General features: G+C 43.4%; 5 protein-coding genes across 5 annotated transcripts; all 5 read right to left on the bottom strand.

Moving 5' to 3' along the window:
• Nucleotides 1-10,843: 10,843 nt before the first annotated feature.
• On the bottom strand, nt 10,844-12,443 carry LOC145864292 (uncharacterized). The gene is made up of 4 exons (XM_082969852.1): nt 12,378-12,443; nt 12,140-12,205; nt 11,892-11,975; nt 10,844-11,765 (listed from the first exon to the last, which is right to left on the bottom strand). The coding sequence occupies exons 1-4, from the start codon at nt 12,436-12,438 to the stop codon at nt 11,014-11,016; spliced, it is 963 nt and encodes a 320-aa protein (XP_082825978.1). The 5' UTR covers nt 12,439-12,443; the 3' UTR covers nt 10,844-11,013.
• A 4,422-nt stretch (nt 12,444-16,865) lies between these two features.
• Nucleotides 16,866-22,755, bottom strand: LOC145863957 (uncharacterized). The gene is made up of 5 exons (XM_082968566.1): nt 22,690-22,755; nt 22,452-22,517; nt 22,202-22,285; nt 20,689-22,075; nt 16,866-16,875 (listed from the first exon to the last, which is right to left on the bottom strand). The coding sequence occupies exons 1-5, from the start codon at nt 22,748-22,750 to the stop codon at nt 16,866-16,868; spliced, it is 1,608 nt and encodes a 535-aa protein (XP_082824692.1). The 5' UTR covers nt 22,751-22,755.
• Nucleotides 22,756-27,125: 4,370 nt separating this feature from the next.
• LOC145863956 (uncharacterized) lies at nt 27,126-33,468 on the bottom strand. Its single transcript, XM_082968564.1, has 5 exons — nt 33,403-33,468; nt 33,165-33,230; nt 32,915-32,998; nt 31,186-32,788; nt 27,126-27,135 (listed from the first exon to the last, which is right to left on the bottom strand). Exons 1-5 carry the CDS (start codon nt 33,461-33,463, stop codon nt 27,126-27,128), a joined length of 1,824 nt encoding a protein of 607 aa, XP_082824690.1. The 5' UTR covers nt 33,464-33,468.
• Nucleotides 33,469-35,501: 2,033 nt separating this feature from the next.
• Nucleotides 35,502-44,788, bottom strand: LOC145863955 (uncharacterized). Its single transcript, XM_082968560.1, has 5 exons — nt 44,723-44,788; nt 44,485-44,550; nt 44,235-44,318; nt 42,726-44,108; nt 35,502-35,506 (listed from the first exon to the last, which is right to left on the bottom strand). Exons 1-5 carry the CDS (start codon nt 44,781-44,783, stop codon nt 35,502-35,504), a joined length of 1,599 nt encoding a protein of 532 aa, XP_082824686.1. The 5' UTR covers nt 44,784-44,788.
• A 7,547-nt stretch (nt 44,789-52,335) lies between these two features.
• LOC145864291 (uncharacterized) lies at nt 52,336-54,180 on the bottom strand. Its single transcript, XM_082969845.1, has 4 exons — nt 54,115-54,180; nt 53,877-53,942; nt 53,627-53,710; nt 52,336-53,499 (listed from the first exon to the last, which is right to left on the bottom strand). The coding sequence occupies exons 1-4, from the start codon at nt 54,173-54,175 to the stop codon at nt 52,421-52,423; spliced, it is 1,290 nt and encodes a 429-aa protein (XP_082825971.1). The 5' UTR covers nt 54,176-54,180; the 3' UTR covers nt 52,336-52,420.
• Between the last annotated feature and the right edge of the window lie 17,115 nt (nt 54,181-71,295).

The following is a 71,295-nucleotide window of genomic DNA, read 5'->3' as shown; positions in this document are numbered from 1 at the left end:
GAAATACAAACTCCTCTAAAATCCGAAAACTTCAATTTTTCAAACATGTGACTATTTTACAGCATTTTAAAGACAAGACTCTCGTTAATCTAACCACACTGTCCGATTTCAAAAAGGCTTTACAGCGAAAGCAAAACATTACATTATGTCAGCAGAGTACCCAGCCAGAAATAATCAGACACCCATTTTTCAAGCTAGCATATAACGTCACAAAAAACAAAACCACAGCTAAATGCAGCACTAACCTTTGATGATCTTCATCAGATGACAACCCTAGGACATTATATTATACAATGCATGCATGTTTTGTTCAATCAAGTTCATATTTATATCAAAAAACAGCTTTTTTACATTAGCATGTGACGTTCAGAACTAGCATACCCCCCGCAAACCTCCGGTGAATTTACTAAATTACTCACGATAAACGTTCACAAAAAACATAACAATTATTTTAAGAATTATAGATACAGAACTAGCGGCGTTTTGTTCGTGCGTTCGTGACACTATCCGAAGTGTAAATAAGGGTTACGAGCATGGCGCAATTCGTGACAAAAGATTTCTAAATATTCCATTACCGTACTTCGAAGCATGTCAACCGCTGTTTAAAATCAATTTTTATGCCATTTTTCTCGTAAAAAAGCGATAATATTCCGACCGGGAATCTGCGTTTAGGTAAACAGAGGAAAGAAAACAAAGCATTCGGTCGACGCGGGCACGCGCCTGAGTCTCACAGTACTGTAACCAGCCACTACCCAAACGCGCTACTTTGTTTCAACCAGAGCCTGCAAAGCCACGATTCAGCTTTTTGCCACCTTCTGAGAGACCATGTGAGCCGTATGAAGTGTCACGTAACCGCAGAGATCCTTTTTAATGGATAGAGATGGCAAAGAAGGCCAAGAAATGGTCAGACAGGGTACTTCCTGTACAGAATCTTCTCAGGTTTTGGCCTGCCAAATGAGTTCTGTTATACTCACAGACACCATTCAAACAGTTTTAGAAACTTTGGAGTGTTTTCTATCCAAAGCTAATAATTATATGCATATTCTAGTTTCTGGGCAGGAGTAATAATCAGATTAACCTGTTATGGCTAGGGGGCAGTATTTTCACGGCTGGATAAAAAACTTACCCGATTTAATCTGGTTACCACTCCTACCCAGTAACTAGAATATGCATATACTTATTACATATGGATAGAAAACACCCTAAAGTTTCTAAAACTGTTTGAATGGTGTCTGTGAGTATAACAGAACTCATTTGGCAGGCAAAAAACTGAGAAGGTTTCATGCAGGAAGTGGCCTGTCTGACAAGGTGTCGTTCTTCTTGTCTCTGTTTATTGAAGAGTGAGGATCTTAGCTGTCCCGTGACACTTCCTACGGCTGCCATAGGGTCTCAGAAGGCGGTAAAAAGCTGAATCGTGGCTTTGCAGGCTCTGGCTGAAACAAAGTAGCGCGTTTGGGTAGGGGCTTGTTACAGTACTGTGAGACTCAGGCTCGTGCCCGCGTCGACCGAAAGCTTTGTTTACTTTCCTCTGTTTAGCTAAATGGACATTCCCGGTCGGATTATTATCGCTTTTTTTACGAGAAAAATGGCATAAAAATGGATTTTAAACAGCGGTTGACATGCTTCGAAGTATGGTAATGGAATATTTAGATTTTTTTTGTCACGAATTGCGCCATGCCCTTCGACCCTTCTTTACCATTCGGATAGTGTCTGGGACGCACGAACAAAACGCCGCTATTCGGATATATAACGATGGATTATTTTGGACCAAACCAACATTTGTTATTGAAGTAGCAGTCCTGGGAGTGCATTCTGACGAAGACAACAAAAGGTAATCAAACTTTTATAATAGTAAATCTGATATTGGTGAGTGCTAAACTTGCCGGGTGTCTAAATAGCTAGCCCGTGATGCCTGGGCTATGTACTTAGAATATTGCAAAATGTGCTTTCACCATAAAGCTATTTTAAAATCGGATATATCGAGTGCATAGAGGAGTTCTGTATCTATAATTCTTAAAATAATTGTTATGCTTTTTGTGAACGTTTATCGTGAGTAATTTAGTAAATTGTTAGCAAATTCCCCGGAAGTTTGCGGGGGGTATGCTAGTTCTGAACGTCACATGCTAATGTAAAAAGCTGTTTTTTGATATAAATATGAACTTGATTGAACAAAACATGCATGTATTGTATAACATAATGTCCTAGGTGTGTCATCTGATGAAGATCATCAAAGGTTAGTGCTGCATTTAGCTGTCTTCTGGGTTTTTGTGACATTATATGCTAGCTTGAAAAATGGGTGTCTGATTATTTCTGGCTTGGTACTCTGCTGACATAATCTAATGTTTTGCTTTCGCTGTAAAGCCTTTTTGAAATCGGACAGTGTGGTTAGATAAAGGAGAGTCTTGTCTTTAAAATGCTGTGAAATAGTCATATGTTTGAAAAATTGAAGTTTTTGTATTTTTGAGGAATTTGTAATTCGCGCCACGCCTATCATTGGATATTGGAGCAGGTGTTCCGCTAGCGGAACGTCTAGATGTAAGAGGTTAAATCGGGTACGTTTTTTATCCGGTTGTGAAAATACTGCCCCCTATCCATAACAGGTTAAATCTCTTACACTGCTTTCAACAACAGCTGACTTCCTAAGGGAAAATAAACGTATCTAGATCACGTTAAAAAAAAAATACCCCTGCTACTGGTCAAAATATTTTAAAATAACATAATCAGATCAAAATGACTAATCTGATTTACTCCACCAAGAAAAATTATTTTACCCTTATTGTTATAGGAAAATAGACTTAAGGAAGCCTACCCTTAGTCTAAAGCTTTGCCCTTTTAGTCCTCTCATTGGTTCAAATTATCAATTGTGTTTAAGAACTTTAACTCCTCATAATTATCAGTTCTACAAATTCCCTTAAAATCAATATCACCAATGACCTTAAATTCACCATCCATGGCTTTTCAATGTGGCTGATCAGACCACACAGGAAGAGTCACCAGAGGGGTCAAAAGTCATACCACCCTTTCGGAACCGTGTTTCTTACTACATTAAACAAATTAAAGCTAAGAACTTTATTTACATTTTGTATCCCAGGGTCCCAGAACATTCCCTATCAAAAGAATTTCACGTGTTTAATTAAACTCAGAAAACAAAACTTCCAAAATGCCATGTGTGTAAACCCCTTTAAGATATCATGTCCCTAGGAATTTTTTTTTTTCCAAAGAGAGCTAAGCGCTTCTTTTTCCATAAAATAAGTACTTGGTCAGCGTTTCATCCTACCACACTGATTCAAAAACCCAAAAGTTGACTATAAACAAAACTTCATAGTACTTATAACTCCATTGTACTCGCACCACCGCGGTTACACTCACCCCCTTACAAATAGCGCGTCCTCGAGTTAGCTTGCGACTCTACGTCCTACAGGAACGCGCACGCCGGCCAGGCTCACGCACAACTATAATTAATTTACACTGTTCCTGCGAAATAAAATAAACTCGCCCTGCAATCCACCTTTCTGACCTGACATTGTTTCATGCAATGAAAACATAATGTTAGCATACATCCACTTCCCGTTCAAATCACTGGTGTTACTAAACAATCAAACCACGAATCTATAACCAGAATTTATCACCAAACTTTTACGATTCCATTATTCAGACCAGAATCGCTTCCAGCCACATATGTTTTCAGTGCTCACAACCAACGCTTCTCATTTTACCCGTACGAAAAAAATAATATATATCTCTTTTCAAACAGCGTTCTGCCTTACCTCTATCGTAAGATTAAACCCAATGTTACAACTTTATCTCTCCTTCGGCTTCACTCTTATGAAATGTCCAAGGGTTTAAAAAATATCATGTATATCACCACAATTCTGTCGCAATTATTACTTTCCGCTCCTTATAATTCATTAGATTTAGGTAACTGCCTTTTCCTTGATTCCGTCATTGAAATACAACTCCCATTCTCTATAAATCATTTAAGCAGGCCATTTAGACCACAAACAACGTACTTTATCGAATTCGCCTCGCTATTATTTTAAATGAATCTGTCTTTCAATTTAACCTCAACAAGCTATCAAAGCATTCGGTTTCTATCTTAAACAAACACTAACAACCGTATGCTTCTAGTCATAACATAAAAATAATTATATTAAATTTTAGTCCCATGGTGCATGGGCTGGGAACCGAACCCGGGCCCCCCGCATAGCAGGCAAGAATTCTACCACTGAACCAAAATGCTATTGCTTAGAGCTGCAATTCCGGTGGTTGTGTCCTACTCGGTCACAACGTTTACAGGCTGTTTTACAGTTTCTGGCGAAATGTCCTGTTCTATCTCAATTAAAACACCACTTCTCTCCGTCTTTGTCAGCGCGTCTCCCTGTTTTTCCCCTTCTGTCTACAGTGACTGTCTCTATCCACTTTTCTCAATAAGTTTGCTAAATCCTGTTCTCCTCTCTGTCTATCCCTAAACTGTCTCTGTCTATGGTTCCTTGGTGGGGCCTTACAATCCTCTGCCATGTGGCCGGTTATATTGCAGTTGTAGCACTTTCTGTCCTCAGGTTCTATCCACTTTCTATTCTCCCTGTTTCCCCCTTTCTTTTTAAAATCTTTCCTGCTTTTTCCTGCAATTTCTCCAAGAGTGGCGATCAAATGTTCTGCTCCTGTCTGTTCTTTCTTACTTTTCTTTTCCTTGCCATTATGCTCATGGTGTATAGCATACCTCTTTACTTCGGCCAATGTGGCTGTTCCCCACCCTATCAGAGTCTCTTTTATGATTTGACAAATTTCAGGCTCCATACCACTCAAGAAGGCTATTTTTAACTGTTGGTGGTAAGGTCCGTCGTCTCCCTGTCTAGGCTCTACCAGTCCACTATTAGCATTGAACACATCTCTCAGTCTCTCTAAATACTGGCAAACAGTTTCCCCATCCCCTTGTTTACACTCATGTATTTTTGAAAAGTCTGCATGTCTACGGTAATAGTCCCTAAGATTATTACAGAGCTGTGTCAATTTGTCTGCATAATCCCCATCTCCTGCCCATGGTAAAACCGGTTCTTCTCCTTGCCCTGGAACCCAGGCTCCCTTCACTGCTGCCCAGTCTTTCCCCACTATCTGTCGGACAGCCCTTTCCAATTCTCCTGTATTTAGTTTAAAACTCTCGGTCAGTCCCACCATATCTCTCCTAAACCCTTCTATTCCTGTTTTTGGATGTGCTATTCCCTCAACTGCTCTTGCTACATCTCTCTGAGTCCAGGGTCGATACACTTGTAAGATATCCGATTGATCAGCTTCGCCTGCCCTAGGATTAGGAAGCTCTATGAGAGGACACTGATCCTCCTCCCAATCTGATTGAACCTCCCTCAGCCCTGGCTTATTATACAGCGCCAGTCGCTTTTTAAGGTTAGACTCTCTTGGTTCTGGCTCTTCTTTCCTCTCCTTTGAGGATTTACCACCCATGTTTATTCAATTACTGTTATTCCTATTGTCACAATATGTGTGTACTTACTCAATTACTTCGTTTATTTTCTAATATGTATTCTCACTTTCTATGGGTGTAACCTCCTTCCTCCTGTTTGGAATAATCAGACCTATTTTGCGCGCCTCTGGTAGATCTCGATTATCCCCTCTAAAATGTATTTTGACAGGCGATCTATATTCATACAAATTATGTCCCTGACCTACGTTCTTATAAATGTTATTATTATATTTCGCCTTCCATATTATGTTTTCCGCCTAATATATTATTGACCAGGTATCATTTAGGTCTCAATATTAGCTCCAATTCTCACAATCTATGTGTATGCTTCTATAATTCTGTTATTATACTTAAATCTCACAATCTATGTGTGTGCTCTACTGTTATCTCACTTACTCCTGTTAGTCCTATACTAACGTAACTTACTTATCTTTATTTCGCCTTCTATATTACGTTTTCCGGCTACTGTACTTCGACCAGTTTTACTGTTAGGTCTTACTGCAACCAGTTTTACTGTTAGGTCTTACTGCAACCAGTTTTACTGTTAGGTCTTACTGCAACCGGTTTTACTTTTAGGTCTTACTTAGATCTGTGACCCAGTGCCGCCAACACTAACATAGATACTTTTGTCTTAAACTTTCTCTACATTAGATTATATGGACGGTATACCCGATACAAATCTTACTTTTTGTTAGTTTTACGGTTAATATCCTCCCTCACATTTATCTTGACCAATGCTTAATAGGAACCTAATCCAGTCCATTCTAAGTCAATTTTTAGTAAGTTTAGAATTTAACCCCAAACTAATGAATAAAGATTACTGACCTTATTTTGCAGCTGAGAATTCAATGTAGGTTGGATCTCGTCACCGCTTCTGTCACATACCAGTTTGCCACCGGCCTGTAAAGAACTCACAGAAAAGGGCCGGGTCTTTGATTTACGGATATTTCATCCGCCCGTGCACGGTTTTGGTGTCTCCTTGGAACGACAGGAGCGGGTATTGAAATCCGGCTCGAAGGACCAATTGTTAAAGGAATTTTATATCTTGATGATAATAATCAATAATCAATTCGCCTTGACTAATGCCCAAGGTTTGTAAGACAATGGGTTAAAATAATTAGGCAAGGACTCAGCTTTCTGCAAAAGGTTTCTGTAGCTTTATTCAGAGAACGTTCTGGCGTCAGGATAACAAAACAGTCATTATATAGTTCTTGCTTACTTACGCATGTTATGAGAATTTTGTTCCCAATGTTCATAAACTGAACTTCAATTAAACTACTCAGTCTGCACCCCAGAGTTTGTAAGGTTCTGGTTAAATGACACAGACGGAGGCCCAGCCTACAATAGTCAACCAAGTTTATTCACGAGAGCTCAGAATATCATACAATGTACACAGCCTTTTATACCTAACATTTGGTCATATCATATGTCATACCCCTTACAGATGCCCCCTCCTCTTATTTAACACTGTCAATGCTTATTTACAAGTCTTCTCCATCACAAATCCTGCCCCATGTTACATAATCTACTGCAAGCCTAAAGTTTTCTCCCCTCTCTGGGTGGGGAGACCTTCTTCCTGTTATCAGTTTCACTGTGGTCACAAGTTGTCTTCTGTCTGGTAACAGTTCCCCTTTTCCCTTGAATGTCTTGCCTATATTGCTAAATCATTAAGCTTAAACTTTTCCAACACACACACATTAGTACATTCATCTTATAATCACTCGGTTATACCTTTTCAGGGTGAAATCATTTAGTCAAACCTTTAATCATATAATTTCCATTACAACGCACATGCATTTACACACAATCCGTTGGTGACCTGCAACCCCCATAAACTTCTCACACTGTTTATCACCTTCTGGCTCAGCCTGTTCCTTTCCTTCAAGGTTAGGAACTCTCTGAAGTTTTACTCCCTTGACCATCTGCTTCTGTAGCTATACTAATTGCATACACACATTTCTTTCCCTCTCCAGTGGTTCCTGGACTTTCCGGAACTAATCAGACCAATCGATCCCTACATTGATCATTACATTGATTATTCATTAACCCTGCTGTATGACTAATAATTCATCATGGTTTATTGATTCATTTACGTTTATAAAATAATTCTCTTATCAACCACTTCCAGCAGCAACTAGATCCAATCTAGGGACTGACCAGGACCAACCCTGCTTAGCTTCAGAAGCAAGCCAGCTGTGGGATGCAGGGTGTTAAGCAGCGAATAAGATCCAACATGATTATACCACTCTACATGGAGAAATATACACTAATGGGTTCTTGTATTTGTTGCTATTTAATCAACTCAAAGTCACCACACTATTTCATTGATGTAGCCTAGTTTTAACCGGTCTATGAGGCACTGTTGGCCGACGGGTCAAATATGAGGTTATTACAGTAGCCTACCTTTCACTGAAAGATGCATTTTGGTCCTTTCCTCTCCCCTTACACCTGGCTATCAAGGGAATTTGGGAAGGTTGTGGCTGTTTATACTTCGGTTATTGTGATGATTTTGTCAGAGGAAACAAATCTGAATCTCTGATAATCTAACAGTTACGCTGTAGCGGAGATTCAGCACAATGGATAGCGCCGCAGTTGATCAATTGCACGTGAATCTAAACCCGCAGTTTATCATGTGCCATTCTTCAGCTATATTTACATCAAATCTTCTCAGGCCTACCTATTGCATCTGTTCTCCAGCAATAAAGTCAATTATCAAGTTAATATTCATTTAGTCACAGCATAAATTAAACGTGAGCCTACACAATCAAATTAACTTGTCAAGACCCTGCCATTCTTCTCCGTTATTACTTTTATTCAGGACAAAATACCCCCAGTTCTCGCATTATTTTACAGACTTGGTCAGAAAGGGTAACTGATTCTCAAGACCCAGACAAACAAATGTAGAATAACATTCAATACACAATCTTAGGCTACATAACAGGGGCGGAAATCCCAGGGGGGACGGGGGGTACACGACCCCCCCATCCTGGGAAAAATATGATTTTTCCCCCCCAATATATCACTGTAAACATTACTCTGTAATTTAAATAATAATAATAATACGCAATGAAAGCAATTGTGCTGATTATAGACACTTAATAGCGCTTTTTTCAGTTTCAAAAGATTGCGACCCCCCACCCTTTGCCTCACAATGGTTTGATCCACTGCCAGTTCCTTAGTTGGCAAGGTAACAGAGGGTTCGTATCTACTGTCTGAAAGGCACGTGACTGACATGAGGTTAATCCAGTCAATCGCGCCATTGCAATGTTTTGTTTTATGTTGGCAGGGTACACACACACACACACACACACACACACACTAGCTGAATTTGCAGAGCTAGCGCGCAAATATTAACTATTAAGCTAGCTAGTACCTATTCCATTTATGTGGCGTCGTCAAAGATGGAATCTTTGCTATCGTCAATTTATTCCAAGATCAGCAATGTAAGTTAGTGCTTCAAAGTCCCTGTGATAAGGTTAGCGATAAACTGAAGTCCAAACTGAACAGAACTACACTCTCTTCTACCATTGTCTTAAATATATGTAATGGTCTCGTTGCAAAAGCTAAATTGTCGCAAGGGAACTTTTATTTATTTATTTTATTTCACCTGTATTTAACCCGGGTAGCAAAGATTATAGCAAACACCACTGAAACGGAATTTGTGCTCGCTAGCTTTGCAAATTCAGCTATTGTTGGAAGCCAGCCAATATGAAACAAACGGTTAAAATTACAAAAGGTTGCAGCATATGTTGTGTAAATGGTGAACTCATACAGCTGTCAACTCTTGTCACTGCAATCCGTTTCACATTTGCTAGCTACCTTTTAGATCGAAGCCCATATAGAATGATAGAAGATATGATAGAAGCCCATCTCCTACTGTAAATAACCTACACACTGTGTGTAGCCAGCCAGGTAGAAAAATGAAAAAAGACAGACATCAGAGTATTTTTCAGTACACCAAAATGCAAAATAAGAACCCTATAACCTAATATCTCAAAGACTAGTTGATAAAATGTTCATAAGAAAGAAGTGAAATGATAATGAAAATGTTTCACAATGATGTCATTAGGCAGAGCAGGCAACAGATGGCACACAGACGGCAGAGCTGGGGACAGACTGGCAGAGACAGGGAGTCTCAGGTAAGTTTGTTGAGTCTTTGTTTGGCAACATTATGAAAGGTTCTCCATTTTTTTGACTTGTAAAATAGGAACATAATTGGAAAATGCCATGGATACCCCCACTCTCAACTTACACTGGTGACTGAACTAAGATCTGTTAAAGGCAATGGTATTGCTGTTGTGATTAGTTGTGTAGTTTTGGGTACCGGTAGTTAGGAGTACGGCAAACACCTTATTTCTTTGGTTCCTCAATATACATTTACCATATTACAACGTAGGCTGTGTGTGTTACAGCACTACTTTTGGTGTCCCCCTCAGGAATTGCTCTTCAGAAAATGTCATGTAATTGTCCCCTCCAAAGTTGATATCAGATTTTCGCCCCTGCTACATAAAATAACCTGGAAGGCCTACCCTGTAGCAAACAAAATATTTGCATAGGCCGTAACGGTTTAACTTGCTTCAAAACAGGCTGAATTCAGGTTGGCATAAGTGAGTAAAGCGGTGCCACAGAAATTGTTTTGAATTAAAGCAGATACCTACCGGTAGCTCAAAAGTTGGAGCCAATTTTGTTGCTGTATTAACTGCATTTAAAGGTTGCGTGTACATGCTCTTTGAATTCATGGCGACTATAAGTACGACGCACACCCCGAGCGTTGATCATGCGGATAGAGAAGGCCTGTATGAACAGACTTCACCTCACGCTTTTCATAGAAATTAACCGGTTAATTTCTCCCATGTAATCGGAGTGGGTGGGAAATCCTGGTAAAACTGTTCCCCCCCATCAAACCCTAGGTTAGAGGCGCTACAAGCAACTCTGGGAGAGCTAGGACCTGATAGCAGCCTGCCAGCTAAAGCAGGTTAGCATTGACTTATTTAACCTGAAAGTTTGGATTGTCACTGGGATATGAAGACCAACCGCCAAAACGATGGGCTAATGAGACGAGAGCTGGTTTCACATGTAAGCATTCACTAATAGGAAACCAAGTCAGTCAGGAGAGAAGACACCCAGCAGAGTAATTTAAATGCAAGTTGACAACCGTGATATTAGTTAGCACTGAAACCCCGATTCTAGCAACATCCTCATATGTACCAACCCCAGACACTGTGTTCCACAACCATCAAGTTAAAATGAACTAGAACCCATTCCACATCATGTGATGCTACTAGCATAAATTGACCAACACTGAGCAAATGTAGCTTAAACACAGGGGTCAAAGTATTAATATATTGCTGAGGCCAAAGCATGGTTATAATGCAAAATAAATGTTGCCAAGTAGGAACCGCCAAAACAATACTGAGGACACAAGTATTACAGTTAATGTTTAATTGAGCCAAAACAAGCAAATGCAGTTACACACAGACAACCTGGACTAGAGTACCCATGAACTCTTGCATGGACCCCGAGCACCATGTCCCACGTCAGATATCCATGTTTGTGGTCAACGGGGGCTCCGATGAAGCGGTGAACAGTTCCTTAGAGGTAGCGTCGTCAGACGGGCCAGTCGCAGCTTCAGAGGTAGCGTCGTCAGACGGGCCAGTCGCAGCTTCAGAGGTAGCGTCGTCAGACGGGGGGCCAGTCGCAGCTTCAGAGGTAGCGTCGTCAGACGGGGGGCCAGTCGCAGCTTCAGAGGTAGCGTCGTCAGACGGGGGGCCAGTCGCAGCTTCAGAGGTAGCGTCGTCAGACGGGGGGCCAGTCGCAGCTTCAGAGGTAGCGTCGTCAGACGGGGGGCCAGTCGCAGCTTCAGAGGTAGCGTCGTCAGACGGGGGGCCAGTCGCAGCTTCAGAGGTAGCGTCGTCAGACGGGGGGCCAGTCGCAGCTTCGTCAGACGGGCCAGTCGCAGCGTCGTCAGACGGGCCAGTCGCAGCGTCGTCAGACGGGCCAGTCGCAGCGTCGTCAGACGGGCCAGTCGCAGCGTCGTCAGACGGGCCAGTCGCAGCGTCGTCAGACGGGCCAGTCGCAGCGTCGTCAGACGGGCCAGTCGCAGCGTCGTCAGACGGGCCAGTCGCAGCGTCGTCAGACGGGCCAGTCGCAGCGTCGTCAGACGGGCCAGTCGCAGCGTCGTCAGAGGACATGCGCCTCAGCTTCTCCTCAGAGGACAGGGCATCATTTGCCTGAGAGCTACCATGGTTTGGAGAAGCTTGGGATTCTACTTCGTTAGTCTCTAAATACTCTATAGAAAAAACAAAAGGAACAGTTGGGTATTCTACAGCAACACATCTGTTCCACACGGTCTAGGCCGAATTGCCAGTCGAATGTTGAACCCAACAGTTTTCAAAGTATATGTTTCAGGCCGTACCTTCTCTGTCTTGTTTAGCGTCAGACCCTATGGATCGGAGCAAGGCCAGGGCATGCTCAATGGAGACGTCATTTGATGACAGCTCTGAAAAACGTAGGTTAAGGTACACAAGCAAAATTACCAAATCAAAGGCTTTGACAACGTTATTTAGACTGAGTTACTCTATGGTGTTGAATGAGTGTCACACAGCAGCACCATAGACAGTGACAAAGAACATAGCTAGAAGGGTTGTGGAAAGAAACACTTACCTCCAAGTCTCCTCTGCAGAGAGACTTGATCTTGCTTCTGGGACTTTCCAACAGGGTAACAAGAAACTGAGGAGAAAGTGTTGACAGAAGTTGAGTTCACACAAAATAGCTACATATATTAATAATAGATGACCAATGCGGAAGAAACAGACAGTCAAATTTGAATCTCCAACTTATAAAGTTAAGCATATTTCCCAAACAAATCCCTTCAATCCAAATAAAACATTAGTGAACCAACCTTTGACAACCCCCACAGTCATCACAAAGAGCAGCAATTCTCTCACACCTCCCATGATCATGAGAATAGTCTGTGTTATCAACAGGTAATGTCTTCCCATGGCCTGTATGAGGCTTATATAGGCCACTAATGACCGTTTACCTGACAAACATGACTTAACGATCAATTAACAAGCTTGATTGAGGTGTTACATTCAGATAGAAATAGACCATGTAGAACATATGTTGATTCTTTGGTGGGCAGGCAATCTTTTCTACTCCATATATTGCATTTATATCTGTAATGTTTAACCCTAATGGTCTCAGAATCTTCAAAGATATTAGGGGGAAATAAACACTGTACCCAAATCCACTTTTTCCAATGCTCCTGGGAAATGGGTAGGCCTCCACCATACAGTTTTACAGCTGTGATATATTTATTTATTTACATAGATCACATACTTAAATATATATATGTTAGCTGTAGGTAGCTTTGGGATAAAATTCCCATATTGTATTGTTACTAACATAAATCATAATATATCATATTTTCCTCATTTGCTCTGTAGGAGGTTCGTCATATGAAGGACATTCAAGTGGATGTGACCCCTAACCTGACATAATGTAAACGTTATACATTAAGCTCTCTCCCTCAGTGACATGAATTAGTATATTTCATATTCTCAGAACCCAACAGTAGGTTTTAAAGTGTGGCTGCATGTTTGTCGTGGACGCATCGTCACTCTTGATGTTATTTTTCCATATTGCAAGTGAAACACCTTTAGATGTGGTAAGTGCCAGTTGGTAACTTTTCCTCACACTTGCTTGTTTAAGGTATGGATGCAACACCCCAGTATGTCTGCAGGGGCTGGTCACTGAGATTTACCATGTTACACATGCTACTAGACTAACCTTCCAAGTAAATATGTTACAAGTCTGAACTGGCCGTCCTTGTCTTTCCTCAACTAATTGAAAGCTCAGGGACAGACATCCTGAACGACTTTGATGTCAGAGCTCCCATCAGCCCTCTACACCTCGCTGTGAGTAAAGCCTACCTGCTCCTGTAGTGGTCTCCATATGACAAATGGCACCCTATTCCCTATTTAGTACACTACTTTTGACCAGATCCTTATAGGCCCTGATCAAAAGTAGTTCACTACATAGGGAATAGGGTGCTATCTGGGAAGCAGACATGGTGTTGATTTTCCACAGGAAGTTGACTGTCCAGACAGACTCACACACCAAATTCCTATCTATTCCTGATTCGTGTAAAATACATGCATATTCTACACAGTGATGATGAGGATGATTTCCTTATTTTGCCATTTGAGTTAATCAACCTCAGAGGAGAAGTAGAGTGTTTGTTTCTCAATCACACGCTTGGCAGGGACCTCCGATGTTGATGCTGGGCGGGAGCAAAAATGGGCTCCCGATTGAAAGACTCTGGTCTACTTTAGAGGTCTAGCACTGTATTTCTGTTCAGGCGTACCACTGGTCTACTATAGGACATTGATTATATATCGATTCAGGCGTACCACTGGACTTTGCTTGAGACTGTGTTTGTCTTTCTATTCAGGCGTACCACGGCCACCACCATGCTATGGAGTTCCTGGTTCAGTCTCTGCTGGATCTAGACGTGAGGGACAGCCAGGGCGCACCCTCTGGACCTGTCTGCCTTAGAAAGTAATGAAGAGAGGTTGGGCCAGTGCTTTGGGGCCAGGGGGTTTTCATAACCAAGTAATGAAGAGATGGAGATTGGATCCAGAGGGTTGGAGACAGGAGGTTGGAGCCAGTGGGTTGGGACCCAGTGTGTCGGGACCCAGTGTGTCAAGTTTGCTGACGACACGAAGGCGATGAGAGGTCAGAGACATGGCATTGTGGTGCCAGGACAACCTCTCCCTCAATGCCAGTAAGACCAAGGAGCTGATCGTGGTCTACAGGAGCAAGAGGGGAGAGCACGTCCCCATCCACATCAACAGGGCTGTTCCTTGGCGACCTAACATGGTCCACACACACCCGCACAGTCGTGAAGAGGGCGCGCCAGAAGGCTGAAATATTTGGCATGGGCACTCGCATCCTCAAAAAGTTAAAGGGTCTTGCTCTGACCCTACGCACAATCACTAGACTGTATACAAAGCATATGCACACTCACACACACTACATTCACACTCCCACACACACACACACACACACACACACACACACACACACACACACACACACACACACACACACACCGACACAACCCAAACACACATGCATCCACATTACACACTCTCACAAACACACACCTTTACACTCATCATTTGCAGCTGCTGCTCTGTTCTTTATTTTGCTATTATTATTATTATTATCTATCCTGATGCCTAGTCACTTTACCCAGCCTTCTTGTACATATCTACTTCAAATACCTCGTACCCCTGCACACTGATCTGGAACCTGTACTCCTTGTATATAGCTTTATTCTTGGGTATTTTATTCCTCGTGTTACAATATATACAGTACCAGTCAAAAGTTTGGACACACCTACTCATTCCAGGGTTTCTTTATTTTTTTTACAATTTTCTACATTGTAGAACATCAAAAGTATGAAATAACACATAAGGAATCCTGAAGTAACCAAAAAAGTGTTAAACAAATCAAAATATATTTTATATTTGAGATTCTTCAAAGTAGCCACCCTTTGCCTTGATGACAGCTTTGCACACTCTTGGCATTCACTCAACCAGCTTCATGAGGTACTCACCTGGAATGCATTTTAATTAACAGGTGTGCCTTGTTCAAAGTTAATTTGTGGAATTTATTTCCTTCTTAGTGCGTTTGAGCCAATCACTTGTTTTGTGACAAGGTAGGGGTGGTATACAGAAGATAGCCCTATTTGGTAAAATACCAAGTCCATATCATGGCAAGAACAGCTCAAATAAGCAAAGAGAAACAAAAGTCTATTATTATTTTAAGACATGAAGTTCAGTCAATCCGGAAAATTTCAAGAGCTTTAAATGTTTCTTCAAGTGCAGTTGCAAAATCCATCAAGCGCTATGTCTCTCATGAGGACCGCCACAGGAAAGGAAGACCCAGAGTTACCTCTGCTGTAAAGTTCAAGTAACAGACACATCTCAACATCAACTGTTTAGAGGAGACTACGTGAATCAGGCCTTCATGGTCAAATTGCTGCAAAGAAACCACTACTAAAGGACACCAATAAGAAGAAGAGACTTGCTTGGGCCAAGAAACACCAGCAATGGACATTAGACCGGTGGAAATCTGTCCTTTTGGAAAAGCAATCCAGGTGAAGCTGGTTGAGAGAATGCCAAGAGTGTGCAAAGGGTGGCTACATTGAAGTCTATATAAATATAAAATAGATTTTGATATGTTTAACACTTTTTTGGTTACTACATGATACCATATGTGTTATTTCATAGTTTTGAGTTCTTCACTACTATTTTACAATGTAGAAAATAGTCAAAATAAAGAAAAACCTTTGAATAAGTAGGTGTGTCCAAACTTTTGATTGGTACTATATATATATATATATATATATATATATATATATATATATATATTCTATAGTTTTGTTCTCTACATCGTTGGGGTGGGCTCGTAAGCAAGCATTTCACGGTAAAGAGTTGATTTGAGAGGGAAAGACAAAGAGCGAGGGAGTCCAAATGTATTCTGACCTAGTCTTTAGTATGAATCCATTTTTAATGAGACGAGTACAAAACATTAAAGGAACAGTTGTCTCCATGTCTCGTCCGTACCTGGTAGAGTATTCGGGTGGGGGTCCCGCAAAGTTCATCCCAATGGCTGGGGGAGGAGGGTAGGCCTCATTGGTCATGTAGAGACATATCTTTTCCAGAGAACCTACCAATTTTCCTTCCTGAGGAAATTGCAAGAAATTACCAGGCTTCCCGTTCAAACCGAAAGTGCTATTTAGAAGCATATGTTTTATTTAACCAGGTAAGTTGACTGAGAACACATTCTCATTTACAGCAATGACCTGGGGAATAGTTACAGGGGATGGGGCGGGTGAATGAGCCAATAGTAAGCTTGGGATGATTAGGTGACCGTGATGGTATGAGGGCCAGATTGGGAATTTAGCCAGGACACCAGGGTTAACACCCCTACTCTAACAATAAGTGCCATGGGATCTTTAGTGACCACAGAGAGTCAGGACACCTGTTTAACGTCCCACCCGAAAGACAGCACATGTCCCCAATCACTGCCCTGGGATATTATTTTAGACCAGAGGAAAGAGTGACTCCTACTGGCCCTCCAACACCACTTCCAGCAGCAACTGGTCTCCAATCTAGGGACTGACCAGGACCAACCCTGCTTAGCTTCAGAAGCAAGCCAGCTGTGGGATGCAGGGTGTTAAGCAGCGAATAAAATCCAACATGATTATAACACTCTACATGGAGAAATATACACTAATGGGTTCTTGTATTTGTTGCTATTTAATCAACTCAAAGTCACCACACTATTTCATTGATGTAGCCTAGTTTTAACCGGTCTATGAGGCACTGTTGGCCGACGGGTCAAATATGAGGTTATTACAGTAGCCTACCTTTCACTGAAAGATGCATTTCGGTCCTTTCCTCTCCCCTTACACCTGGCTATCAAGGGAATTTGGGAAGGTTGTGGCTGTTTATACTTCGGTTATTGTGATGATTTTGTCAGAGGAAACAAATCTGAATCTCTGATAATCTAACAGTTACGCTGTAGCGGAGATTCAGCACAATGGATAGCGTCGCAGTTGATCAATTGCACGTGAATCTAAACCCGCAGTTTATCATGTGCCATTCTTCGGCTATATTTACATCAAATCTTCTCAGGCCTACCTATTGCATCTGTTCTCCAGCAATAAAGTACATTATCAAGTTAATATTCATTTAGTCACAGCATAAATTAAACGTGAGCCTACACAATCAAATTAACTTGTCAAGACCCTGCCATTCTTCTCCGTTATTACTTTTATTCAAGACAAAATACCCCCAGTTCTCGCATTATTTTACAGACTTGGTCAGAAAGGGTAACTCATTCTCAAGACCCAGACAAACAAATGTAGAATAACATTCAATACACAAACGTAGGCTACATAACAGGGGCGGAAATCCCAGGGGGGACGGGGGGTACACGACCCCCCCATCCTGGGAAAAATATGATTTGTCCCCCCCAATATATCACTGTAAACATAACTCTGTAATTTAAATAATATGAATAATACGCAATGAAAGCAATTGTGCTGATTATAGACACTTAATAGAGCTTTTTTAAGTTTCAAAAGATTGCGACCCCCCACCCTTTGCCTCACAATGGTTTGATCCACTGCCAGTTCCTTAGTTGGCAAGGTAACAGAGGGTTCGTATCTACTGTCTGAAAGGCACTCAATGCACGTGACTGACATGAGGTTAATCCAGTCAATCGCGCCATAGCAATGATTTGTTTTATGTTGGCAGGGTTCACACACACACACACACACTAGCTGAATTTGCAGAGCTAGCGCGCAAATATTAACTATTAAGCTAGCTAGTACCTATTCCATTTATGTGGCGTCGTCAAAGATGGAATCTTTGCTATCGTCAATTTATTCCAAGATCAGCAATGTAAGTTAGTGCTTCAAAGTCCCTGTGATAAGGTTAGCAATAAACTGAAGTCCAAACTGAACAGAACTACACTCTCTTCTACCATTGTCTTAAATATATGTAATGGTCTCGTTGCAAAAGCTAAATTGTCGCAAGGGAACTTTTATTTATTTTATTTCACCTTTATTTAACCCGGGTAGCAAAGATTATAGCAAACACCACTGAAACGGAATTTGTGCTCGCTAGCTTTGCAAATTCAGCTATTGTTGGAAGCCAGCCAATATGAATAAAAAACGGTTAAAATTACAAAAGGTTGCAGCATATGTTGTGTAAATGGTGAACTCATACAGCTGTCAACTCTTGTCACTGCAATCCGTTTCACATTTGCTAGCTACCTTTTAGATCGAAGCCCATATAGAATGATAGAAGATATGATAGAAGCCCATCTCCTACTGTAAATAACCTACACACTGTGTGTGTGTGTGTGGCCAGCCAGGTAGAAAAATGGCAGAAAAAAGAAAAAAGACGGACATCAGAGTATTTTTCAGTACACCAAAATGCAAAGTAAGAACCCTAGTAGCCTAATATCTCAAAGACTAGTTGATAAAATGTTCATAAGAAAGAAGTGAAATGCTAATGAAAATGTTTCACAATGATGTCATTAGGCAGAGCAGGCAACAGATGGCACACAGACGGCAGAGCTGGGGACAGACTGGCAGAGACAGGGAGTCTCAGGTAAGTTTGTTGAGTCTTTGTTTGGCAACATTATGAAAGGTTCTCCATTTTTTTAAATTGTAAAATAGGAACATAATTGGAAAATGCCATGGATACCCCCACTCTCAACTTACACTGGTGACTGAACTAAGATCTGTTAAAGGCAATGGTATTGCTGTTGTGATTAGTTGTGTAGTTTTGGGTACCGGTAGTTAGGAGTACGGCAAACACCTTATTTCTTTGGTTCCTCAATATACATTTACCATATTACAACGTAGGCTGTGTGTGTTACAGCACTACTTTTGGTGTCCCCCTCAGGAATTGCTCTTCAGAAAATGTCATGTAATTGTCCCCTCCAAAGTTGATATCAGATTTTCGCCCCTGCTACATAAAATAACCTGGAAGGCCTACCCTGTAGCAAACAAAATATTTGCATAGGCCGTAACGGTTTAACTTGCTTCAAAACAGGCTGAATTCAGGTTGGCATAAGTGAGTAAAGCGGTGCCACAGAAATTGTTTTGAATTAAAGCAGATACCTACCGGTAGCTCAAAAGTTGGAGCCAATTTTGTTGCTGTATTAACTGCATTTAAAGGTTGCGTGTACATGCTCTTTGAATTCATGGCGACTATAAGTACGACGCACACCCCGAGCGTTGATCATGCGGATAGAGAAGGCCTGTATGAACAGACTTCACCTCACGCTTTTCATAGAAATTAACCGGTTAATTTCTCCCATGTAATCGGAGTGGGTGGGAAATCCTGGTAAAACTGTTCCCCCCCATCAAACCCTAGGTTAGAGGCGCTACAAGCAACTCTGGGAGAGCTAGGACCTGATAGCAGCCTGCCAGCTAAAGCAGGTTAGCATTGACTTATTTAACCTGAAAGTTTGGATTGTCACTGGGATATGAAGACCAACCGCCAAAACGATGGGCTAATGAGACGAGAGCTGGTTTCACATGTAAGCATTCACTAATAGGAAACCAAGTCAGTCAGGAGAGAAGACACCCAGCAGAGTAATTTAAATGCAAGTTGACAACCGTGATATTAGTTAGCACTGAAACCCCGATTCTAGCAACATCCTCATATGTACCAACCCCAGACACTGTGTTCCACAACCATCAAGTTAAAATGAACTAGAACCCATTCCACATCATGTGATGCTACTAGCATAAATTGACCAACACTGAGCAAATGTAGCTTAAACACAGGGGTCAAAGTATTAATATATTGCTGAGGCCAAAGCATGGTTATAATGCAAAATAAATGTTGCCAAGTAGGAACCGCCAAAACAATACTGAGGACACAAGTATTACAGTTAATGTTTAATTGAGCCAAAACAAGCAAATGCAGTTACACACACAGACAACCTGGACTAGAGTACCCATGAACTCTTGCATGGACCCCGAGCACCATGTCCCACGTCAGATATCCATGTTTGTGGTCAACGGGGGCTCCGATGAAGCGGTGAACAGTTCCTTAGAGGTAGCGTCGTCAGACGGGCCAGTCGCAGCTTCAGAGGTAGCGTCGTCAGACGGGCCAGTCGCAGCTTCAGAGGTAGCGTCGTCAGACGGGCCAGTCGCAGCTTCAGAGGTAGCGTCGTCAGACGGGCCAGTCGCAGCTTCAGAGGTAGCGTCGTCAGACGGGCCAGTCGCAGCTTCAGAGGTAGCGTCGTCAGACGGGCCAGTCGCAGCTTCAGAGGTAGCGTCGTCAGACGGGCCAGTCGCAGCTTCAGAGGTAGCGTCGTCAGACGGGCCAGTCGCAGCTTCAGAGGTAGCGTCGTCAGACGGGCCAGTCGCAGCTTCAGAGGTAGCGTCGTCAGACGGGCCAGTCGCAGCTTCAGAGGTAGCGTCGTCAGACGGGCCAGTCGCAGCTTCAGAGGTAGCGTCGTCAGACGGGCCAGTCGCAGCTTCAGAGGTAGCGTCGTCAGACGGGCCAGTCGCAGCTTCAGAGGTAGCGTCGTCAGACGGGCCAGTCGCAGCTTCAGAGGTAGCGTCGTCAGACGGGCCAGTCGCAGCTTCAGAGGTAGCGTCGTCAGACGGGCCAGTCGCAGCTTCAGAGGTAGCGTCGTCAGACGGGCCAGTCGCAGCTTCAGAGGTAGCGTCGTCAGACGGGCCAGTCGCAGCTTCAGAGGTAGCGTCGTCAGACGGGCCAGTCGCAGCTTCAGAGGTAGCGTCGTCAGACGGGCCAGTCGCAGCTTCAGAGGTAGCGTCGTCAGACGGGCCAGTCGCAGCTTCAGAGGTAGCGTCGTCAGACGGGCCAGTCGCAGCTTCAGAGGTAGCGTCGTCAGACGGGCCAGTCGCAGCTTCAGAGGTAGCGTCGTCAGACGGGCCAGTCGCAGCTTCAGAGGTAGCGTCGTCAGACGGGCCAGTCGCAGCTTCAGAGGTAGCGTCGTCAGACGGGCCAGTCGCAGCTTCAGAGGTAGCGTCGTCAGACGGGCCAGTCGCAGCTTCAGAGGTAGCGTCGTCAGACGGGCCAGTCGCAGCTTCAGAGGTAGCGTCGTCAGACGGGCCAGTCGCAGCTTCAGAGGTAGCGTCGTCAGACGGGCCAGTCGCAGCTTCAGAGGTAGCGTCGTCAGACGGGCCAGTCGCAGCTTCAGAGGTAGCGTCGTCAGACGGGCCAGTCGCAGCTTCAGAGGTAGCGTCGTCAGACGGGCCAGTCGCAGCTTCAGAGGTAGCGTCGTCAGACGGGCCAGTCGCAGCTTCAGAGGTAGCGTCGTCAGACGGGCCAGTCGCAGCTTCAGAGGTAGCGTCGTCAGACGGGCCAGTCGCAGCTTCAGAGGTAGCGTCGTCAGACGGGCCAGTCGCAGCTTCAGAGGTAGCGTCGTCAGACGGGCCAGTCGCAGCTTCAGAGGTAGCGTCGTCAGACGGGCCAGTCGCAGCTTCAGAGGTAGCGTCGTCAGACGGGCCAGTCGCAGCTTCAGAGGTAGCGTCGTCAGACGGGCCAGTCGCAGCTTCAGAGGTAGCGTCGTCAGACGGGCCAGTCGCAGCTTCAGAGGTAGCGTCGTCAGACGGGCCAGTCGCAGCTTCAGAGGTAGCGTCGTCAGACGGGCCAGTCGCAGCTTCAGAGGTAGCGTCGTCAGACGGGCCAGTCGCAGCTTCAGAGGTAGCGTCGTCAGACGGGCCAGTCGCAGCTTCAGAGGTAGCGTCGTCAGACGGGCCAGTCGCAGCTTCAGAGGTAGCGTCGTCAGACGGGCCAGTCGCAGCTTCAGAGGTAGCGTCGTCAGACGGGCCAGTCGCAGCTTCAGAGGTAGCGTCGTCAGACGGGCCAGTCGCAGCTTCAGAGGTAGCGTCGTCAGACGGGCCAGTCGCAGCGTCGTCAGAGGACATGCGCCTCAGCTTCTCCTCAGAGGACAGGGCATCATTTGCCTGAGAGCTACCATGGTTTGGAGAAGCTTGGGATTCTACTTCGTTAGTCTCTAAATACTCTATAGAAAAAACAAAAGGAACAGTTGGGTATTCTACAGCAACACATCTGTTCCACACGGTCTAGGCCGAATTGCCAGTCGAATGTTGAACCCAACAGTTTTCAAAGTATATGTTTCAGGCCGTACCTTCTCTGTCTTGTTTAGCGTCAGACCCTATGGATCGGAGCAAGGCCAGGGCATGCTCAATGGAGACGTCATTTGATGACAGCTCTGAAAAACGTAGGTTAAGGTACACAAGCAAAATTACCAAATCAAAGGCTTTGACAACGTTATTTAGACTGAGTTACTCTATGGTGTTGAATGAGTGTCAAACACAGCAGCACCATAGACAGTGACAAAGAACATAGCTAGAAGGGTTGTGGAAAGAAACACTTACCTCCAAGTCTCCTCTGCAGAGAGACTTGATCTTGCTTCTGGGACTTTCCAACAGGGTAACAAGAAACTGAGGAGAAAGTGTTGACAGAAGTTGAGTTCACACAAAATAGCTACATATATTAATAATAGATGACCAATGCGGAAGAAACAGACAGTCAAATTTGAATCTCCAACTTATAAAGTTAAGCATATTTCCCAAACAAATCCCTTCAATCCAAATAAAACGTTAGTGAACCAACCTTTGACAACCCCCACAGTCATCACAAAGAGCAGCAATTCTCTCACACCTCCCATGATCATGAGAATAGTCTGTGTTATCAACAGGTAATGTCTTCCCATGGCCTGTATGAGGCTTATATAGGCCACTAATGACCGTTTACCTGACAAACATGACTTAACGATCAATTAACAAGCTTGATTGAGGTGTTACATTCAGATAGAAATAGACCATGTAGAACATATGTTGATTCTTTGGTGGGCAGGCAATCTTTTCTACTCCATATATTGCATTTATATCTGTAATGTTTAACCCTAATGGTCTCAGAATCTTCAAAGATATTAGGGGGAAATAAACACTGTACCCAAATCCACTTTTTCCAATGCTCCTGGGAAATGGGTAGGCCTCCACCATACAGTTTTACAGCTGTGATATATTTATTTATTTACATAGATCACATACTTAAATATATATATGTTAGCTGTAGGTAGCTTTGGGATAAAATTCCCATATTGTATTGTTACTAACATAAATCATAATATATCATATTTTCCTCATTTGCTCTGTAGGAGGTTCGTCATATGAAGGACATTCAAGTGGATGTGACCCCTAACCTGACATAATGTAAACGTTATACATTAAGCTCTCTCCCTCAGTGACATGAATTAGTATATTTCATATTCTCAGAACCCAACAGTAGGTTTTAAGGTGTGGCTGCATGTTTGTCGTGGACGCATCGTCACTCTTGATGTTCTTTTTCCAGATTGCAAGTGAAACACCTTTAGATGTGGTAAGTGCCAGTTGGTAACTTTTCCTCACACTTGCTTGTTTAAGGTATGGATGCAACACCCCAGTATGTCTGCAGGGGCTGGTCACTGAGATTTACCATGTTACACATGCTACTAGACTAACCTTCCAAGTAAATATGTTACAAGTCTGAACTGGCCGTCCTTGTCTTTCCTCAACTAATTGAAAGCTCAGGGACAGACATCCTGAACGACTTTGATGTCAGAGCTCCCATCAGCCCTCTACACCTCGCTGTGAGTAAAGCCTACCTGCTCCTGTAGTGGTCTCCATATGACAAATGGCACCCTATTCCCTATTTAGTACACTACTTTTGACCAGATCCTTATAGGCCCTGATCAAAAGTAGTTCACTACATAGGGAATAGGGTGCTATCTGGGAAGCAGGCATGGTGTTGATTTTCCACAGGAAGTTGACTGTCCAGACAGACTCACACACCAAATTCCTATCTATTCCTGATTCGTGTAAAATACATGCATATTCTACACAGTGATGATGAGGATGATTTCCTTATTTTGCCATTTGAGTTAATCAACCTCAGGGGAGAAGTAGAGTGTTTGTTTCTCAATCCCACGCTTGGCAGGGACCTCCGATGTTGATGCTGGGCGGGAGCAAAAATGGGCTCCCGATTGAAAGACTCTGGTCTACTTTAGAGGTCTAGCACTGTATTTCTGTTCAGGCGTACCACTGGTCTACTATAGGACATCGAATATATATCTATTCAGGCGTACCACTGGACTTTGCTTGAGACTGTGTTTGTGTTTCTATTCAGGCGTACCACAGCCACCACCATGCTATGGAGGTCCTGGTTCAGTCTCTGCTGGATCTAGACGTGAGGGACAGCCAGGGGCGCACCCTCTGGACCTGTCTGCCTTAAAAAGTAATGAAGAGAGGTTGGGCCAGTGCTTTGGGGCCAGGGGGTTTTCATAACCAAGTAATGAAGAGATGGAGATTGGATCCAGAGGGTTGGAGACAGGAGGTTGGAGCCAGTGGGTTGGGACCCAGTGTGTCGGGACCCAGTGTGTCAAGTTTGCTGACGACACGAAGGCGATGAGAGGTCAGAGACTTGGCATTGTGGTGCCAGGACAACCTCTCCCTCAATGCCAGTAAGACCAAGGAGCTGATCGTGGTCTAAAGGAGCAAGAGGGGAGAGCACGTCCCCATCCACATCAACAGGGCTGTTCCTTGGCGACCTAACATGGTCCACACACACCCGCACAGTCGTGGCATGGGCACTCGCATCCTCAAAAAGTTAAAGGGTCTTGCTCTGACCCTACGCACAATCACTAGACTGTATACAAAGCATATGCACACTCACACACACTACATTCACACTCCCACACACACACACACACACACACACACACACACACACACACACACACACACACACACACACACAAACCGACACAACCCAAACACACATGCATCCACATTACACACTCTCACAAACACACACCTTTACACTCATCATTTGCAGCTGCTGCTCTGTTCTTTATTTTGCTATTATTATTATTATTATCAATCCTGATGCCTAGTCACTTTACCCAGCCTTCTTGTACATATCTACTTCAAATACCTCGTACCCCTGCACACTGATCTGGAACCTGTACTCCTTGTATATAGCTTTATTCTTGGGTATTTTATTCCTCGTGTTACAATATATACAGTACCAGTCAAAAGTTTGGACACACCTACTCATTCCAGGGTTTCTTTATTTATTTTTTACAATTTTCTACATTGTAGAACATCAAAAGTATGAAATAACACATAAGGAATCCTGAAGTAACCAAAAAAGTGTTAAACAAATCAAAATATATTTGAGATTTGAGATTCTTCAAAGTAGCCACCCTTTGCCTTGATGACAGCTTTGCACACTCTTGGCATTCACTCAACCAGCTTCATGAGGTACTCACCTGGAATGCATTTCAATTAACAGGTGTGCCTTGTTCAAAGTTAATTTGTGGAATTTATTTCCTTCTTAGTGCGTTTGAGCCAATCACTTGTTTTGTGACAAGGTAGGGGTGGTATACAGAAGATAGCCCTATTTGGTAAAATACCAAGTCCATATCATGGCAAGAACAGCTCAAATAAGCAAAGAGAAACAAAAGTCTATTATTATTTTAAGACATGAAGTTCAGTCAATCCGGAAAATTTCAAGAGCTTTAAATGTTTCTTCAAGTGCAGTTGCAAAATCCATCAAGCGCTATGTCTCTCATGAGGACCGCCACAGGAAAGGAAGACCCAGAGTTACCTCTGCTGTAAAGTTCAAGTAACAGACACATCTCAACATCAACTGTTTAGAGGAGACTACGTGAATCAGGCCTTCATGGTCAAATTGCTGCAAAGAAACCACTACTAAAGGACACCAATAAGAAGAAGAGACTTGCTTGGGCTAAGAAACACCAGCAATGGACATTAGACCGGTGGAAATCTGTCCTTTTGGAAAAGCAATCCAGGTGAAGCTGGTTGAGAGAATGCCAAGAGTGTGCAAAGGGTGGCTACATTGAAGTCTATATAAATATAAAATAGATTTTGATATGTTTAACACTTTTTTGGTTACTACATGATTCCATATGTGTTATTTCATAGTTTTGAGTTCTTCACTATTATTTTACAATGTAGAAAATAGTCAAAATAAAGAAAAACCTTTGAATAAGTAGGTGTGTCCAAACTTTTGATTGGTACTATATATATATATATATATTCTATAGTTTTGTTCTCTGCATCGTTGGGGTGGGCTCGTAAGCAAGCATTTCACGGTAAAGAGTTGATTTGAGAGGGAAAGACAAAGAGCGAGGGAGTCCAAATGTATTCTGACCTAGTCTTTAGTATGAATCCATTTTTAATGAGACGAGTACAAAACATTAAATGAACAGTTGTCTCCATGTCTCGTCCGTACCTGGTAGAGTATTCGGATGGGGGTCCCGCAAAGTTCATCCCAATGGCTGGGGGAGGAGGGTAGGCCTCATTGGTCATGTAGAGACATATCTTTTCCAGAGAACCTACCAATTTTCCTTCCTGAGGAAATTGCAAGAAATTACCAGGTTTCCCGTTCAAACCGAAAGTGCTATTTAGAAGCATATGTTTTATTTAACCAGGTAAGTTGACTGAGAACACATTCTCATTTACAGCAATGACCTGGGGAATAGTTACAGGGGATGGGGCGGGTGAATGAGCCAATAGTAAGCTTGGGATGATTAGGTGACCGTGATGGTATGAGGGCCAGATTGGGAATTTAGCCAGGACACCAGGGTTAACACCCCTACTCTAACAATAAGTGCCATGGGATCTTTAGTGACCACAGAGAGTCAGGACACCTGTTTAACGTCCCACCCGAAAGACAGCACATGTCCCCAATCACTGCCCTGGGATATTATTTTAGACCAGAGGAAAGAGTGACTCCTACTGGCCCTCCAACACCACTTCCAGCAGCAACTGGTCTCCAATCTAGGGACTGACCAGGACCAACCCTGCTTAGCTTCAGAAGCAAGCCAGCTGTGGGATGCAGGGTGTTAAGCAGCGAATAAAATCCAACATGATTATAACACTCTACATGGAGAAATATACACTAATGGGTTCTTGTATTTGTTGCTATTTAATCAACTCAAAGTCACCACACTATTTCATTGATGTAGCCTAGTTTTAACCGGTCTATGAGGCACTGTTGGCCGACGGGTCAAATATGAGGTTATTACAGTAGCCTACCTTTCACTGAAAGATGCATTTCGGTCCTTTCCTCTCCCCTTACACCTGGCTATCAAGGGAATTTGGGAAGGTTGTGGCTGTTTATACTTCGGTTATTGTGATGATTTTGTCAGATGAAACAAATCTGAATCTCTGATAATCTAACAGTTACGCTGTAGCGGAGATTCAGCACAATGGATAGCGCCGCAGTTGATCAATTGCACGTGAATCTAAACCCGCAGTTTATCATGTGCCATTCTTCGGCTATATTTACATCAAATCTTCTCAGGCCTACCTATTGCATCTGTTCTCCAGCAATAAAGTACATTATCAAGTTAATATTCATTTAGTCACAGCATAAATTAAACGTGAGCCTACACAATCAAATTAACTTGTCAAGACCCTGCCATTCTTCTCCGTTATTACTTTTATTCAAGACAAAATACCCCCAGTTCTCGCATTATTTTACAGACTTGGTCAGAAAGGGTAACTCATTCTCAAGACCCAGACAAACAAATGTAGAATAACATTCAATACACAAACGTAGGCTACATAACAGGGGCGGAAATCCCAGGGGGGACGGGGGGTACACGACCCCCCCATCCTGGGAAAAATATGATTTGTCCCCCCCAATATATCACTGTAAACATAACTCTGTAATTTAAATAATATGAATAATACGCAATGAAAGCAATTGTGCTGATTATAGACACTTAATAGAGCTTTTTTAAGTTTCAAAAAAAATTGCGACCCCCCACCCTTTGCCTCACAATGGTTTGATCCACTGCCAGTTCCTTAGTTGGCAAGGTAACAGAGGGTTCGTATCTACTGTCTGAAAGGCACTCAATGCACGTGACTGACATGAGGTTAATCCAGTCAATCGCGCCATAGCAATGATTTGTTTTATGTTGGCAGGGTTCACACACACACACACACTAGCTGAATTTGCAGAGCTAGCGCGCAAATATTAACTATTAAGCTAGCTAGTACCTATTCCATTTATGTGGCGTCGTCAAAGATGGAATCTTTGCTATCGTCAATTTATTCCAAGATCAGCAATGTAAGTTAGTGCTTCAAAGTCCCTGTGATAAGGTTAGCGATAAACTGAAGTCCAAACTGAACAGAACTACACTCTCTTCTACCATTGTCTTAAATATATGTAATGGTCTCGTTGCAAAAGCTAAATTGTCGCAAGGGAACTTTTATTTATTTTATTTCACCTTTATTTAACCCGGGTAGCAAAGATTATAGCAAACACCACTGAAACGGAATTTGTGCTCGCTAGCTTTGCAAATTCAGCTATTGTTGGAAGCCAGCCAATATGAAACAAACGGTTAAAATTACAAAAGGTTGCAGCATATGTTGTGTAAATGGTGAACTCATACAGCTGTCAACTCTTGTCACTGCAATCCGTTTCACATTTGCTAGCTACCTTTTAGATCGAAGCCCATATAGAATGATAGAAGATATGATAGAAGCCCATCTCCTACTGTAAATAACCTACACACTGTGTGTGTGTGTGTGTGTGTGGCCAGCCAGGTAGAAAAATGGCAGAAAAAAGACGGACATCAGAGTATTTTTCAGTACACCAAAACGCAAAGTAAGAACCCTAGTAGCCTAATATCTCAAAGACTAGTTGATAAAATGTTCATAAGAAAGAAGTGAAATGCTAATGAAAATGTTTCACAATGATGTCATTAGGCAGAGCAGGCAACAGATGGCACACAGACGGCAGAGCTGGGGACAGACTGGCAGAGACAGGGAGTCTCAGGTAAGTTTGTTGAGTCTTTGTTTGGCAACATTATGAAAGGTTCTCAATTTTTTTGACTTGTAAAATAGGAACATAATTGGAAAATGCCATGGATACCCCCACTCTCGACTGAACTAAGATCTGTTAAAGGCAATGGTATTGCTGTTGTGATTAGTTGTGTAGTTTTGGGTACCGGTAGTTAGGAGTACGGCAAACACCTTATTTCTTTGGTTCCTCAATATACATTTACCATATTACAACGTAGGCTGTGTGTTACAGCACTACTTTTGGTGTCCCCCTCAGGAATTGCTCTTCAGAAAATGTCATGTAATTGTCCCCTCCAAAGTTGATATCAGATTTTCGCCCCTGCTACATAAAATAACCTGGAAGGCCTACCCTGTAGCAAACAAAATATTTGCATAGGCCGTAACGGTTTAACTTGCTTCAAAACAGGCTGAATTCAGGTTGGCATAAGTGAGTAAAGCGGTGCCACAGAAATTGTTTTGAATTAAAGCAGATACCTACCGGTAGCTCAAAAGTTGGAGCCAATTTTGTTGCTGTATTAACTGCATTTAAAGGTTGCGTGTACATGCTCTTTGAATTCATGGCGACTATAAGTACGACGCACACCCCGAGCGTTGATCATGCGGATAGAGAAGGCCTGTATGAACAGACTTCACCTCACGCTTTTCATAGAAATTAACCGGTTAATTTCTCCCATGTAATCGGAGTGGGTGGGAAATCCTGGTAAAACTGTTCCCCCCCATCAAACCCTAGGTTAGAGGCGCTACAAGCAACTCTGGGAGAGCTAGGACCTGATAGCAGCCTGCCAGCTAAAGCAGGTTAGCATTGACTTATTTAACCTGAAAGTTTGGATTGTCACTGGGATATGAAGACCAACCGCCAAAACGATGGGCTAATGAGACGAGAGCTGGTTTCACATGTAAGCATTCACTAATAGGAAACCAAGTCAGTCAGGAGAGAAGACACCCAGCAGAGTAATTTAAATGCAAGTTGACAACCGTGATATTAGTTAGCACTGAAACCCCGATTCTAGCAACATCCTCATATGTACCAACCCCAGACACTGTGTTCCACAACCATCAAGTTAAAATGAACTAGAACCCATTCCACATCATGTGATGCTACTAGCATAAATTGACCAACACTGAGCAAATGTAGCTTAAACACAGGGGTCAAAGTATTAATATATTGCTGAGGCCAAAGCATGGTTATAATGCAAAATAAATGTTGCCAAGTAGGAACCGCCAAAACAATACTGAGGACACAAGTATTACAGTTAATGTTTAATTGAGCCAAAACAAGCAAATGCAGTTACACACACAGACAACCTGGACTAGAGTACCCATGAACTCTTGCATGGACCCCGAGCACCATGTCCCACGTCAGATATCCATGTTTGTGGTCAACGGGGGCTCCGATGAAGCGGTGAACAGTTCCTTAGAGGTAGCGTCGTCAGACGGGGGGCCAGTCGCAGCTTCAGAGGTAGCGTCGTCAGACGGGCCAGTCGCAGCTTCAGAGGTAGCGTCGTCAGACGGGCCAGTCGCAGCTTCAGAGGTAGCGTCGTCAGACGGGCCAGTCGCAGCTTCAGAGGTAGCGTCGTCAGACGGGCCAGTCGCAGCTTCAGAGGTAGCGTCGTCAGACGGGCCAGTCGCAGCTTCAGAGGTAGCGTCGTCAGACGGGCCAGTCGCAGCTTCAGAGGTAGCGTCGTCAGACGGGCCAGTCGCAGCTTCAGAGGTAGCGTCGTCAGACGGGCCAGTCGCAGCTTCAGAGGTAGCGTCGTCAGACGGGCCAGTCGCAGCTTCAGAGGTAGCGTCGTCAGACGGGCCAGTCGCAGCTTCAGAGGTAGCGTCGTCAGACGGGCCAGTCGCAGCTTCAGAGGTAGCGTCGTCAGACGGGCCAGTCGCAGCTTCAGAGGTAGCGTCGTCAGACGGGCCAGTCGCAGCTTCAGAGGTAGCGTCGTCAGACGGGCCAGTCGCAGCTTCAGAGGTAGCGTCGTCAGACGGGCCAGTCGCAGCTTCAGAGGTAGCGTCGTCAGACGGGCCAGTCGCAGCTTCAGAGGTAGCGTCGTCAGACGGGCCAGTCGCAGCTTCAGAGGTAGCGTCGTCAGACGGGCCAGTCGCAGCTTCAGAGGTAGCGTCGTCAGACGGGCCAGTCGCAGCTTCAGAGGTAGCGTCGTCAGACGGGCCAGTCGCAGCTTCAGAGGTAGCGTCGTCAGACGGGCCAGTCGCAGCTTCAGAGGTAGCGTCGTCAGACGGGCCAGTCGCAGCTTCAGAGGTAGCGTCGTCAGACGGGCCAGTCGCAGCTTCAGAGGTAGCGTCGTCAGACGGGCCAGTCGCAGCTTCAGAGGTAGCGTCGTCAGACGGGCCAGTCGCAGCTTCAGAGGTAGCGTCGTCAGACGGGCCAGTCGCAGCTTCAGAGGCAGCGTCGTCAGACGGGCCAGTCGCAGCTTCAGAGGCAGCGTCGTCAGACGGGCCAGTCGCAGCTTCAGAGGCAGCGTCGTCAGACGGGCCAGTCGCAGCTTCAGAGGTAGCGTCGTCAGACGGGCCAGTCGCAGCTTCAGAGGTAGCGTCGTCAGACGGGCCAGTCGCAGCTTCAGAGGTAGCGTCGTCAGACGGGCCAGTCGCAGCTTCAGAGGTAGCGTCGTCAGACGGGCCAGTCGCAGCTTCAGAGGTAGCGTCGTCAGACGGGCCAGTCGCAGCTTCAGAGGTAGCGTCGTCAGACGGGCCAGTCGCAGCTTCAGAGGTAGCGTCGTCAGACGGGCCAGTCGCAGCTTCAGAGGTAGCGTCGTCAGACGGGCCAGTCGCAGCTTCAGAGGTAGCGTCGTCAGACGGGCCAGTCGCAGCTTCAGAGGTAGCGTCGTCAGACGGGCCAGTCGCAGCTTCAGAGGTAGCGTCGTCAGACGGGCCAGTCGCAGCTTCAGAGGTAGCGTCGTCAGACGGGCCAGTCGCAGCTTCAGAGGTAGCGTCGTCAGACGGGCCAGTCGCAGCTTCAGAGGTAGCGTCGTCAGACGGGCCAGTCGCAGCTTCAGAGGTAGCGTCGTCAGACGGGCCAGTCGCAGCTTCAGAGGTAGCGTCGTCAGACGGGCCAGTCGCAGCTTCAGAGGTAGCGTCGTCAGACGGGCCAGTCGCAGCTTCAGAGGTAGCGTCGTCAGACGGGCCAGTCGCAGCTTCAGAGGTAGCGTCGTCAGACGGGCCAGTCGCAGCTTCAGAGGTAGCGTCGTCAGACGGGCCAGTCGCAGCTTCAGAGGTAGCGTCGTCAGACGGGCCAGTCGCAGCTTCAGAGGTAGCGTCGTCAGACGGGCCAGTCGCAGCTTCAGAGGTAGCGTCGTCAGACGGGCCAGTCGCAGCTTCAGAGGTAGCGTCGTCAGACGGGCCAGTCGCAGCTTCAGAGGTAGCGTCGTCAGACGGGCCAGTCGCAGCTTCAGAGGTAGCGTCGTCAGACGGGCCAGTCGCAGCTTCAGAGGTAGCGTCGTCAGACGGGCCAGTCGCAGCTTCAGAGGTAGCGTCGTCAGACGGGCCAGTCGCAGCTTCAGAGGTAGCGTCGTCAGACGGGCCAGTCGCAGCTTCAGAGGTAGCGTCGTCAGACGGGCCAGTCGCAGCTTCAGAGGTAGCGTCGTCAGACGGGCCAGTCGCAGCTTCAGAGGTAGCGTCGTCAGACGGGCCAGTCGCAGCTTCAGAGGTAGCGTCGTCAGACGGGCCAGTCGCAGCTTCAGAGGTAACGTCGTCAGACGGGCCAGTCGCAGCGTCGTCAGAGGACATGCGCCTCAGCTTCTCCTCAGAGGACAGGGCATCATTTGCCTGAGAGCTACCATGGTTTGGAGAAGCTTGGGATTCTACTTCGTTAGTCTCTAAATACTCTATAGAAAAAACAAAAGGAACAGTTGGGTATTCTACAGCAACACATCTGTTCCACACGGTCTAGGCCGAATTGCCAGTCGAATGTTGAACCCAACAGTTTTCAAAGTATATGTTTCAGGCCGTACCTTCTCTGTCTTGTTTAGCGTCAGACCCTATGGATCGGAGCAAGGCCAGGGCATGCTCAATGGAGACGTCATTTGATGACAGCTCTGAAAAACGTAGGTTAAGGTACACAAGCAAAATTACCAAATCAAAGGCTTTGACAACGTTATTTAGACTGAGTTACTCTATGGTGTTGAATGAGTGTCAAACACAGCAGCACCATAGACAGTGACAAAGAACATAGCTAGAAGGGTTGTGGAAAGAAACACTTACCTCCAAGTCTCCTCTGCAGAGAGACTTGATCTTGCTTCTGGGACTTTCCAACAGGGTAACAAGAAACTGAGGAGAAAGTGTTGACAGAAGTTGAGTTCACACAAAATAGCTACATATATTAATAATAGATGACCAATGCGGAAGAAACAGACAGTCAAATTTGAATCTCCAACTTATAAAGTTAAGCATATTTCCCAAACAAATCCCTTCAATCCAAATAAAACGTTAGTGAACCAACCTTTGACAACCCCCACAGTCATCACAAAGAGCAGCAATTCTCTCACACCTCCCATGATCATGAGAATAGTCTGTGTTATCAACAGGTAATGTCTTCCCATGGCCTGTATGAGGCTTATATAGGCCACTAATGACCGTTTACCTGACAAACATGACTTAACGATCAATTAACAAGCTTGATTGAGGTGTTACATTCAGATAGAAATAGACCATGTAGAACATATGTTGATTCTTTGGTGGGCAGGCAATCTTTTCTACTCCATATATTGCATTTATATCTGTAATGTTTAACCCTAATGGTCTCAGAATCTTCAAAGATATTAGGGGGAAATAAACACTGTACCCAAATCCACTTTTTCCAATGCTCCTGGGAAATGGGTAGGCCTCCACCATACAGTTTTACAGCTGTGATATATTTATTTATTTACATAGATCACATACTTAAATATATATATGTTAGCTGTAGGTAGCTTTGGGATAAAATTCCCATATTGTATTGTTACTAACATAAATCATAATATATCATATTTTCCTCATTTGCTCTGTAGGAGGTTCGTCATATGAAGGACATTCAAGTGGATGTGACCCCTAACCTGACATAATGTAAACGTTATACATTAAGCTCTCTCCCTCAGTGACATGAATTAGTATATTTCATATTCTCAGAACCCAACAGTAGGTTTTAAGGTGTGGCTGCATGTTTGTCGTGGACGCATCGTCACTCTTGATGTTCTTTTTCCAGATTGCAAGTGAAACACCTTTAGATGTGGTAAGTGCCAGTTGGTAACTTTTCCTCACACTTGCTTGTTTAAGGTATGGATGCAACACCCCAGTATGTCTGCAGGGGCTGGTCACTGAGATTTACCATGTTACACATGCTACTAGACTAACCTTCCAAGTAAATATGTTACAAGTCTGAACTGGCCGTCCTTGTCTTTCCTCAACTAATTGAAAGCTCAGGGACAGACATCCTGAACGACTTTGATGTCAGAGCTCCCATCAGCCCTCTACACCTCGCTGTGAGTAAAGCCTACCTGCTCCTGTAGTGGTCTCCATATGACAAATGGCACCCTATTCCCTATTTAGTACACTACTTTTGACCAGATCCTTATAGGCCCTGATCAAAAGTAGTTCACTACATAGGGAATAGGGTGCTATCTGGGAAGCAGGCATGGTGTTGATTTTCCACAGGAAGTTGACTGTCCAGACAGACTCACACACCAAATTCCTATCTATTCCTGATTCGTGTAAAATACATGCATATTCTACACAGTGATGATGAGGATGATTTCCTTATTTTGCCATTTGAGTTAATCAACCTCAGAGGAGAAGTAGAGTGTTTGTTTCTCAATCCCACGCTTGGCAGGGACCTCCGATGTTGATGCTGGGCGGGAGCAAAAATGGGCTCCCGATTGAAAGACTCTGGTCTACTTTAGAGGTCTAGCACTGTATTTCTGTTCAGGCGTACCACTGGTCTACTATAGGACATCGAATATATATCTATTCAGGCGTACCACTGGACTTTGCTTGAGACTGTGTTTGTGTTTCTATTCAGGCGTACCACAGCCACCACCATGCTATGGAGGTCCTGGTTCAGTCTCTGCTGGATCTAGACGTGAGGGACAGCCAGGGGCGCACCCTCTGGACCTGTCTGCCTTAAAAAGTAATGAAGAGAGGTTGGGCCAGTGCTTTGGGGCCAGGGGGTTTTCATAACCAAGTAATGAAGAGATGGAGATTGGATCCAGAGGGTTGGAGACAGGAGGTTGGAGCCAGTGGGTTGGGACCCAGTGTGTCGGGACCCAGTGTGTCAAGTTTGCTGACGACACGAAGGCGATGAGAGGTCAGAGACTTGGCATTGTGGTGCCAGGACAACCTCTCCCTCAATGCCAGTAAGACCAAGGAGCTGATCGTGGTCTAAAGGAGCAAGAGGGGAGAGCACGTCCCCATCCACATCAACAGGGCTGTTCCTTGGCGACCTAACATGGTCCACACACACCCGCACAGTCGTGAAGAGGGCGCGCCAGGAGGCTGAAATATTTGGCATGGGCACTCGCATCCTCAAAAAGTTAAAGGGTCTTGCTCTGACCTTACGCACAACTACTAGACTGTATACAAAGCATATGCACACTCACACACACTACATTCACACTCCCACACACACACACACACACACACACACACACACACACACACACACACACACACACACACACACACACAAACCGACACAACCCAAACACACATGCATCCACATTACACACTCTCACAAACACACAACTTTACACTCATCATTTGCAGCTGCTGCTCTGTTCTTTATTTTGCTATTATTATTATTATTATCAATCCTGATGCCTAGTCACTTTACCCTGCCTTCTTGTACATATCTACTTCAAATACCTCGTACCCCTGCACACTGATCTGGAACCTGTACTCCTTGTATATAGCTTTATTCTTGGGTATTTTATTCCTCGTGTTACAATATATACAGTACCAGTCAAAAGTTTGGACACACCTACTCATTCCAGGGTTTCTTTATTTTTTTTACAATTTTCTACATTGTAGAACATCAAAAGTATGAAATAACACATAAGGAATCCTGAAGTAACCAAAAAAGTGTTAAACAAATCAAAATATATTTTATATTTGAGATTCTTCAAAGTAGCCACCCTTTGCCTTGATGACAGCTTTGCACACTCTTGGCATTCACTCAACCAGCTTCATGAGGTACTCACCTGGAATGCATTTTAATTAACAGGTGTGCCTTGTTCAAAGTTAATTTGTGGAATTTATTTCCTTCTTAGTGCGTTTGAGCCAATCACTTGTTTTGTGACAAGGTAGGGGTGGTATACAGAAGATAGCCCTATTTGGTAAAATACCAAGTCCATATCATGGCAAGAACAGCTCAAATAAGCAAAGAGAAACAAAAGTCTATTATTATTTTAAGACATGAAGTTCAGTCAATCCGGAAAATTTCAAGAGCTTTTTATGTTTCTTCAAGTGCAGTTGCAAAATCCATCAAGCGCTATGTCTCTCATGAGGACTGCCACAGGAAAGGAAGACCCAGAGTTACCTCTGCTGTAAAGTTCAAGTAACAGACACATCTCAACATCAACTGTTCAGAGGAGACTACGTGAATCAGGCCTTCATGGTCAAATTGCTGCAAAGAAACCACTACTAAAGGACACCAATAAGAAGAAGAGACTTGCTTGGGCCAAGAAACACCAGCAATGGACATTAGACCGGTGGAAATCTGTCCTTTTGGAAAAGCAATCCAGGTGAAGCTGGTTGAGAGAATGCCAAGAGTGTGCAAAGGGTGGCTACATTGAAGAGTCTATATAAATATAAAATAGATTTTGATATGTTTAACACTTTTTTGGTTACTACATGATTCCATATGTGTTATTTCATAGTTTTGAGTTCTTCACTATTATTTTACAATGTAGAAAATAGTCAAAATAAAGAAAAACCTTTGAATAAGTAGGTGTGTCCAAACTTTTGATTGGTACTATATATATATATATATATATATATTCTATAGTTTTGTTCTCTGCATCGTTGGGGTGGGCTCGTAAGCAAGCATTTCACGGTAAAGAGTTGATTTGAGAGGGAAAGACAAAGAGCGAGGGAGTCCAAATGTATTCTGACCTAGTCTTTAGTATGAATCCATTTTTAATGAGACGAGTACAAAACATTAAAGGAACAGTTGTCTCCATGTCTCGTCCGTACCTGGTAGAGTATTCGGGTGGGGGTCCCGCAAAGTTCATCCCAATGGCTGGGGGAGGAGGGTAGGCCTCATTGGTCATGTAGAGACATATCTTTTCCAGAGAACCTACCAATTTTCCTTCCTGAGGAAATTGCAAGAAATTACCAGGCTTCCCGTTCAAACCGAAAGTGCTATTTAGAAGCATATGTTTTATTTAACCAGGTAAGTTGACTGAGAACACATTCTCATTTACAGCAATGACCTGGGGAATAGTTACAGGGGATGGGGGGGGTGAATGAGCCAATAGTAAGCTTGGGATGATTAGGTGACCGTGATGGTATGAGGGCCAGATTGGGAATTTAGCCAGGACACCAGGGTTAACACCCCTACTCTAACAATAAGTGCCATGGGATCTTTAGTGACCACAGAGAGTCAGGACACCTTTCACTGAAAGATGCATTTCGGTCCTTTCCTCTCCCCTTACACCTGGCTATCAAGGGAATTTGGGAAGGTTGTGGCTGTTTATACTTCGGTTATTGTGATGATTTTGTCAGATGAAACAAATCTGAATCTCTGATAATCTAACAGTTACGCTGTAGCGGAGATTCAGCACAATGGATAGCGCCGCAGTTGATCAATTGCACGTGAATCTAAACCCGCAGTTTATCATGTGCCATTCTTCGGCTATATTTACATCAAATCTTCTCAGGCCTACCTATTGCATCTGTTCTCCAGCAATAAAGTACATTATCAAGTTAATATTCATTTAGTCACAGCATAAATTAAACGTGAGCCTACACAATCAAATTAACTTGTCAAGACCCTGCCATTCTTCTCCGTTATTACTTTTATTCAAGACAAAATACCCCCAGTTCTCGCATTATTTTACAGACTTGGTCAGAAAGGGTAACTCATTCTCAAGACCCAGACAAACAAATGTAGAATAACATTCAATACACAAACGTAGGCTACATAACAGGGGCGGAAATCCCAGGGGGGACGGGGGGTACACGACCCCCCCATCCTGGGAAAAATATGATTTGTCCCCCCCAATATATCACTGTAAACATAACTCTGTAATTTAAATAATATGAATAATACGCAATGAAAGCAATTGTGCTGATTATAGACACTTAACCTGTTGGGTCTAGGGGGCAGCATTTGCACGTCTGGATAAAAAAAATGTACCCGATTTAATCTGGTTACTAATCCTACCCAGTAACTAGAATATGCATATACTTATTATATATGGATAGAAAACACTCTAAAGTTTCCAAAACTGTTTGAATGATGTCTGTGAGTATAACAGAACTCATTTGGCAGGCAAAACCCTGAGACATTTTCTGACAGGAAGTGGATACCTGATGTGTTGTATTGACTTTAAACCTATCCCATTGAAAAACACAGGGGTTTAGGAATATTTTGGCACTTCCTATTGCTTCCACTAGATGTCACCAGCCTTTACAAAGTGTTTTGAGTCTTCTGGAGGGAGATCTGACCGAACAAGAGCCATGGAACGATGATGTCCCATTAGACACCTGGCGCGCGAGTTCATGTTGGGTACCCTCGTTCCAATACGTTATAAAAGAGTATGCATTCGTCCACCTTGAATATTATTCATGTTCTGGTTAAAAAAGGCCCTAATGATTTATGCTATACAACGTTTGACATGTTTGAACGAACGGAAATATATTTTTTCCCCTCGTTCATGACGAGAAGTCCGGCTGGCTTACATCATGTGCTAACGAGACGGAGATTTTTGGACATAAATGATGAGCTTTTTTGAACAAAACTACATTCGTTATGGACCTGTGATACCTGGAAGTGACATCTGATGAAGAGAATCAAAGGTAATGGATTATTTACATAGTATTTTCGATTTTAGATCTCCCCAACATGACGTCTAGTCTGTATCGCAACGCGTATTTTTCTGGGCGCAGTGCTCAGATTATTGCAAAGTGTGATTTCCCAGTAAGGTTATTTTTAAATCTGGCAAGTTGATTGCGTTCAAGAGATGTAAATCTATAATTCTTTAAATGACAATATAATATTTTACCAATGTTTTCTAATTTTAATTATTTAATTTGTTACGCTGACTTGACTGCCGGTTATTGGAGGGAAACGATTTCCTCAACATCAATGCCATAGTAAAACGCTGTTTTTGGATATAAATATGAACTTGATAGAACTAAAAATGCATGCATTGTCTAACATAATGTCCTAGGAGTGTCATCTGATGGAGATTGTAAAAGGTTAGTGCATCATTTTAGCTGGTTTTATGGTTTTGGTGACCCTGTCTTTGACTTGACAAAACATTACACACAACTCTTGTAAATGTACTGTCCTAACATACTCTAAATTTATGCTTTCGCCGTAAAACCTTTTTGAAATCGTAAAACGTGGTTAGATTAAGGAGATGTTTATCTTTCAAATGGTGTAAAATAGTTGTATTTTTGAAAAATTTGAATTTTGACATTTATTTGGATTCAAATTTGCCGCTCTTGAAATGCACCTGCTGTTGATGGAGTGCACCACGGGTGGCACGCTAGCGTCCCACCTAGCCCCAAGAGGTTAATAGAGCTTTTTTAAGTTTCAAAAGATTGCGACCCCCCACCCTTTGCCTCACAATGGTTTGATCCACTGCCAGTTCCTTAGTTGGCAAGGTAACAGAGGGTTCGTATCTACTGTCTGAAAGGCACTCAATGCACGTGACTGACATGAGGTTAATCCAGTCAATCGCGCCATAGCAATGATCTGTTTTATGTTGGCAGGGTTCACACACACACACACACACTAGCTGAATTTGCAGAGCTAGCGCGCAAATATTAACTATTAAGCTAGCTAGTACCTATTCCATTTATGTGGCGTCGTCAAAGATGGAATCTTTGCTATCGTCAATTTATTCCAAGATCAGCAATGTAAGTTAGTGCTTCAAAGTCCCTGTGATAAGGTTAGCGATAAACTGAAGTCCAAACTCAACAGAACTACACTCTCTTCTACCATTGTCTTAAATATATGTAATGGTCTCGTTGCAAAAGCTAAATTGTCTCAAGGGAACTTTTATTTATTTTATTTCACCTTTATTTAACCCGGGTAGCAAAGATTATAGCAAACACCACTGAAACGGAATTTGTGCTCGCTAGCTTTGCAAATTCAGCTATTGTTGGAAGCCAGCCAATTTGAAACAAACGGTTAAAATTACAAAAGGTTGCAGCATATGTTGTGTAAATGGTGAACTCATACAGCTGTCAACTCTTGTCACTGCAATCCGTTTCACATTTGCTAGCTACCTTTTAGATCGAAGCCCATATAGAATGATAGAAGATATGATAGAAGCCCATCTCCTACTGTAAATAACCTACACACTGTGTGTAGCCAGCCAGGTAGAAAAATGGCAGAAAAAAGAAAAAAGACGGACATCAGAGTATTTTTCAGTACACCAAAATGCAAAATAAGAACCCTATAACCTAATATCTCAAAGACTAGTTGATAAAATGTTCATAAGAAAGAAGTGAAATGCTAATGAAAATGTTTCACAATGATGTCATTAGGCAGAGCAGGCAACAGATGGCACACAGACAGGAGAGCTGGGGACAGACTGGCAGAGACAGGGAGTCTCAGGTAAGTTTGTCTTTGTTTGGCAACATTATGAAAGGTTCTCCATTTTTTTGACTTGTAAAATAGGAACATAATTGGAAAATGCCATGGATACCCCCACTCTCGACTGAACTAAGATCTGTTAAAGGCAATGGTATTGCTGTTGTGATTAGTTGTGTAGTTTTGGGTACCGGTAGTTAGGAGTACGGCAAACACCTTATTTCTTTGGTTCCTCAATATACATTTACCATATTACAACGTAGGCTGTGTGTTACAGCACTACTTTTGGTGTCCCCCTCAGGAATTGCTCTTCAGAAAATGTCATGTAATTGTCCCCTCCAAAGTTGATATCAGATTTTCGCCCCTGCTACATAAAATAACCTGGAAGGCCTACCCTGTAGCAAACAAAATATTTGCATAGGCCGTAACGGTTTAACTTGCTTCAAAACAGGCTGAATTCAGGTTGGCATAAGTGAGTAAAGCGGTGCCACAGAAATTGTTTTGAATTAAAGCAGATACCTACCGGTAGCTCAAAAGTTGGAGCCAATTTTGTTGCTGTATTAACTGCATTTAAAGGTTGCGTGTACATGCTCTTTGAATTCATGGCGACTATAAGTACGACGCACACCCCGAGCGTTGATCATGCGGATAGAGAAGGCCTGTATGAACAGACTTCACCTCACGCTTTTCATAGAAATTAACCGGTTAATTTCTCCCATGTAATCGGAGTGGGTGGGAAATCCTGGTAAAACTGTTCCCCCCCATCAAACCCTAGGTTAGAGGCGCTACAAGCAACTCTGGGAGAGCTAGGACCTGATAGCAGCCTGCCAGCTAAAGCAGGTTAGCATTGACTTATTTAACCTGAAAGTTTGGATTGTCACTGGGATATGAAGACCAACCGCCAAAACGATGGGCTAATGAGACGAGAGCTGGTTTCACATGTAAGCATTCACTAATAGGAAACCAAGTCAGTCAGGAGAGAAGACACCCAGCAGAGTAATTTAAATGCAAGTTGACAACCGTGATATTAGTTAGCACTGAAACCCCGATTCTAGCAACATCCTCATATGTACCAACCCCAGACACTGTGTTCCACAACCATCAAGTTAAAATGAACTAGAACCCATTCCACATCATGTGATGCTACTAGCATAAATTGACCAACACTGAGCAAATGTAGCTTAAACACAGGGGTCAAAGTATTAATATATTGCTGAGGCCAAAGCATGGTTATAATGCAAAATAAATGTTGCCAAGTAGGAACCGCCAAAACAATACTGAGGACACAAGTATTACAGTTAATGTTTAATTGAGCCAAAACAAGCAAATGCAGTTACACACACAGACAACCTGGACTAGAGTACCCATGAACTCTTGCATGGACCCCGAGCACCATGTCCCACGTCAGATATCCATGTTTGTGGTCAACGGGGGCTCCGATGAAGCGGTGAACAGTTCCTTAGAGGTAGCGTCGTCAGACGGGCCAGTCGCAGCTTCAGAGGTAGCGTCGTCAGACGGGCCAGTCGCAGCTTCAGAGGTAGCGTCGTCAGACGGGCCAGTCGCAGCTTCAGAGGTAGCGTCGTCAGACGGGCCAGTCGCAGCTTCAGAGGTAGCGTCGTCAGACGGGCCAGTCGCAGCTTCAGAGGTAGCGTCGTCAGACGGGCCAGTCGCAGCTTCAGAGGTAGCGTCGTCAGACGGGCCAGTCGCAGCTTCAGAGGTAGCGTCGTCAGACGGGCCAGTCGCAGCTTCAGAGGTAGCGTCGTCAGACGGGCCAGTCGCAGCTTCAGAGGTAGCGTCGTCAGACGGGCCAGTCGCAGCTTCAGAGGTAGCGTCGTCAGACGGGCCAGTCGCAGCTTCAGAGGTAGCGTCGTCAGACGGGCCAGTCGCAGCTTCAGAGGTAGCGTCGTCAGACGGGCCAGTCGCAGCTTCAGAGGTAGCGTCGTCAGACGGGCCAGTCGCAGCTTCAGAGGTAGCGTCGTCAGACGGGCCAGTCGCAGCTTCAGAGGTAGCGTCGTCAGACGGGCCAGTCGCAGCTTCAGAGGTAGCGTCGTCAGACGGGCCAGTCGCAGCTTCAGAGGTAGCGTCGTCAGACGGGCCAGTCGCAGCTTCAGAGGTAGCGTCGTCAGACGGGCCAGTCGCAGCTTCAGAGGTAGCGTCGTCAGACGGGCCAGTCGCAGCTTCAGAGGTAGCGTCGTCAGACGGGCCAGTCGCAGCTTCAGAGGTAGCGTCGTCAGACGGGCCAGTCGCAGCTTCAGAGGTAGCGTCGTCAGACGGGCCAGTCGCAGCTTCAGAGGTAGCGTCGTCAGACGGGCCAGTCGCAGCTTCAGAGGTAGCGTCGTCAGACGGGCCAGTCGCAGCTTCAGAGGTAGCGTCGTCAGACGGGCCAGTCGCAGCTTCAGAGGTAGCGTCGTCAGACGGGCCAGTCGCAGCTTCAGAGGTAGCGTCGTCAGACGGGCCAGTCGCAGCTTCAGAGGTAGCGTCGTCAGACGGGCCAGTCGCAGCTTCAGAGGTAGCGTCGTCAGACGGGCCAGTCGCAGCTTCAGAGGTAGCGTCGTCAGACGGGCCAGTCGCAGCTTCAGAGGTAGCGTCGTCAGACGGGCCAGTCGCAGCTTCAGAGGTAGCGTCGTCAGACGGGCCAGTCGCAGCTTCAGAGGTAGCGTCGTCAGACGGGCCAGTCGCAGCTTCAGAGGTAGCGTCGTCAGACGGGCCAGTCGCAGCTTCAGAGGTAGCGTCGTCAGACGGGCCAGTCGCAGCTTCAGAGGTAGCGTCGTCAGACGGGCCAGTCGCAGCTTCAGAGGTAGCGTCGTCAGACGGGCCAGTCGCAGCTTCAGAGGTAGCGTCGTCAGACGGGCCAGTCGCAGCTTCAGAGGTAGCGTCGTCAGACGGGCCAGTCGCAGCTTCAGAGGTAGCGTCGTCAGACGGGCCAGTCGCAGCTTCAGAGGTAGCGTCGTCAGACGGGCCAGTCGCAGCTTCAGAGGTAGCGTCGTCAGACGGGCCAGTCGCAGCTTCAGAGGTAGCGTCGTCAGACGGGCCAGTCGCAGCTTCAGAGGTAGCGTCGTCAGACGGGCCAGTCGCAGCTTCAGAGGTAGCGTCGTCAGACGGGCCAGTCGCAGCTTCAGAGGTAGCGTCGTCAGACGGGCCAGTCGCAGCTTCAGAGGTAGCGTCGTCAGACGGGCCAGTCGCAGCTTCAGAGGTAGCGTCGTCAGACGGGCCAGTCGCAGCTTCAGAGGTAGCGTCGTCAGACGGGCCAGTCGCAGCGTCAGAGGTAGCGTCGTCAGACGGGCCAGTCGCAGCGTCGTCAGAGGACATGCGCCTCAGCTTCTCCTCAGAGGACAGGGCATCATTTGCCTGAGAGCTACCATGGTTTGGAGAAGCTTGGGATTCTACTTCGTTAGTCTCTAAATACTCTATAGAAAAAACAAAAGGAACAGTTGGGTATTCTACAGCAACACATCTGTTCCACACGGTCTAGGCCGAATTGCCAGTCGAATGTTGAACCCAACAGTTTTCAAAGTATATGTTTCAGGCCGTACCTTCTCTGTCTTGTTTAGCGTCAGACCCTATGGATCGGAGCAAGGCCAGGGCATGCTCAATGGAGACGTCATTTGATGACAGCTCTGAAAAACGTAGGTTAAGGTACACAAGCAAAATTACCAAATCAAAGGCTTTGACAACGTTATTTAGACTGAGTTACTCTATGGTGTTGAATGAGTGTCAAACACAGCAGCACCATAGACAGTGACAAAGAACATAGCTAGAAGGGTTGTGGAAAGAAACACTTACCTCCAAGTCTCCTCTGCAGAGAGACTTGATCTTGCTTCTGGGACTTTCCAACAGGGTAACAAGAAACTGAGGAGAAAGTGTTGACAGAAGTTGAGTTCACACAAAATAGCTACATATATTAATAATAGATGACCAATGCGGAAGAAACAGACAGTCAAATTTGAATCTCCAACTTATAAAGTTAAGCATATTTCCCAAACAAATCCCTTCAATCCAAATAAAACGTTAGTGAACCAACCTTTGACAACCCCCACAGTCATCACAAAGAGCAGCAATTCTCTCACACCTCCCATGATCATGAGAATAGTCTGTGTTATCAACAGGTAATGTCTTCCCATGGCCTGTATGAGGCTTATATAGGCCACTAATGACCGTTTACCTGACAAACATGACTTAACGATCAATTAACAAGCTTGATTGAGGTGTTACATTCAGATAGAAATAGACCATGTAGAACATATGTTGATTCTTTGGTGGGCAGGCAATCTTTTCTACTCCATATATTGCATTTATATCTGTAATGTTTAACCCTAATGGTCTCAGAATCTTCAAAGATATTAGGGGGAAATAAACACTGTACCCAAATCCACTTTTTCCAATGCTCCTGGGAAATGGGTAGGCCTCCACCATACAGTTTTACAGCTGTGATATATTTATTTATTTACATAGATCACATACTTAAATATATATATGTTAGCTGTAGGTAGCTTTGGGATAAAATTCCCATATTGTATTGTTACTAACATAAATCATAATATATCATATTTTCCTCATTTGCTCTGTAGGAGGTTCGTCATATGAAGGACATTCAAGTGGATGTGACCCCTAACCTGACATAATGTAAACGTTATACATTAAGCTCTCTCCCTCAGTGACATGAATTAGTATATTTCATATTCTCAGAACCCAACAGTAGGTTTTAAGGTGTGGCTGCATGTTTGTCGTGGACGCATCGTCACTCTTGATGTTCTTTTTCCAGATTGCAAGTGAAACACCTTTAGATGTGGTAAGTGCCAGTTGGTAACTTTTCCTCACACTTGCTTGTTTAAGGTATGGATGCAACACCCCAGTATGTCTGCAGGGGCTGGTCACTGAGATTTACCATGTTACACATGCTACTAGACTAACCTTCCAAGTAAATATGTTACAAGTCTGAACTGGCCGTCCTTGTCTTTCCTCAACTAATTGAAAGCTCAGGGACAGACATCCTGAACGACTTTGATGTCAGAGCTCCCATCAGCCCTCTACACCTCGCTGTGAGTAAAGCCTACCTGCTCCTGTAGTGGTCTCCATATGACAAATGGCACCCTATTCCCTATTTAGTACACTACTTTTGACCAGATCCTTATAGGCCCTGATCAAAAGTAGTTCACTACATAGGGAATAGGGTGCTATCTGGGAAGCAGGCATGGTGTTGATTTTCCACAGGAAGTTGACTGTCCAGACAGACTCACACACCAAATTCCTATCTATTCCTGATTCGTGTAAAATACATGCATATTCTACACAGTGATGATGAGGATGATTTCCTTATTTTGCCATTTGAGTTAATCAACCTCAGAGGAGAAGTAGAGTGTTTGTTTCTCAATCCCACGCTTGGCAGGGACCTCCGATGTTGATGCTGGGCGGGAGCAAAAATGGGCTCCCGATTGAAAGACTCTGGTCTACTTTAGAGGTCTAGCACTGTATTTCTGTTCAGGCGTACCACTGGTCTACTATAGGACATCGAATATATATCTATTCAGGCGTACCACTGGACTTTGCTTGAGACTGTGTTTGTGTTTCTATTCAGGCGTACCACAGCCACCACCATGCTATGGAGGTCCTGGTTCAGTCTCTGCTGGATCTAGACGTGAGGGACAGCCAGGGGCGCACCCTCTGGACCTGTCTGCCTTAAAAAGTAATGAAGAGAGGTTGGGCCAGTGCTTTGGGGCCAGGGGGTTTTCATAACCAAGTAATGAAGAGATGGAGATTGGATCCAGAGGGTTGGAGACAGGAGGTTGGAGCCAGTGGGTTGGGACCCAGTGTGTCGGGACCCAGTGTGTCAAGTTTGCTGACGACACGAAGGCGATGAGAGGTCAGAGACTTGGCATTGTGGTGCCAGGACAACCTCTCCCTCAATGCCAGTAAGACCAAGGAGCTGATCGTGGTCTAAAGGAGCAAGAGGGGAGAGCACGTCCCCATCCACATCAACAGGGCTGTTCCTTGGCGACCTAACATGGTCCACACACACCCGCACAGTCGTGAAGAGGGCGCGCCAGGAGGCTGAAATATTTGGCATGGGCACTCGCATCCTCAAAAAGTTAAAGGGTCTTGCTCTGACCCTACGCACAATCACTAGACTGTATACAAAGCATATGCACACTCACACACACTACATTCACACTCCCACACACACACACACACACACACACACACACACACACACACACACACACACACACACACACACACACACACAAACCGACACAACCCAAACACACATGCATCCACATTACACACTCTCACAAACACACAACTTTACACTCATCATTTGCAGCTGCTGCTCTGTTCTTTATTTTGCTATTATTATTATTATTATCAATCCTGATGCCTAGTCACTTTACCCAGCCTTCTTGTACATATCTACTTCAAATACCTCGTACCCCTGCACACTGATCTGGAACTGGTACTCCTTGTAAATAGCTTTATTCTTGGGTATTTTATTCCTCGTGTTACAATATATACAGTACCAGTCAAAAGTTTGGACACACCTACTCATTCCAGGGTTTCTTTATTTTTTTTACAATTTTCTACATTGTAGAACATCAAAAGTATGAAATAACACATAAGGAATCCTGAAGTAACCAAAAAAGTGTTAAACAAATCAAAATATATTTTATATTTGAGATTCTTCAAAGTAGCCACCCTTTGCCTTGATGACAGCTTTGCACACTCTTGGCATTCACTCAACCAGCTTCATGAGGTACTCACCTGGAATGCATTTTAATTAACAGGTGTGCCTTGTTCAAAGTTAATTTGTGGAATTTATTTCCTTCTTAGTGCGTTTGAGCCAATCACTTGTTTTGTGACAAGGTAGGGGTGGTATACAGAAGATAGCCCTATTTGGTAAAATACCAAGTCCATATCATGGCAAGAACAGCTCAAATAAGCAAAGAGAAACAAAAGTCTATTATTATTTTAAGACATGAAGTTCAGTCAATCCGGAAAATTTCAAGAGCTTTAAATGTTTCTTCAAGTGCAGTTGCAAAATCCATCAAGCGCTATGTCTCTCATGAGGACCGCCACAGGAAAGGAAGACCCAGAGTTACCTCTGCTGTAAAGTTCAAGTAACAGACACATCTCAACATCAACTGTTTAGAGGAGACTACGTGAATCAGGCCTTCATGGTCAAATTGCTGCAAAGAAACCACTACTAAAGGACACCAATAAGAAGAAGAGACTTGCTTGGGCCAAGAAACACCAGCAATGGACATTAGACCGGTGGAAATCTGTCCTTTTGGAAAAGCAATCCAGGTGAAGCTGGTTGAGAGAATGCCAAGAGTGTGCAAAGGGTGGCTACATTGAAGTCTATATAAATATAAAATAGATTTTGATATGTTTAACACTTTTTTGGTTACTACATGATTCCATATGTGTTATTTCATAGTTTTGAGTTCTTCACTACTATTTTACAATGTAGAAAATAGTCAAAATAAAGAAAAACCTTTGAATAAGTAGGTGTGTCCAAACTTTTGATTGGTACTATATATATATATATATATATATATATATATATATATATATATTCTATAGTTTTGTTCACTACATCGTTGGGGTGGGCTCGTAAGCAAGCATTTCACGGTAAAGAGTTGATTTGAGAGGGAAAGACAAAGAGCGAGGGAGTCCAAATGTATTCTGACCTAGTCTTTAGTATGAATCCATTTTTAATGAGACGAGTACAAAACATTAAAGGAACAGTTGTCTCCATGTCTCGTCCGTACCTGGTAGAGTATTCGGGTGGGGGTCCCGCAAAGTTCATCCCAATGGCTGGGGGAGGAGGGTAGGCCTCATTGGTCATGTAGAGACATATCTTTTCCAGAGAACCTACCAATTTTCCTTCCTGAGGAAATTGCAAGAAATTACCAGGCTTCCCGTTCAAACCGAAAGTGCTATTTAGAAGCATATGTTTTATTTAACCAGGTAAGTTGACTGAGAACACATTCTCATTTACAGCAATGACCTGGGGAATAGTTACAGGGGATGGGGCGGGTGAATGAGCCAATAGTAAGCTTGGGATGATTAGGTGACCGTGATGGTATGAGGGCCAGATTGGGAATTTAGCCAGGACACCAGGGTTAACACCCCTACTCTAACAATAAGTGCCATGGGATCTTTAGTGACCACAGAGAGTCAGGACACCTGTTTAACGTCCCACCCGAAAGACAGCACATGTCCCCAATCACTGCCCTGGGATATTATTTTAGACCAGAGGAAAGAGTGACTCCTACTGGCCCTCCAACACCACTTCCAGCAGCAACTGGTCTCCAATCTAGGGACTGACCAGGACCAACCCTGCTTAGCTTCAGAAGCAAGCCAGCTGTGGGATGCAGGGTGTTAAGCAGCGAATAAAATCCAACATGATTATAACACTCTACATGGAGAAATATACACTAATGGGTTCTTGTATTTGTTGCTATTTAATCAACTCAAAGTCACCACACTATTTCATTGATGTAGCCTAGTTTTAACCGGTCTATGAGGCACTGTTGGCCGACGGGTCAAATATGAGGTTATTACAGTAGCCTACCTTTCACTGAAAGATGCATTTCGGTCCTTTCCTCTCCCCTTACACCTGGCTATCAAGGGAATTTGGGAAGGTTGTGGCTGTTTATACTTCGGTTATTGTGATGATTTTGTCAGAGGAAACAAATCTGAATCTCTGATAATCTAACAGTTACGCTGTAGCGGAGATTCAGCACAATGGATAGCGCCGCAGTTGATCAATTGCACGTGAATCTAAACCCGCAGTTTATCATGTGCCATTCTTCGGCTATATTTACATCAAATCTTCTCAGGCCTACCTATTGCATCTGTTCTCCAGCAATAAAGTACATTATCAAGTTAATATTCATTTAGTCACAGCATAAATTAAACGTGAGCCTACACAATCAAATTAACTTGTCAAGACCCTGCCATTCTTCTCCGTTATTACTTTTATTCAAGACAAAATACCCCCAGTTCTCGCATTATTTTACAGACTTGGTCAGAAAGGGTAACTCATTCTCAAGACCCAGACAAACAAATGTAGAATAACATTCAATACACAAACGTAGGCTACATAACAGGGGCGGAAATCCCAGGGGGGACGGGGGGGTACACGACCCCCCCATCCTGGGAAAAATATGATTTGTCCCCCCCAATATATCACTGTAAACATAACTCTGTAATTTAAATAATATGAATAATACGCAATGAAAGCAATTGTGCTGATTATAGACACTTAATAGAGCTTTTTTAAGTTTCAAAAGATTGCGACCCCCCACCCTTTGCCTCACAATGGTTTGATCCACTGCCAGTTCCTTAGTTGGCAAGGTAACAGAGGGTTCGTATCTACTGTCTGAAAGGCACTCAATGCACGTGACTGACATGAGGTTAATCCAGTCAATCCCGCCATAGCAATGATTTGTTTTATGTTGGCAGGGTTCACACACACACACACACACTAGCTGAATTTGCAGAGCTAGCGCGCAAATATTAACTATTAAGCTAGCTAGTACCTATTCCATTTATGTGGCGTCGTCAAAGATGGAATCTTTGCTATCGTCAATTTATTCCAAGATCAGCAATGTAAGTTAGTGCTTCAAAGTCCCTGTGATAAGGTTAGCGATAAACTGAAGTCCAAACTGAACAGAACTACACTCTCTTCTACCATTGTCTTAAATATATGTAATGGTCTCGTTGCAAAAGCTAAATTGTCGCAAGGGAACTTTTATTTATTTTATTTCACCTTTATTTAACCCGGGTAGCAAAGATTATAGCAAACACCACTGAAACGGAATTTGTGCTCGCTAGCTTTGCAAATTCAGCTATTGTTGGAAGCCAGCCAATATGAAACAAACGGTTAAAATTACAAAAGGTTGCAGCATATGTTGTGTAAATGGTGAACTCATACAGCTGTCAACTCTTGTCACTGCAATCCGTTTCACATTTGCTAGCTACCTTTTAGATCGAAGCCCATATAGAATGATAGAAGATATGATAGAAGCCCATCTCCTACTGTAAATAACCTACACACTGTGTGTGTGTGTGTGTGTGGCCAGCCAGGTAGAAAAATGGCAGAAAAAAGACGGACATCAGAGTATTTTTCAGTACACCAAAACGCAAAGTAAGAACCCTAGTAGCCTAATATCTCAAAGACTAGTTGATAAAATGTTCATAAGAAAGAAGTGAAATGCTAATGAAAATGTTTCACAATGATGTCATTAGGCAGAGCAGGCAACAGATGGCACACAGACGGCAGAGCTGGGGACAGACTGGCAGAGACAGGGAGTCTCAGGTAAGTTTGTTGAGTCTTTGTTTGGCAACATTATGAAAGGTTCTCCATTTTTTTGACTTGTAAAATAGGAACATAATTGGAAAATGCCATGGATACCCCCACTCTCAACTTACACTGGTGACTGAACTAAGATCTGTTAAAGGCAATGGTATTGCTGTTGTGATTAGTTGTGTAGTTTTGGGTACCGGTAGTTAGGAGTACGGCAAACACCTTATTTCTTTGGTTCCTCAATATACATTTACCATATTACAACGTAGGCTGTGTGTTACAGCACTACTTTTGGTGTCCCCCTCAGGAATTGCTCTTCAGAAAATGTCATGTAATTGTCCCCTCCAAAGTTGATATCAGATTTTCGCCCCTGCTACATAAAATAACCTGGAAGGCCTACCCTGTAGCAAACAAAATATTTGCATAGGCCGTAACGGTTTAACTTGCTTCAAAACAGGCTGAATTCAGGTTGGCATAAGTGAGTAAAGCGGTGCCACAGAAATTGTTTTGAATTAAAGCAGATACCTACCGGTAGCTCAAAAGTTGGAGCCAATTTTGTTGCTGTATTAACTGCATTTAAAGGTTGCGTGTACATGCTCTTTGAATTCATGGCGACTATAAGTACGACGCACACCCCGAGCGTTGATCATGCGGATAGAGAAGGCCTGTATGAACAGACTTCACCTCACGCTTTTCATAGAAATTAACCGGTTAATTTCTCCCATGTAATCGGAGTGGGTGGGAAATCCTGGTAAAACTGTTCCCCCCCATCAAACCCTAGGTTAGAGGCGCTACAAGCAACTCTGGGAGAGCTAGGACCTGATAGCAGCCTGCCAGCTAAAGCAGGTTAGCATTGACTTATTTAACCTGAAAGTTTGGATTGTCACTGGGATATGAAGACCAACCGCCAAAACGATGGGCTAATGAGACGAGAGCTGGTTTCACATGTAAGCATTCACTAATAGGAAACCAAGTCAGTCAGGAGAGAAGACACCCAGCAGAGTAATTTAAATGCAAGTTGACAACCGTGATATTAGTTAGCACTGAAACCCCGATTCTAGCAACATCCTCATATGTACCAACCCCAGACACTGTGTTCCACAACCATCAAGTTAAAATGAACTAGAACCCATTCCACATCATGTGATGCTACTAGCATAAATTGACCAACACTGAGCAAATGTAGCTTAAACACAGGGGTCAAAGTATTAATATATTGCTGAGGCCAAAGCATGGTTATAATGCAAAATAAATGTTGCCAAGTAGGAACCGCCAAAACAATACTGAGGACACAAGTATTACAGTTAATGTTTAATTGAGCCAAAACAAGCAAATGCAGTTACACACACAGACAACCTGGACTAGAGTACCCATGAACTCTTGCATGGACCCCGAGCACCATGTCCCACGTCAGATATCCATGTTTGTGGTCAACGGGGGCTCCGATGAAGCGGTGAACAGTTCCTTAGAGGTAGCGTCGTCAGACGGGCCAGTCGCAGCGTCGTCAGACGGGCCAGTCGCAGCGTCGTCAGACGGGCCAGTCGCAGCTCCAGAGGTAGCGTCGTCAGACGGGCCAGTCGCAGCTCCAGGGGTAGCGTCGTCAGACGGGCCAGTCGCAGCTCCAGGGGTAGCGTCGTCAGACGGGCCAGTCGCAGCTCCAGGGGTAGCGTCGTCAGACGGGCCAGTCGCAGCTCCAGGGGTAGCGTCGTCAGACGGGCCAGTCGCAGCTCCAGGGGTAGCGTCGTCAGACGGGCCAGTCGCAGCTCCAGGGGTAGCGTCGTCAGACGGGCCAGTCGCAGCTCCAGGGGTAGCGTCGTCAGACGGGCCAGTCGCAGCTCCAGGGGTAGCGTCGTCAGACGGGCCAGTCGCAGCTCCAGGGGTAGCGTCGTCAGACGGGCCAGTCGCAGCTTCAGGGGTAGCGTCGTCAGACGGGCCAGTCGCAGCTTCAGAGGTAGCGTCGTCAGACGGGCCAGTCGCAGCTTCAGAGGTAGCGTCGTCAGACGGGCCAGTCGCAGCTTCAGAGGTAGCGTCGTCAGACGGGCCAGTCGCAGCTTCAGAGGTAGCGTCGTCAGACGGGCCAGTCGCAGCTTCAGAGGTAGCGTCGTCAGACGGGCCAGTCGCAGCTTCAGAGGTAGCGTCGTCAGACGGGCCAGTCGCAGCTTCAGAGGTAGCGTCGTCAGACGGGCCAGTCGCAGCTTCAGAGGTAATGTCGTCAGACGGGCCAGTCGCAGCTTCAGAGGTAGCGTCGTCAGACGGGCCAGTCGCAGCTTCAGAGGTAGCGTCGTCAGACGGGCCAGTCGCAGCTTCAGAGGTAGCGTCGTCAGACGGGCCAGTCGCAGCTTCAGAGGTAGCGTCGTCAGACGGGCCAGTCGCAGCGTCGTCAGAGGACATGCGCCTCAGCTTCTCCTCAGAGGACAGGGCATCATTTGCCTGAGAGCTACCATGGTTTGGAGAAGCTTGGGATTCTACTTCGTTAGTCTCTAAATACTCTATAGAAAAAAACAAAAGGAACAGTTGGGTATTCTACAGCAACACATCTGTTCCACACGGTCTAGGCCGAATTGCCAGTCGAATGTTGAACCCAACAGTTTTCAAAGTATATGTTTCAGGCCGTACCTTCTCTGTCTTGTTTAGCGTCAGACCCTATGGATCGGAGCAAGGCCAGGGCATGCTCAATGGAGACGTCATTTGATGACAGCTCTGAAAAACGTAGGTTAAGGTACACAAGCAAAATTACCAAATCAAAGGCTTTGACAACGTTATTTAGACTGAGTTACTCTATGGTGTTGAATGAGTGTCAAACACAGCAGCACCATAGACAGTGACAAAGAACATAGCTAGAAGGGTTGTGGAAAGAAACACTTACCTCCAAGTCTCCTCTGCAGAGAGACTTGATCTTGCTTCTGGGACTTTCCAACAGGGTAACAAGAAACTGAGGAGAAAGTGTTGACAGAAGTTGAGTTCACACAAAATAGCTACATATATTAATAATAGATGACCAATGCGGAAGAAACAGACAGTCAAATTTGAATCTCCAACTTATAAAGTTAAGCATATTTCCCAAACAAATCCCTTCAATCCAAATAAAACGTTAGTGAACCAACCTTTGACAACCCCCACAGTCATCACAAAGAGCAGCAATTCTCTCACACCTCCCATGATCATGAGAATAGTCTGTGTTATCAACAGGTAATGTCTTCCCATGGCCTGTATGAGGCTTATATAGGCCACTAATGATCGTTTACCTGACAAACATGACTTAACGATCAATTAACAAGCTTGATTGAGGTGTTACATTCAGATAGAAATAGACCATGTAGAACATATGTTGATTCTTTGGTGGGCAGGCAATCTTTTCTACTCCATATATTGCATTTATATCTGTAATGTTTAACCCTAATGGTCTCAGAATCTTCAAAGATATTAGGGGGAAATAAACACTGTACCCAAATCCACTTTTTCCAATGCTCCTGGGAAATGGGTAGGCCTCCACCATACAGTTTTACAGCTGTGATATATTTATTTATTTACATAGATCACATACTTAAATATATATATGTTAGCTGTAGGTAGCTTTGGGATAAAATTCCCATATTGTATTGTTACTAACATAAATCATAATATATCATATTTTCCTCATTTGCTCTGTAGGAGGTTCGTCATATGAAGGACATTCAAGTGGATGTGACCCCTAACCTGACATAATGTAAACGTTATACATTAAGCTCTCTCCCTCAGTGACATGAATTAGTATATTTCATATTCTCAGAACCCAACAGTAGGTTTTAAGGTGTGGCTGCATGTTTGTCGTGGACGCATCGTCACTCTTGATGTTCTTTTTCCAGATTGCAAGTGAAACACCTTTAGATGTGGTAAGTGCCAGTTGGTAACTTTTCCTCACACTTGCTTGTTTAAGGTATGGATGCAACACCCCAGTATGTCTGCAGGGGCTGGTCACTGAGATTTACCATGTTACACATGCTACTAGACTAACCTTCCAAGTAAATATGTTACAAGTCTGAACTGGCCGTCCTTGTCTTTCCTCAACTAATTGAAAGCTCAGGGACAGACATCCTGAACGACTTTGATGTCAGAGCTCCCATCAGCCCTCTACACCTCGCTGTGAGTAAAGCCTACCTGCTCCTGTAGTGGTCTCCATATGACAAATGGCACCCTATTCCCTATTTAGTACACTACTTTTGACCAGATCCTTATAGGCCCTGATCAAAAGTAGTTCACTACATAGGGAATAGGGTGCTATCTGGGAAGCAGGCATGGTGTTGATTTTCCACAGGAAGTTGACTGTCCAGACAGACTCACACACCAAATTCCTATCTATTCCTGATTCGTGTAAAATACATGCATATTCTACACAGTGATGATGAGGATGATTTCCTTATTTTGCCATTTGAGTTAATCAACCTCAGAGGAGAAGTAGAGTGTTTGTTTCTCAATCCCACGCTTGGCAGGGACCTCCGATGTTGATGCTGGGCGGGAGCAAAAATGGGCTCCCGATTGAAAGACTCTGGTCTACTTTAGAGGTCTAGCACTGTATTTCTGTTCAGGCGTACCACTGGTCTACTATAGGACATCGAATATATATCTATTCAGGCGTACCACTGGACTTTGCTTGAGACTGTGTTTGTGTTTCTATTCAGGCGTACCACAGCCACCACCATGCTATGGAGGTCCTGGTTCAGTCTCTGCTGGATCTAGACGTGAGGGACAGCCAGGGGCGCACCCTCTGGACCTGTCTGCCTTAAAAAGTAATGAAGAGAGGTTGGGCCAGTGCTTTGGGGCCAGGGGGTTTTCATAACCAAGTAATGAAGAGATGGAGATTGGATCCAGAGGGTTGGAGACAGGAGGTTGGAGCCAGTGGGTTGGGACCCAGTGTGTCGGGACCCAGTGTGTCAAGTTTGCTGACGACACGAAGGCGATGAGAGGTCAGAGACTTGGCATTGTGGTGCCAGGACAACCTCTCCCTCAATGCCAGTAAGACCAAGGAGCTGATCGTGGTCTACAGGAGCAAGAGGGGAGAGCACGTCCCCATCCACATCAACAGGGCTGTTCCTTGGCGACCTAACATGGTCCACACACACCCGCACAGTCGTGGCATGGGCACTCGCATCCTCAAAAAGTTAAAGGGTCTTGCTCTGACCCTACGCACAATCACTAGACTGTATACAAAGCATATGCACACTCACACACACTACATTCACACTCCCACACACACACTCCCACACACACACACACACACACACACACACACACACACACACACACAAACCGACACAACCCAAACACACATGCATCCACATTACACACTCTCACAAACACACACCTTTACACTCATCATTTGCAGCTGCTGCTCTGTTCTTTATTTTGCTATTATTATTATTATTATCAATCCTGATGCCTAGTCACTTTACCCAGCCTTCTTGTACATATCTACTTCAAATACCTCGTACCCCTGCACACTGATCTGGAACCTGTACTCCTTGTATATAGCTTTATTCTTGGGTATTTTATTCCTCGTGTTACAATATATACAGTACCAGTCAAAAGTTTGGACACACCTACTCATTCCAGGGTTTCTTTATTTATTTTTTACAATTTTCTACATTGTAGAACATCAAAAGTATGAAATAACACATAAGGAATCCTGAAGTAACCAAAAAAGTGTTAAACAAATCAAAATATATTTGAGATTTGAGATTCTTCAAAGTAGCCACCCTTTGCCTTGATGACAGCTTTGCACACTCTTGGCATTCACTCAACCAGCTTCATGAGGTACTCACCTGGAATGCATTTCAATTAACAGGTGTGCCTTGTTCAAAGTTAATTTGTGGAATTTATTTCCTTCTTAGTGCGTTTGAGCCAATCACTTGTTTTGTGACAAGGTAGGGGTGGTATACAGAAGATAGCCCTATTTGGTAAAATACCAAGTCCATATCATGGCAAGAACAGCTCAAATAAGCAAAGAGAAACAAAAGTCTATTATTATTTTAAGACATGAAGTTCAGTGAATCCGGAAAATTTCAAGAACTTTGAATGTTTCTTCAAGTGCAGTTGCAAAATCCATCAAGCGCTATGTCTCTCATGAGGACCGCCACAGGAAAGGAAGACCCAGAGTTACCTCTGCTGTAAAGTTCAAGTAACAGACACATCTCAACATCAACTGTTCAGAGGAGACTACGTGAATCAGGCCTTCATGGTCAAATTGCTGCAAAGAAACCACTACTAAATGACACCAATAAGAAGAAGAGACTTGCTTGGGCCAAGAAACACCAGCAATGGACATTAGACCAGTGGAAATCTGTCCTTTTGGAAAAGCAATCCAGGTGAAGCTGGTTGAGAGAATGCCAAGAGTGTGCAAAGGGTGGCTACATTGAAGAGTCTATATAAATATAAAATAGATTTTGATATGTTTAACACTTTTTTGGTTACTACATGATTCCATATGTGTTATTTCATAGTTTTGAGTTCTTCACTATTATTTTACAATGTAGAAAATAGTCAAAATAAAGAAAAACCTTTGAATAAGTAGGTGTGTCCAAACTTTTGATTGGTACTATATATATATATATATATATTCTATAGTTTTGTTCTCTGCATCGTTGGGGTGGGCTCGTAAGCAAGCATTTCACGGTAAAGAGTTGATTTGAGAGGGAAAGACAAAGAGCGAGGGAGTCCAAATGTATTCTGACCTAGTCTTTAGTATGAATCCATTTTTAATGAGACGAGTACAAAACATTAAAGGAACAGTTGTCTCCATGTCTCGTCCGTACCTGGTAGAGTATTCGGATGGGGGTCCCGCAAAGTTCATCCCAATGGCTGGGGGAGGAGGGTAGGCCTCATTGGTCATGTAGAGACATATCTTTTCCAGAGAACCTACCAATTTTCCTTCCTGAGGAAATTGCAAGAAATTACCAGGCTTCCCGTTCAAACCGAAAGTGCTATTTAGAAGCATATGTTTTATTTAACCAGGTAAGTTGACTGAGAACACATTCTCATTTACAGCAATGACCTGGGGAATAGTTACAGGGGATGGGGCGGGTGAATGAGCCAATAGTAAGCTTGGGATGATTAGGTGACCGTGATGGTATGAGGGCCAGATTGGGAATTTAGCCAGGACACCAGGGTTAACACCCCTACTCTAACAATAAGTGCCATGGGATCTTTAGTGACCACAGAGAGTCAGGACACCTGTTTAACGTCCCACCCGAAAGACAGCACATGTCCCCAATCACTGCCCTGGGATATTATTTTAGACCAGAGGAAAGAGTGACTCCTACTGGCCCTCCAACACCACTGTTAAAGGAATTTTATATCTTGATGATAATAATCAATAATCAATTCGCCTTAACTAATGCCCAAGGTTTGTAAGACAATGGGTTAAAATAATTAGGCAAGGACTCAGCTTTCTGCAAAAGGTTTCTGTAGCTTTATTCAGAGAACGTTCTGGCGTCAGGATAACAAAACAGTCATTATATAGTTCTTGCTTACTTACGCACATGCATTTACACACATTCCGTTGGTGACCTGCAACCCCCATAAACTTCTCACACTGTTTATCACCTTCTGGCTCAGCCTGTTCCTTTCCTTCAAGGTTAGGAACTCTCTGAAGTTTTACTCCCTTGACCATCTGCTTCTGTAGCTATACTAATTGCATACACACATTTCTTTCCCTCTCCAGTGGTTCCTGGACTTTCCGGAACTAATCAGACCAATCGATCCCTACATTGATCATTACATTGATTATTCATTAACCCTGCTGTATGACTAATAATTCATCATGGTTTATTGATTCATTTACCTTTATTAGATAATTCTCTTATCAATTCCACCCTTAAATGATTCAATAATTCACCATGATGATCAGATGCTTTAACCTCTATGGGCTAGGTGGGACGCTTGCGTCCTTCCTACGTAACAGCCACTGGCAGCCTGTGGCGCGATTTTCAAAACGTTAAAAATCCTATTACTTCAATTTCTCAAACATATGACTATTTTACAGCTATTTAAAGACAAGACTCTCGTTAATCTAACCACACTGTCCGATTTCAAAAAGGCTTTACAACGAAAGCAAAACATTAGATTATGTCAGCAGAGTACCAAGCCAGAAATAATCAGACACCCATTTTTCAAGCCAGCATATAATGTCACCAAAACTCAGAAGACAGCTAAAGGCAGCACTCACCTTTGATGATCTTCATCAGATGACAACCCTAGGACATTATGTTATACAATACATGCATGTTTTGTTCAATCAAGTTCATATTTATATCAAAAACCAGCTTTTTACATTAGCATGTGACGTTCAGAACTAGCATACCCCCCGCAAACTTCCGGGGAATTCGCTAACATTTTACTAAATTACTCACGATAAACGTTCGCAAAAAGCATAACAATTATTTTAAGAATTATAGATACAGACCTCCTCTATGCACTCGATATGTCCGATTTTAAAATAGCTTTTTGGTGAAAGCACATTTTGCAATATTCTAAGTACATAGCCCAGGCATCACGGGCTCGCTATTTAGACACCCGGCAAGTTTAGCACTCACCATAATCATATTTACTATTATAAAAGTTTGATTACCTTTTGTTGTCTTCGTCAGAATGCACACCCAGGACTGCTACTTCAATAACAAATGTTGGTTTGGTCCAAAATAATCCATCGTTATATCCGAATAGCGCCGTTTTGTTCGTGCGTTCCAGACACTATCCGAAATAGTAAAGAAGTGTCGCGCGCATGGCGCAATTCGTGACAATAAAATTCTAAATATTCCATTACCGTACTTCGAAGCATGTCAACCGCTGTTTAAAATCAATTTTTACGACATTTTTCTCTTAGAAAAGCGATAATATTCCGACAGGGAATCTCCTTTTCGGCAAACAGAGGAAAAAATCCCAAAGGCGGGGGCGGTCGGGTCACGCGCATAAGCCCAGTGTCCCTTGATCGGCCACTTGAGAAAGGCGATAATGTGTTTCAGCCTGGGGCTGGAATGACGACATTCTGTTTTTTCCCAGGCTCTGAGCGCCTATGGACGACGTGGGAAGTGTCACGTTAGAGCAGAGATCCTTAGTAAATGATAGAGATGGAAAAGAAGTTCAAGAAATGGTCAGACAGGCCACTTCCTGTAAAGGAATCTCTCAGGTTTTGACCTGCCATTTGAGTTCTGTTATACTCACAGACACCATTCAAACAGTTTTAGAAAATGTAGGGTGTTTTCTATCCATATGTAATAAGTATATGCATATTCTAGTTACTGGGTAGGAGTGGTAACCAGATTAAATCGGGTATGTTTTTTATCCAGCCGTGTCAAGACTGCCGCCTAGCCCTAACAGGATATGAGAACCCTACTAATCACATTCTATATGTAATCACACATAATTATACGCTATATGGAAATACAAATAATCGCTATATGGAAATACAAATAATCACACGCTATATGGAAATACAACTAATCACACGCTATATGGAAATTAATTGTGATACAAGGATTAAACAAAAGCAATACATGAATATTCCTCCTACTCCTCCATTACTGTCCTAGGCCTATTTCCAATTATGACACTTCGATTCAGGATTTTCATCATCATTTTCATTAAAGGAACAGTCTATCAAAACATTGAAAATTCTATCTAAACGTTGAAAATTGTTTCATCAAACATTGGCTCCTCGTTATTGAAAGAAACAGAGCCATCTTCCTGGCCTGGAGGCCCGCATTCGCCATCCCACTGATCGGAGCTCGGAATTGGTCCATATCTCACCATCTGCTGCGTCATCGATCTCTCTAGAGTCCTGGTGATTAAACCTCTCACACATGGGACGAGACAACATCCACACAACACAAACACACTCATATGGGTGAAAGCAGCCCATAATACAGTTCTTACAACACTTTTCCATTTCCCAAACATGGGATGTGTTATCAGGAATGTACGTGTAGCGCTGAACCTAATCATTCTACCTACACTGCCCTGTTCTGCCAATAACATATCGAGAGTCAGTCTATTTTACCAGGTCATGAGGGAGGTGGCGGATAATTGGTCAGAGAACCTCTTTACTGCATCCCCGTTTTCATTCATGAATCTCTGTTGATTATTAAAGATGTCATTAATCCAATCCACATTTCTATTTATTGTCAACCACCAAAATAATGTAGTGTTAAAGCCTTCACATATTTGATTCATAGCTTTGTATTCATCTGGAACTTCCCTGAGGATGCCAATAGCATCCATCTTGTAAAGCTACTCCCATCCTGGTCAAAACTCCTCCTGTGCCTACTTTAGCCTCCTATAACTGGCCTCTGATGACTAACTCGAACTGGTTGGACCAATAACCCCAGGGCGCAAGTTCCTAACCACCCTTTGTGGTAATTTCTGTCGTATGCGTCCTTTACTGGTACTGGCCCACCCTACATCAGTTATAGGTGCTATGACGTTAAACATTTTCTCCTGTGCTTTCAAACTTAAGTCAGTCACATTAACCTCTATGGGCTAGGTGGGACGCTTGCGTCCCACCTACTCAACAGCCAGTTGAATCCTGTGGCGCGTTATTGAAATACCTTAGATATGCAATTACTTCAATTTAAAAAAAATATGACTATTTTACACCATTTTAAAGATAAGACTCTCGTTAATCTAACCACACTGTCCGATTTCAAAAAGGCTTTACAACGAAAGCAAAACATTAGATTATGTCAGCAGAGTACCCAGCCAGAAATAATCAGACACCCATTTTTCAAGCTAGCATATAATGTCACATAAACCCAAACCACAGCTAAATGTAGCACTAACCTTTGATGATCTTCATCAGATGACAACCCTAGGACATTATGTTATACAATACATGCATGTTTTGTTCAATCAAGTTCATATTTATATCAAAAAACAGCTTTTTACATTAGCATGTGACTAGCATGTGACTAGCATTCCCACCGAACACTGCCGGTGAATTTACTAAATTACTCACGATAAACGTTCACAAAAAGCATAACAATTATTTTAAGAATTATAGATACAGAACTCCTCTATGCACTCGATATGTCCGATTTTAAAATAGCTTTTCGGTGAAAGCACATTTTGCAATATTCTCAGTAGATAGCCCGGCATCACAGGGCTAGCTATTTAGACACCCAGCAAGTTTAGCACGCATCAAAGTCAGATTTACTATAAGAAAAATGTTATTACCTTTGTTGTCTTCGTCAGAATGCACTCCCAGGACTTCTACTTCAATAACAAATGTTGGTTTGGTCCAAAATAATCCATCGTTATATCCAAACAGCGGCGTTTTGTTCGTGCGTTCTAGACACTATCCTAAAGGGTAAATAAGGGTGGCGAGCATGGTGCAATTCGTGACAAAAAAATTCTAAATATTCCATTACCGTACTTCGAAGCATGTCAACCGCTGTTTAAAATCAATTTTTATGCCATTTTTCTCATAAAAAAGCGATAATATTCCGACCGGGAATCTGCTTTTAGGTAAACAGACAAAGGAAAAGAAAGCATTCGGTCGAAGCGGGCACGCGCCTAAGCCCATAGTACTCTGAGTGGCCACTTGCCAAATGCGATAATGTGTTTCAGCCAGAGCCTGCCTCGATATCGTTCAGCTTTTTCCCGGGCTCTGAGAACCTATGGAAGCCGTAGGAAGTGTCACGTTATTGCACAGATCCTGAGTCTTCAATAAAAAGAGCCAAGATGAAAAACTACTTCTCAGACAGGCCACTTCCTGCTTGAAATCTTCTCAGGTTTTGGCCTGCCATATGAGTTCTGTTATACTCACAGACACCATTCAAACAGTTTTAGAAACTTTAGGGTGTTTTCTATCCAAAGCCAATAATTATATGCATATTCTAGTTACTGGGCAGGAGTAGTAACCAGATTAAATCGGGTACGTTTTTTATCCAGCCGTGTCAATACTGCCCCCTAGCCCTAACAGGTTAACGATTACTTTCAGCCATTAAAATCATCTAAGTTCTCGGTGCCATTCTTGTATCTATAACACTGGTATTCATCCGGAATTTAGGTGAACCGAGGTGGGTTGGCTGAGTACTTCAATCTGGCCAACCCCAATTCCTGTACAGTTGTCTGCTTCCCCAGGAAATTGTTTAATGTTTACCTTAAATTCTACATTTTGATCTTCTTTGATTCCTTATTCTGTATGTCACTCATCAGTGTATTATATAGTTTATCTTCTACTTCTTCTCAATGACAACGGTATCCAATGATTAGTACCGGAAGGTGGTGGATCTGAATGTATCAGAAAGGTTACCAAAACTATGATGCAGCTCAGAGTCTCTACTCTTCCCAAAAACCGCCAACCCTCTCCTGCCCTTAGTCGATCTGCTAGGTACCACCCCATACTCACACCTCTAGGAGCACACACAGTGATGAACGGTCGGGATAGGGAATCTTCGTTAAAGAGGTAACCCCCGGACCATGTTGGTATCGGTTCTTCTCCTAACTCTGTGTGTGATCAGCAGTGTTCATATGTGTACATACCTCCTTGCAGTGGGTAACGTGGACCCAAGTGACTCTCTCAGCTTTTCTAATGGCAAAGGCAGTGGTTTAACAGAACCTGGTATGGGCCTTCCCAACGGTGTTGCTTCCAGTTTTTTCTCCTCAGGGACTGGATCCACACCCAGTCTCCTGGTTGGACTGAGTGAATCACCTTCTCCTGTAATTCACCTGTGGGACACAAAATCTTGGACATATGGGTTTGGTTAACAAACAGTCTTCTCATGTGCTCTGCTAGTATTTCTTCAACTTCTATGTCTACCTGTTCTGGTATCTCTAACTCTGGCATTCTATAGGCTCTACCTGATTAGCTAAACTGTCATCCATCATTTAAAGAGATGGCTCCTAGTAAACCAACTCTAGGGATAATATCTTGACTTAATATTTTAGCTACCATAATCATGTCCACCAAGTAAGTTGTGAACGCTTCTACCCATTTGCTATACTTATCTATTCTTGTTAAACACCCCTTCTTCCCCTCATTTCGGAATATCTCAATAAGGTACATTTCCAACTGTTGGAATGGATATCTTACAAAAAAAAAAATGTTTAAGTAATTATCCTCTAGGCCATCACTCTTTCCTAACTACTCTACTATACTTCCCTCCCCTTGATACATTGCTTAGCCTATGTATCAATATTACTGCGTATCCATACAATGTCTTTGGTAGGATAAGTAAATTATCCTTATGTCAGACCTTCTCTTGTAGGATGCCCCATTTCATTTTCCACATGTCCAATTCTCCCTGGGGCCTTCATCCTTGGCTATAATTTAACAATCCTCTGTCAAGTGTTTTACCTTCTTTAAGATGTATCTGTGCTGTTTTGTATGGTTTTAAATGTCTATGTGCTTGTCTGTGTAAATAGTAACTTTCTCTCCTTTCTTATTTCACCGGTTCTAGTCAATGCTACTATTTCGGCCTACTGTGCAGAATAGTGTCTGGGCAATGGTTCAGTGTCTAACACCTGAAACCAACTAAGCTTTCATTGCCCTTTTAGTTAGGGTAACAATTACTTTCAACAAAATTATACTAATCTCCTCCTAGCGAATTTACCAAACATAAACTTAAAATCAAAACTAAAATACATGCCTGCCAATGGAGCCGATAGTCTCTCCATGAATTAATATCCTAGAGCTTAGTGAACCAAATTCTCTTCCTATCTACTCCTGCTGGCCCCCCTCCTTTCTTCCTGCTACTCCCCAACCCTCAAGGTTTCAGCAGTGCAGGGGAGGATTTCTCCGTCTGTCCTTCTCTGTCTCCAGTTTTTTCTCATAATATGGTTGTTTCCAAATATTGACTAAATGTCTCATTGTCTCGTTGGTTGCACTCCTGAACCTTAGAAAAATCCACCTGTCTAGATATTGCATATCTACTTAAATTTATCTCGATACCCTCAATAATCCTGGATCACCTACAGATGTCATATATCCCTGTCCTGTTGACATAAGTCTACCATTATTAAACTTATTCACAACAAAATATAGTAATATTATATCCATTCCACAGCCTTGTTGTGTTAACCTCTTACATCTAGACGTTCCGCTAGCGGAACACCTGCTCCAATATCCAATGATGGGCGTGGCGCGAAATACAAACTCCTCTAAAATCCGAAAACTTCAATTTTTCAAACATGTGACTATTTTACAGCATTTTAAAGACAAGACTCTCGTTAATCTAACCACACTGTCCGATTTCAAAAAGGCTTTACAGCGAAAGCAAAACATTACATTATGTCAGCAGAGTACCCAGCCAGAAATAATCAGACACCCATTTTTCAAGCTAGCATATAACGTCACAAAAAACAAAACCACAGCTAAATGCAGCACTAACCTTTGATGATCTTCATCAGATGACAACCCTAGGACATTATATTATACAATGCATGCATGTTTTGTTCAATCAAGTTCATATTTATATAAAAAAACAGCTTTTTTACATTAGCATGTGACGTTCAGAACTAGCATACCCCCCGCAAACCTCCGGTGAATTTACTAAATTACTCACGATAAACGTTCACAAAAAACATAACAATTATTTTAAGAATTATAGATACAGAACTAGCGGCGTTTTGTTCGTGCGTTCGTGACACTATCCGAAGTGTAAATAAGCGTTACGAGCATGGCGCAATTCGTGACAAAAGATTTCTAAATATTCCATTACCGTACTTCGAAGCATGTCAACCGCTGTTTAAAATCAATTTTTATGCCATTTTTCTCGTAAAAAAGCGATAATATTCCGACCGGGAATCTGCGTTTAGGTAAACAGAGGAAAGAAAACAAAGCATTCGGTCGACGCGGGCACGCGCCTGAGTCTCACAGTACTGTAACCAGCCACTACCCAAACGCGCTACTTTGTTTCAACCAGAGCCTGCAAAGCCACGATTCAGCTTTTTGCCACCTTCTGAGAGACCATGTGAGCCGTATGAAGTGTCACGTAACCGCAGAGATCCTTTTTAATGGATAGAGATGGCAAAGAAGGCCAAGAAATGGTCAGACAGGGTACTTCCTGTACAGAATCTTCTCAGGTTTTGGCCTGCCAAATGAGTTCTGTTATACTCACAGACACCATTCAAACAGTTTTAGAAACTTTGGAGTGTTTTCTATCCAAAGCTAATAATTATATGCATATTCTAGTTTCTGGGCAGGAGTAATAATCAGATTAACCTGTTATGGCTAGGGGGCAGTATTTTCACGGCTGGATAAAAAACTTACCCGATTTAATCTGGTTACCACTCCTACCCAGTAACTAGAATATGCATATACTTATTACATATGGATAGAAAACACCCTAAAGTTTCTAAAACTGTTTGAATGGTGTCTGTGAGTATAACAGAACTCATTTGGCAGGCAAAAAACTGAGAAGGTTTCATGCAGGAAGTGGCCTGTCTGACAAGGTGTCGTTCTTCTTGTCTCTGTTTATTGAAGAGTGAGGATCTTAGCTGTCCCGTGACACTTCCTACGGCTGCCATAGGGTCTCAGAAGGCGGTAAAAAGCTGAATCGTGGCTTTGCAGGCTCTGGCTGAAACAAAGTAGCGCGTTTGGGTAGGGGCTTGTTACAGTACTGTGAGACTCAGGCTCGTGCCCGCGTCGACCGAAAGCTTTGTTTACTTTCCTCTGTTTAGCTAAATGGACATTCCCGGTCGGATTATATTCGCTTTTTTTACGAGAAAAATGGCATAAAAATGGATTTTAAACAGCGGTTGACATGCTTCGAAGTATGGTAATGGAATATTTAGATTTTTTTTGTCACGAATTGCGCCATGCCCTTCGACCCTTCTTTACCATTCGGATAGTGTCTGGGACGCACGAACAAAACGCCGCTATTCGGATATATAACGATGGATTATTTTGGACCAAACCAACATTTGTTATTGAAGTAGCAGTCCTGGGAGTGCATTCTGACGAAGACAACAAAAGGTAATCAAACTTTTATAATAGTAAATCTGATATTGGTGAGTGCTAAACTTGCCGGGTGTCTAAATAGCTAGCCCGTGATGCCTGGGCTATGTACTTAGAATATTGCAAAATGTGCTTTCACCATAAAGCTATTTTAAAATCGGATATATCGAGTGCATAGAGGAGTTCTGTATCTATAATTCTTAAAATAATTGTTATGCTTTTTGTGAACGTTTATCGTGAGTAATTTAGTAAATTGTTAGCAAATTCCCCGGAAGTTTGCGGGGGGTATGCTAGTTCTGAACGTCACATGCTAATGTAAAAAGCTGTTTTTTGATATAAATATGAACTTGATTGAACAAAACATGCATGTATTGTATAACATAATGTCCTAGGTGTGTCATCTGATGAAGATCATCAAAGGTTAGTGCTGCATTTAGCTGTCTTCTGGGTTTTTGTGACATTATATGCTAGCTTGAAAAATGGGTGTCTGATTATTTCTGGCTTGGTACTCTGCTGACATAATCTAATGTTTTGCTTTCGCTGTAAAGCCTTTTTGAAATCGGACAGTGTGGTTAGATAAAGGAGAGTCTTGTCTTTAAAATGCTGTGAAATAGTCATATGTTTGAAAAATTGAAGTTTTTGTATTTTTGAGGAATTTGTAATTCGCGCCACGCCTATCATTGGATATTGGAGCAGGTGTTCCGCTAGCGGAACGTCTAGATGTAAGAGGTTAAATCGGGTACGTTTTTTATCCGGTTGTGAAAATACTGCCCCCTATCCATAACAGGTTAAATCTCTTACACTGCTTTCAACAACAGCTGACTTCCTAAGGGAAAATAAACGTATCTAGATCACGTTAAAAAAAAAATACCCCTGCTACTGGTCAAAATATTTTAAAATAACATAATCAGATCAAAATGACTAATCTGATTTACTCCACCAAGAAAAATTATTTTACCCTTATTGTTATAGGAAAATAGACTTAAGGAAGCCTACCCTTAGTCTAAAGCTTTGCCCTTTTAGTCCTCTCATTGGTTCAAATTATCAATTGTGTTTAAGAACTTTAACTCCTCATAATTATCAGTTCTACAAATTCCCTTAAAATCAATATCACCAATGACCTTAAATTCACCATCCATGGCTTTTCAATGTGGCTGATCAGACCACACAGGAAGAGTCACCAGAGGGGTCAAAAGTCATACCACCCTTTCGGAACCGTGTTTCTTACTACATTAAACAAATTAAAGCTAAGAACTTTATTTACATTTTGTATCCCAGGGTCCCAGAACATTCCCTATCAAAAGAATTTCACGTGTTTAATTAAACTCAGAAAACAAAACTTCCAAAATGCCATGTGTGTAAACCCCTTTAAGATATCATGTCCCTAGGAATTTTTTTTTTTTCCAAAGAGAGCTAAGCGCTTCTTTTTCCATAAAATAAGTACTTGGTCAGCGTTTCATCCTACCACACTGATTCAAAAACCCAAAAGTTGACTATAAACAAAACTTCATAGTACTTATAACTCCATTGTACTCGCACCACCGCGGTTACACTCACCCCCTTACAAATAGCGCGTCCTCGAGTTAGCTTGCGACTCTACGTCCTACAGGAACGCGCACGCCGGCCAGGCTCACGCACAACTATAATTAATTTACACTGTTCCTGCGAAATAAAATAAACTCGCCCTGCAATCCACCTTTCTGACCTGACATTGTTTCATGCAATGAAAACATAATGTTAGCATACATCCACTTCCCGTTCAAATCACTGGTGTTACTAAACAATCAAACCACGAATCTATAACCAGAATTTATCACCAAACTTTTACGATTCCATTATTCAGACCAGAATCGCTTCCAGCCACATATGTTTTCAGTGCTCACAACCAACGCTTCTCATTTTACCCGTACGAAAAAAATAATATATATCTCTTTTCAAACAGCGTTCTGCCTTACCTCTATCGTAAGATTAAACCCAATGTTACAACTTTATCTCTCCTTCGGCTTCACTCTTATGAAATGTCCAAGGGTTTAAAAAATATCATGTATATCACCACAATTCTGTCGCAATTATTACTTTCCGCTCCTTATAATTCATTAGATTTAGGTAACTGCCTTTTCCTTGATTCCGTCATTGAAATACAACTCCCATTCTCTATAAATCATTTAAGCAGGCCATTTAGACCACAAACAACGTACTTTATCGAATTCGCCTCGCTATTATTTTAAATGAATCTGTCTTTCAATTTAACCTCAACAAGCTATCAAAGCATTCGGTTTCTATCTTAAACAAACACTAACAACCGTATGCTTCTAGTCATAACATAAAAATAATTAAATTAAATTTTAGTCCCATGGTGCATGGGCTGGGAACCGAACCCGGGCCCCCCGCATAGCAGGCAAGAATTCTACCACTGAACCAAAATGCTATTGCTTAGAGCTGCAATTCCGGTGGTTGTGTCCTACTCGGTCACAACGTTTACAGGCTGTTTTACAGTTTCTGGCGAAATGTCCTGTTCTATCTCAATTAAAACACCACTTCTCTCCGTCTTTGTCAGCGCGTCTCCCTGTTTTTCCCCTTCTGTCTACAGTGACTGTCTCTATCCACTTTTCTCAATAAGTTTGCTAAATCCTGTTCTCCTCTCTGTCTATCCCTAAACTGTCTCTGTCTATGGTTCCTTGGTGGGGCCTTACAATCCTCTGCCATGTGGCCGGTTATATTGCAGTTGTAGCACTTTCTGTCCTCAGGTTCTATCCACTTTCTATTCTCCCTGTTTCCCCCTTTCTTTTTAAAATCTTTCCTGCTTTTTCCTGCAATTTCTCCAAGAGTGGCGATCAAATGTTCTGCTCCTGTCTGTTCTTTCTTACTTTTCTTTTCCTTGCCATTATGCTCATGGTGTATAGCATACCTCTTTACTTCGGCCAATGTGGCTGTTCCCCACCCTATCAGAGTCTCTTTTATGATTTGACAAATTTCAGGCTCCATGCCACTCAAGAAGGCTATTTTTAACTGTTGGTGGTAAGGTCCGTCGTCTCCCTGTCTAGGCTCTACCAGTCCACTATTAGCATTGAACACATCTCTCAGTCTCTCTAAATACTGGCAAACAGTTTCCCCATCCCCTTGTTTACACTCATGTATTTTTGAAAAGTCTGCATGTCTACGGTAATAGTCCCTAAGATTATTACAGAGCTGTGTCAATTTGTCTGCATAATCCCCATCTCCTGCCCATGGTAAAACCGGTTCTTCTCCTTGCCCTGGAACCCAGGCTCCCTTCACTGCTGCCCAGTCTTTCCCCACTATCTGTCGGACAGCCCTTTCCAATTCTCCTGTATTTAGTTTAAAACTCTCGGTCAGTCCCACCATATCTCTCCTAAACCCTTCTATTCCTGTTTTTGGATGTGCTATTCCCTCAACTGCTCTTGCTACATCTCTCTGAGTCCAGGGTCGATACACTTGTAAGATATCCGATTGATCAGCTTCGCCTGCCCTAGGATTAGGAAGCTCTATGAGAGGACACTGATCCTCCTCCCAATCTGATTGAACCTCCCTCAGCCCTGGCTTATTATACAGCGCCAGTCGCTTTTTAAGGTTAGACTCTCTTGGTTCTGGCTCTTCTTTCCTCTCCTTTGAGGATTTACCACCCATGTTTATTCAATTACTGTTATTCCTATTGTCACAATATGTGTGTACTTACTCAATTACTTCGTTTATTTTCTAATATGTATTCTCACTTTCTATGGGTGTAACCTCCTTCCTCCTGTTTGGAATAATCAGACCTATTTTGCGCGCCTCTGGTAGATCTCGATTATCCCCTCTAAAATGTATTTTGACAGGCGATCTATATTCATACAAATTATGTCCCTGACCTACGTTCTTATAAATGTTATTATTATATTTCGCCTTCCATATTATGTTTTCCGCCTAATATATTATTGACCAGGTATCATTTAGGTCTCAATATTAGCTCCAATTCTCACAATCTATGTGTATGCTTCTATAATTCTGTTATTATACTTAAATCTCACAATCTATGTGTGTGCTCTACTGTTATCTCACTTACTCCTGTTAGTCCTATACTAACGTAACTTACTTATCTTTATTTCGCCTTCTATATTACGTTTTCCGGCTACTGTACTTCGACCAGTTTTACTGTTAGGTCTTACTGCAACCAGTTTTACTGTTAGGTCTTACTGCAACCAGTTTTACTGTTAGGTCTTACTGCAACCGGTTTTACTTTTAGGTCTTACTTAGATCTGTGACCCAGTGCCGCCAACACTAACATAGATACTTTTGTCTTAAACTTTCTCTACATTAGATTATATGGACGGTATACCCGATACAAATCTTACTTTTTGTT

The sequence above is a fragment of the Salmo salar genome, chromosome 02 (genome assembly GCF_965601325.2).
Source record: "Salmo salar chromosome 02, fSalSal1, whole genome shotgun sequence".
NCBI lineage: Eukaryota > Metazoa > Chordata > Actinopteri > Salmoniformes > Salmonidae > Salmo > Salmo salar.
This window is presented reverse-complemented; position numbering and strand designations above follow the sequence as displayed.

Coding starts and splice junctions, on each gene's coding strand:
- LOC145864292 (XM_082969852.1), bottom strand. CDS start 12,438: ATGATCATGGGAGGTGTGAGAGAATTGCTGCTCTTTGTGATGACTGTG. Junction 12,206..12,377: donor GACTGTGGGGGTTGTCAAAG/GTTGGTTCACTA, acceptor CTTTCTCCTCAG/TTTCTTGTTACCCTGTTGGA. Junction 11,766..11,891: donor CGCTAAACAAGACAGAGAAG/GTACGGCCTGAA, acceptor TTTTTTCTATAG/AGTATTTAGAGACTAACGAA.
- LOC145863957 (XM_082968566.1), bottom strand. CDS start 22,750: ATGATCATGGGAGGTGTGAGAGAATTGCTGCTCTTTGTGATGACTGTG. Junction 22,518..22,689: donor GACTGTGGGGGTTGTCAAAG/GTTGGTTCACTA, acceptor CTTTCTCCTCAG/TTTCTTGTTACCCTGTTGGA. Junction 22,076..22,201: donor CGCTAAACAAGACAGAGAAG/GTACGGCCTGAA, acceptor TTTTTTCTATAG/AGTATTTAGAGACTAACGAA.
- LOC145863956 (XM_082968564.1), bottom strand. CDS start 33,463: ATGATCATGGGAGGTGTGAGAGAATTGCTGCTCTTTGTGATGACTGTG. Junction 32,999..33,164: donor TCTGCAGAGGAGACTTGGAG/GTAAGTGTTTCT, acceptor TACGTTTTTCAG/AGCTGTCATCAAATGACGTC. Junction 32,789..32,914: donor CGCTAAACAAGACAGAGAAG/GTACGGCCTGAA, acceptor TTTTTTCTATAG/AGTATTTAGAGACTAACGAA.
- LOC145863955 (XM_082968560.1), bottom strand. CDS start 44,783: ATGATCATGGGAGGTGTGAGAGAATTGCTGCTCTTTGTGATGACTGTG. Junction 44,551..44,722: donor GACTGTGGGGGTTGTCAAAG/GTTGGTTCACTA, acceptor CTTTCTCCTCAG/TTTCTTGTTACCCTGTTGGA. Junction 44,319..44,484: donor TCTGCAGAGGAGACTTGGAG/GTAAGTGTTTCT, acceptor TACGTTTTTCAG/AGCTGTCATCAAATGACGTC.
- LOC145864291 (XM_082969845.1), bottom strand. CDS start 54,175: ATGATCATGGGAGGTGTGAGAGAATTGCTGCTCTTTGTGATGACTGTG. Junction 53,711..53,876: donor TCTGCAGAGGAGACTTGGAG/GTAAGTGTTTCT, acceptor TACGTTTTTCAG/AGCTGTCATCAAATGACGTC. Junction 53,500..53,626: donor CGCTAAACAAGACAGAGAAG/GTACGGCCTGAA, acceptor TTTTTTCTATAG/AGTATTTAGAGACTAACGAA.